The sequence below is a fragment of the Apium graveolens genome, chromosome 2, assembly GCF_009905375.1.
Source record: "Apium graveolens cultivar Ventura chromosome 2, ASM990537v1, whole genome shotgun sequence".
Classification (NCBI taxonomy): Eukaryota; Viridiplantae; Streptophyta; class Magnoliopsida; order Apiales; family Apiaceae; genus Apium; species Apium graveolens.
This window is the reverse complement of record NC_133648.1, coordinates 24085138-24155180: the sequence shown is the minus strand read 5'-3', so window position 1 is coordinate 24155180 and position 70043 is coordinate 24085138. Positions and strand designations below refer to the sequence as shown.

General features: G+C 35.8%; 3 protein-coding genes across 3 annotated transcripts; 2 read left to right on the top strand and 1 right to left on the bottom strand.

Moving 5' to 3' along the window:
* The first annotated feature begins 10043 nt into the window (after positions 1 to 10043).
* On the top strand, positions 10044 to 19629 carry LOC141707122 (uncharacterized). Its single transcript, XM_074510122.1, has 5 exons — positions 10044 to 10127; positions 10252 to 10510; positions 11485 to 12657; positions 14036 to 15142; positions 17217 to 19629. The coding sequence occupies exons 2-5, from the start codon at positions 10309 to 10311 to the stop codon at positions 19373 to 19375; spliced, it is 4641 nt and encodes a 1546-aa protein (XP_074366223.1). The 5' UTR covers positions 10044 to 10127; positions 10252 to 10308; the 3' UTR covers positions 19376 to 19629.
* Positions 19630 to 20949: 1320 nt separating this feature from the next.
* Positions 20950 to 23545, bottom strand: LOC141705865 (putative carboxylesterase 18). Its single transcript, XM_074508735.1, has 2 exons — positions 22744 to 23545; positions 20950 to 21619 (listed from the first exon to the last, which is right to left on the bottom strand). The coding sequence occupies exons 1-2, from the start codon at positions 23335 to 23337 to the stop codon at positions 21173 to 21175; spliced, it is 1041 nt and encodes a 346-aa protein (XP_074364836.1). The 5' UTR covers positions 23338 to 23545; the 3' UTR covers positions 20950 to 21172.
* A 1827-nt stretch (positions 23546 to 25372) lies between these two features.
* Positions 25373 to 25915, top strand: LOC141686705 (uncharacterized). The gene has a single exon (XM_074491759.1). It carries the CDS (start codon positions 25373 to 25375, stop codon positions 25913 to 25915), a length of 543 nt encoding a protein of 180 aa, XP_074347860.1.
* Positions 25916 to 70043: the final 44128 nt, after the last annotated feature.

Here is a 70043-nt window from a genome sequence, read left to right as displayed (position 1 = left end):
AACAGGTGTGGCCAATTGCTTGCTCCTTGTGTGGCTCGCAGAAGTTTTGACAACGCCTTTTCCAGAAATACCTTCATCACGCCTAGCTGGAATCTTTTTCATCTTAAGGACAAATTCGTTTACATCGACAGCTCCAGCATTACAAATGGGCCGTCCAAGGCAATTAGGCCAGATTATCTCACCAGGAGCAAGGGCTCGGATTTTCTCCATAATAATCTTAGCTGAAGAGAGGTTCTGATTGTGTTAAGTCCCAATGTGTTTGTAGAAGGGGGGGGGTTGAATACAAACAATACCGAATAATCGAATTTAGTGCGGAATAAAAAATTGAAACAAAATTCAAGTTAAATAAAAATATTATTAAACTTGAAAGGTGTTACAACAATGGTATCGATTACAAGGGATTAATCTCAAATTAATTATCACAAATCTAGAATAAATTCGACATGAACTTTTTCTATTTTTGCAATAAAAAGATTCAAATGCTAAACGCAATTTGAGATTAAGTTCTAGGGATTTTGATCCGCTAGATAGTTACACAAGAACAAGAGAATGATTTCTAGTTGTTTGGATTTAACTTTAAAACTAGAAATTATGATCTTGAAATATGCAGATGAAAAGATGAAATATTGCTTCTGCTTCTTTTCTTTTTGTTCTTGAATAAGTGTGTTCTGTATATCTTCGTCTTGAATGTTTGCTGCTGCTTCTGTCTTTATAATTCAATCAACATAATCACTTGAACTGGAATGACAATCGGTTAAACTAGCAAGACAATCTGCTGAACCAGTAGAACCTTCGGTATGACAATCAGTTTAAGCTAGTATGACTTTCGGCAAGACTATCTGTTGAACTAGCAAGACTATCAAACTGAATAGCAAGACTATCTCCTTCCAGTAGAACTTTCGGTGAGACAATTGAAATGACTTTGCATGACAATCGGTATGACAATCCAGATTGTCATGCTAGTTCAATTTCAATTGTCTTGCTGAATTAAAACTGATTTTAATCCAATTAAAATTCTGAAAATTCTTAATATTAATTCAGAATTAATTAATCAATTAATTCAATTAATCAATAAATTAATCTTTGCAGATATAATTTATTTTCTTAATTAATTTATATGACTTAATTAATTAATAGAGAATTAATACTAATCTTGAGCAGCAACCACTCTTCTGAAAATCACTGAGAATTATGAATCAATTCCACCACTTCAATGTTGACACTCGATGTACTGTCTGGTTCATGAGTGACTAACTTCGGTGACGTTTCTTCATGTCTTGACTTTGACACTTAGATTTTCTTCAGATTAAATCCTTGTAATTCTCTGATACCCTGACGAGATCTCTGCCACTTGATTAAATCCACAATCTTGATTTGTATCACTGAGGCTTGATCAATTTCTTGAACTTCTTCCAGTGAAGTAATTCCTCAAGTTTGTAGATGAACTTTGTTTCTGAATCCTTTGACAGATGTTACTTTGAGAGATCTCTTTGACGGTAGATCCACTATTTACTTGCTACATTCTTATTTGAGTTGAGTTAAATCCTCGAATATACAAATAGGCCATGATATATGCCTTACAATCTCCCCCTATTTGTTTGTTAGACAATAACAACAAATACCTAGAGGATAACTCAACTAACAAATAAGAAAAAGATATAAACAGAAATGCAAAGTAAATAGCAGAAAAGTTCTGGATTATATTTAACCTTTTCCAGATTCCAAATAGATGTTCCTCTAGACTGAACATATCTTCAAGTAGTTTCATCTTCTTTTGTACAACCACAATTCCTGTTGAGAAGCACATATCTCTCTTGCTTCCCCCCTATGAGAATCAACTGATTAAAGAAGATCACCTTCGTTTACCACATCTCCTGTACAATAGGACCCGCAGATAAAAACCAATGGTACTCCCCTTTTGGAAAACAGCTTCTTCCCTTATGAAGAAAATCACCTTGTATTTACCACCTCTCCCGTACAATATGATCCGTAGTTACAAATAACAATGGTGTGGTGTATTGTACATATGTAGGATCTTTTTCTTCCTCCCTGCTATTTCTCCCCCTTAGTTGAGGAATCCTCCAAACTATTACTTAAGCTTTTATCTCCCCCTTAGAGAAGGAATGTAAGCCGTTGTCTGAAGGAGTTCTCATATTTCACTTGGTTGGAAAAGAAATAACAAGTAGTTTCATCTTTCTTCCTCACTGTGAGTGTGTGATTCTGTTTAGTGTACCTCATATGTGTTTCATTCTTCTCCCCACTCGTGTTTACACTCATTCTCACAAGTGTATCACTCCTCTCATAGCTCCAAAAATCAGCCGTACCTGCAAGAAAAATCACCTTAGCCGTCCTTTTAGGGTTCCAAATTTGAATTCTGGGAAGGTAAACAATGATCCAAAGAATTTAGCATAAGGATCAAAGTTCCCTTCTAATGCCTTTGAAGACATTTCCTTGTGACTCATCAGGTAATATCTGAATCATTGTCAACAAGTTGCTGATCTGCACCTATGTCAGATCCACTATCCGCAGATGCATCCAGGGGATTTAATCCTGGGGAGGTAGACACTGACCACTGACATATGGCTTTTGGATCAGTATCATCTCCTAACACCTGTAAAGGCAATTGGTCCATTAAAGAACCTTGAACAATCGAATCTGACCTTAAAATTGTCGAAACTCTTGTTTCCGTCAACTCATCATTTGTGTGTGTAACCTTTCCTTGTGCATCAAGAATTGTTTATGTTTGAGGTGGTGACACTATATTGGATACCCTGGCCGACAGACAAATTTCAATAGACACACCCTTTTGAGAGAATGAATCTAGTAACTGTTTTTGAGCCTTTTCAGCCATTACATCTTTTTGAGAAGATGTATGGGGGCTAGCAGTTATCTCGGTTTAAATACTACTCATCTTTGTAAGAGACAGAGCTGCTGGGTTGACTACAGAACCTTCCTTATGTGGTGCACTAGGGCATTATCTCCCTCACGCTCATTCATACTTCATTTTAGTGGTAAGAGAGTGTTTGTTGGTTCTGTTTTTGTGTTTGTCTTCACAGCCTGGGATAGATGTTGTGGGTTTTCAACCTCATGTCTGTCAATGAAAGAAAGCCATTGGAGACTGAACATGTATCACATAATATATGGCAATAGAGAGATAAAATGTACTTAAGATCTATAATGAATGAAAATTATACATTTAATCTTTTGAGAGAAATGATGTACACTAGTGATTTCAAAAGATTTTAATGAAATAAGAAATCACTAATGTACAAAGAAGTTTGATTTTCTCCTAAAACTCACTCCACATATAAAATAATATGTTTGTGCCTAGTAATAAGAGAGTTATTAATATGACGAGTCTACTAGTTCATATTAAACTGTACCTTCAGTTAGAGTGCCATACCATGTTCTTGACGATTCCTTGAGTAGTACACTAGTTCATACCAACCTGAAGTGAGATTGTGAAGAAGAGATTACATAGTCCAATAGATCTGCAACTGCAAAGTCCATGAACTGTGGTGCATTGACTTCCTCTTTTGACTCACCAACCAGGAGTACACTTATACACATCTTACTAGAGTCCAATTCCAAGTGTAATGTGCATCAGGTGCCTGATATGTCATAATATTCTCAAGTCTCATTACCGGTGTTATATGTTAGATACTGCTTCCTGATAATAACCTAGCACAATATACAAATTTACAATGATAACATTTCCAGCTTGCAAACAGCCATATCCCTCAGATAAACCTTTGCTGTTATCTCCAAAGGTAACCAGTGGGCCAGCTTTCTCAACCACATTTGATAGCAGGGCTCTATCTCCGGTCATATGTCTTGACGATCAACTGTCAAGAATCCACACTACCGGTTCCACCTGTTTACTGCCCTGCACTTCAAATGGATTAGACCTTCTTCGGAACCCAAACTTGGTTGGGCCCGACATACTTGTAGAATTGACCTTTGTCAGGCAAAACAACATTCTTAAATTTAATGGTCTCAACTTTCTCAATGACTGAATATTTGACCTTGTAAACAGCCTTAACAAATTTCTGTTTTGGCTTAGGCACAAATGTCTCCTTTCTAGCCTTAGAAGGACTAGCAGTCTTAGACCTATCATGCTTCCTATTATTCACATGCTGACGAGGAGTAGTCTTATCACTAGAAACATGCTTACCATTAAAATAAGCATACATCAAATTAAAAGCACAAGACATACAATTAGCAACACCACATGCTTTATGAGAGGGATTAACAACAGGAAAATTATGCATGGTAGACATGGCAGTTTTGTTATCCAACTCATGTGTGTCTGAGTTAGTCTCAATTGCTTTCACAACTTTGACTGGAACTTTCGACACACTTGACTTGGAAACAACCTTCTCATTAGCAAGATCTTCAGCACGCATTTCTTCTTGAATAATAGAGGAGGTCGTATCAAATGGTTCAACAATTGATCTTTTATAGAGGGGTTCATCAACACCCTTAAGCACATGTGGTACTTCCCTACCTTTAGCACATACATGAGGAGGGGAGTTTATGCATAATTCTCCAATAGCAGCATTGTAATCATAACCTATTCCAGATGTTTGATTAACAGCTTGCTTACTGTAGAACTCTTTAGCCTTCGAACAAGAATTGAAGTAGGCTCTAACCTTAGTCTCAAGACCGATGATCTTGTCTTTGAGAATAGTTTCGAGTTGTCTATAACAGTTAACTCTATTCTCTAGAAAAGATACTTGTTCTTTTAACTTGTCTTGATTAATGTGCACAAGTCTTAATTCATTGACCTCTTTCTCAAGGTCTTTGATCTGCTGACTTAACAGTTCATTATCACGACGAGCACAATCTAAGGAACCTCCTAGATGATAAACTAATTCAGCATCAGTAAATTTTACCTCTTTTCTTGACGATGAAGCTTTTTCATCAATAGCCATAAGAGCAAGATTATCATCTTCTTCATCTTCACTATCAGTATCATCCCAGCTTCTCCCCTTTGCCAGGTAAGCCCTTTCAGAGTTACTCTTCTGATTTGAATCATAAGAGTTCTTCCTTACTTGCTTTGGCTTCCTGCATTCTGTGGCAAAGTGTCCCAACTCATTGCAGTTATAACATCTAATGGTGCTCTGATCAACCATCCTTGTTTTGTTTCCACCACTACTGGTGTTAGAGGATGAAGATCCACCTGTCTGGAATCTGTTGTAGTTGGACTTTTACTTGAACTTGGGATTTCTCTTGAATCTGACATTGGAGAATCTCTTGACAATCTGGGCCATTGACTCATCTTCCAATTGCTCCAGCTCTTCCAAGGAATAAAAATCATCACTAGATTGATTTGTAGTAGGAGGATCATATTCTGCTACTAACACATTTTCCTCAGCCTTGGAAAGTTGTAATATTCTCTCCGACTGTTGAGATTGTTGTTATTGTTGACCTTCAGCTACAAGAGCAGTAGATGTGCTGACCATTCTATCTTTCCCGTAGACTTCCTTCTGCTGAATCTGCTCTAACTCATAGGTTTTTAACACACCATAGAGTCTATCCAAAGAAATCTCACCCAGATCTCTAGCTTCTCTTATGGCAGTGATTCTATGTTCAAGATGAGTTGGCAGTGTTAAAAGGAACTTTTTGTTGACCTCCCTGATTGAATAATATTTTCCATTTATGTTCAGGTTGTTGAACAATGCATTGTACCTCTCAAACACTTCAGTAATTTCTTCTCCTGGATTGGATTTAAAATGTTCATACTCAGAGGTTAGGATCTCCAACTTGCTCTCCTTAACTTCTTCTGTACCTTCATTAATCACCTCAATAGTTTCCCAGATGTGTTTGGAATTTTTACAGTTCATCACATGTTTGTTCATCAAGGGATCGAGGGAATCAACTAAAATTAACTGAAGGCTGGCATCCAAGGAGGCTTCTTATTTTTCAGCAGGAGAAAAATCCACAGGTTCTTTTGGATAGGTTCTAGCTTTGGTAATCACAACATCATCTACTATCACCTCCGATTCAATAACCATCAGAGTTTTTGGACCCTTCTTTAACAAGTTCAGATATTTGGGATTTGCAACTTGTAAAAAAAAGAGCATCTTCTTCTTTCACATGATATAATTTTCTTTATCAAATAGTGGAATTTTAACGGTTCCAACTTTTTGTGAAGTCATTATGAGTTTTTAAATAAATAAAAATTCAAGGAGTTGAAAAATCACAAAAGTCTAGGATCTTGATTTGTTCGTTAATCAGAAGGCTCTGATACCAATTGTTAGGTCCCAATGTGTTTGTAGAAGGGGGGTTGAATACAAACAATACCGAATAATCGAATTTAGTGCGGAACAAAAAATTGAAACAAAATTCAAGTTAAATAAAAATATTATTAAACTTGAAAGGTGTTACAACAATGATATCAATTAAAATGGATTAATCTCAAATTAATTATCACAAATCTAGAATAAATTCGACATGAACTTTTTCTATTTTTGCAATAAAAAGATTCAAATGCTAAATACAATTTGAGATTAAATTTTAGGGATTTTGATCCGCTAGATAGTTACACAAGAACAAGAGAATGATTTCTAGTTGTTTGGATTTAACTTTAAAACTAGAAATTGTGATCTTAAAATATGCAGATGAAAAGATGAAATATTGCTTCTGCTTCTTTTCTTTTTGTTCTTGAATAAGTGTGTTCTGTATATCTTCGTCTTGAATGTCTGCTGCTGCTTCTGTCTTTATAATTCAATCAACAGAATCACTTGAACTGGAATGACAATCGGTTGAACTAGCAAGACAATCTGCTGAACCAGTAGAACCTTCGGTATGACAATCAGTTTAAGCTAGTATGACTTTCGGCAAGACTATCTGTTGAACTAACAAGCCTATCAAACTGAACTAGCAAGACCATCTCCTTCCAGTAGAACTTTCGGTGAGACAATTGAAATGACTTTGCATGACAATCGGTATGACAATCCAGATTGTCATGCTAGTTCAATTTCAATTGTCTTGCTGAATTAAAACTGATTTTAATCCAATTAAAATTCTGAAAATTCTTAATATTAATTCAGAATTAATTAATCAATTAATTCAATTAATCAATAAATTAATCTTTGCAGATATAATTTATTTTCTTAATTAATTTATATGACTTAATTAATTAATAGAGAATTAATACTAATCTTGAGCAGCAACCACTCTTCTGAAAATCACTGAGAATTATGAATCAATTCCACCACTTCAATGTTGACACTCGATGTACTGTCTGGTTCATGAGTGACTAACTTCGGTGACGTTTCTTCATGTCTTGACTTTGACACTTAGATTTTCTTCAGATTAAATCCTTGTAATTCTCTGATACCCTGACGAGATCTCTGCCACTTGATTAAATCCACAATCTTGATTTGTATCACTGAGGCTTGATCAATTTCTTGAACTTCTTCCAGTGAAGTAATTCCTCAAGTTTGTAGATGAACTTTGTTTCTGAATCCTCAAGTTGTCAAAGGCATATATTCATTATTGAAATAGATCTACAAACTTTCAAGTGACATACAATAAAATATGACAAAAAATATAAGGAAAATGAAGGGAACTGAACAAAACCTAAGTTATTCCAGCGATCGAGCAAGAAGTCAGCATCATCGCCAAGGGACTTCTTTTCAACAAAAAAGTAATCTTTTTTCCAGTTACGATCATTGACGGTGTCATTATTCAATATCAAAGGGTCGTCCGTGTTCCTGTTACTAAAGTCAATCCTACAGTTGCTGAACTTTTTCAAACATTAACATTGTTTCACAACCTCGACATCAATTTCTAATTGATGTTTTGAATCAATAGCATCTAGACATGCTAGAGTTCTCCATGCAAAGGGCATCAGTTGACCAGGAGAAACATTGTGGGTTTTTAAGACCTCATACACAAACTTAGAAAAGGGGAAAGTGAGACCAACATCAAAAGGGTAATAGTAGAAGCATACCCATCCATCTTTGTAGAAGTCAACACGAATTGAAGGATCAGGGATGATGGCGACAACGTCAGAGTGGAACAACATCTTGGACTCTTCGAACTTTTCTGGCTTCATGAAACTTTGAAGGTTGTCTTTGGAGTCGAGTAATCCTGTGGCGACCCAATCGGTATTCTCAGCTTGAGTATCAATAGGAGCAGGGCTACGAGAGCTGGAACTCTTGGTGTTCTTTTTTGCCATTGTAGGGTTTCGAAGAGGGGATTTGAAGTCTGAGTTATTGGAGGGTTTTTTGGAGAAAATAATACAGCGAACTGGATTGGAGCATCATATATAGGGAATATAAGAAGTTACAGATAAACATTGGTAAGGGTTTCTTGATCAGTGAACAGCCTATGCATGTATATCATAAAGCTGTTCACACACTTATCAAGGGAAGTTGAATCATCAGTCTATGCACGCTGGGATGTATTACAATGATACATAATTATCTGATTAAATGATTACGTGGGAAGAGATTTTATTAATTAAAATTATTTAATTAATAAAATCCGAGGCTATTGTTATATATGAAAATTCAGACATGACAATAGGGGATCACGACGTTGCCATGACGAGATGCCAAGACGAGAAAAGTGGATAGCTGTTCTAGACGACGTCGGCAAAAGAAGTAGACATCTGAGAGTAGGACTCAGTCCATCCATTTCCGAATAACAGGGAGGAGGAATAGGTAAACATATCTCCATGACTAACAACCACAATTTGAATGAGAGAAAAAAAAAGGAGAAGTTAGAGAAAAAGGAGGAAGACTAAAGAGATAAGAGGTTGATAGAGGAATAAGAAGAACAATTCAAGTAAGGCAAGAACAGAACAACTACAGTCTACACAAACATCCCAGTTCGAGTTCTTCCAGGAGGACAAAGAAAACAAACACTATAACCCGATGTCAAAACCTACAAACACCAGCAAGATCATCTGAAATGTTAATCTTATTTTCTCGTGCAAATCTTATTCGTGCATGTTAAATTGAATCTCTTGTAATCTATACCTTACATACTAGTGAATCATATTTCGGTTGGGTACACAATCCCACCCGCGGTTTTTTCCCGTTCTCGGGTTTTTCGCGTCACCAATTGCTCGTGTCTAATTTTCTTATTTTGCACTTATTTAGTTACTATACCATAAACATACACCAATCTATCCTTAGCATTTAACCTCACTAAATTTGGTAAAAACATACATCTTTTTCATTTTTTTAAAAAGATTTAAATTATTTTCAACTTAAGATTATATGTTTATGAGACGAAATATGAAGTAAAACATGCAATATCATTTCAAATAAAATATTGTATTATATCTAAATTCTGCTACATGCTGAGGATTAAAATTGTGTTCTCATTTTTAATATTCTTATGAAAGATTACCAGAAATTATAAATATTCAATTTAATACACCTAAATAAGGAATGTAATGCACTAATGTGTGCATTTCACTTGACAATAGATGTTTCTTAATCAATTACTTATAAAATTTCACAAAATATCACATGACATCCATTCAATATTAAACATAATATACCTTTCATTCTTGATTTATGTTCATTTAAAAATCTCTCCAAATTTCTAGGTTTTCCAAATATACACCATGATATATAAAGTATAGAGTTCATAAGTTTAAAATTCGTTTTTTTTTTCTTTTGTTCACAAGTTTATATATGTATTATATAACGTAAATTATTTTTTATTTTTAAATAACTTGAAATTGTTTTGGTTCATTTTGGTTTAATTACATTGTGAAGAACTAGTAACATTAATCAACTATTCTTGGAAAAATTATACAATTATATATTTGATTAAATTAAATTGATTGATATTAATTTACATTTTTTTATCGTAGGTAACTGCAGCCGCTATCATTCAGGTGCGCACAAATTTAATTTACATTTTAATTGCATGAGTTTCAAGAATGTTATTTTCAAATTCACTTTCAAAAAATTATATTTTTAGCATTTTTATTGATAAAATCAAATAAATTTCAAATAAATTCTTTTATTATTATTATTATAAAACTCATGGTATATCTATAAATACAGACACAACCCGTCCAAACTGAGTTTTCCGCAGCAGCTACTACTCACAAAACCTAAACATCCCCGCCCTCCTCCTACACAGCGGCCGTGCAGGTAAAATCCACTAAGCCCCCCCCTCAATCAATCTTTATCTTTTCACTATTTTACCCCTCCGTAACTCATTCTTTCATTTTTACTGTATTCTAATCCTTTTTTCCGTTACAAATTCGAGTTACAGGCTTTAATTACATCAATTGTGTGAGTTTCAGTCCATGTTATTGAGAATCGAAGTTTCATGCCGCCGGAATTATCTCAGTGGGACCGGAACGACGTGTTCCGGAAGAATGAGAGGGTTTGGAATGGAAACGTAGGCCCCCGGTGGCGAGATAGAGATAGGGAGAGAGATAGAGATAGAGATAGAGATAGAGATAGAGAGAGAGATTTGCGTTTGTTTCGGGATCGGCATTGGGGATTTAACGAGTTTCGTAGACCTAACGGTTCGTTTTCTTCTATTTCTCTCGGTTTTTTGTTGTTTTTGATTGTTTTGTTACTCGTAGTTTTATTAAATTTATATGAATTGTGAATGTAGACCTAGTTCGTTTTTTTGTTATTCTCGGTTTTCTGTTGTTTGATAGTTATGTGATAATTTCCCTTAGTTGGTTGTTATAGGTTACGAGCTTTATGAATGTTTTTGTGCTAATTAGGTTTTTACGATTCGTTAATGTACTAATATATTGTTATATATTGTAAGGATTACGATATAATTTATAATTCACAGAGAACAAATAAATTGAGGAATATGTAGAGAATGTATATGAATCGGTAGATGGTTGTAAGATAGGTAGTTTACTACTTTACTTGTGAGCATTCTGAACCTATACGTACACATAATTACTATGTAATGTCAGAATAAAAATATTGCAGTTTAAGATTCACAAAATACAAATGAATTCATGTAGATATTAGAATTCATTAGAGAATGTGAGAATAAAGGTTTTGCGCTCTTGTGGGGCACCAAAGGCTATTTAGTATTTATATGCAGGAAATAAAAATTCAATAGAACTGTGTGTAAGGTTCAGAGTTTTCAATAAATGGTTAGTATTTGTGACAAGCCTTTATGTGAATTTAGGGTAAAGCTGTATAAATAAATACGTAATATATATGTATTTATTTTTCTCTCATCTTTTGTCCTGCTTATAGAAATACTTTAGGCTTTTCTTCCTCTTTCATATTTGTTTTCATGTCTAATTGTTGAGAAATTGAAGGGGTGATGGCTATTTAGAATTGTTTGTACTTGTACTGTTGTATTGACCGTGGGACACTGGGACTTGAATATTTGGAGTAAATTTTTTTAATGGGTTTGGCTTTTGAGTGCTTTTTATGTTACAAACAAATATTTTAGAAGCTTTCTCTGCATATAAGATATAATAATGTTGATATATTTTGGTGTTTATTGTCTTTAAAACTGAAGGTTATGGTAAGCAGGGTTGGCAAACATTTACTGAAGATTTTGCTCGTGGGCCTGGACCTTATAGGCCAAATAGAAGGTTTTTTGATGATGGCAGCTGTTTTCCAATTGAGAAATATGGGAGAGATAGCAGCAGCGACATCAGGGGTGGTTCCCTTGGTCAGAGAGACTGGAGAGGACATTTTTGGGATGCAGTACCCGGACCACATTCAAATGGCTGTGCCAATATGCCAGCTCATGCGAGCATGAAGAGGTCAGCTGATGACATGCTGTCATATAACTCTTATCCTTATCCACACATCGGGAACAGTTGGGATCAGTTCTACTTGAAAGATCAGCATTATAATAACAGCGCAGCAAGTAGCCGTCGAAGATTCGGACGAAAGAATTCAGTTGGCTTGAATGCTCAGAAGCCTCTCAAAGTGACCCGTTCTGGAAGCTTGTATTCACGTGGCTGTGGTATTGGCCATTCAAGTAGTCCCAAAAGCTCAGGTTTAGAAAATGGCGAGGACAAAGTTCCCTCACATTTGCAGAATCCATCACCCTTACATTCCCATTCGGGGAACTCTGCTACTGGTGCAACTATTGCTCCTTCTGAAGAAACAATTTCACGTGACTGTGGTATTAGCCATTCGAGTAGTCCTAAAAGTTTGCGTTTAAATTCCGGTGAGATTAAGGTTCCCGTACATCCTCAGGACCCTTCACTTGTACATTACCTTACAGGGGACACTTTTGCTTATGCAACTTCTACTCCTGCTGAAGAAACATATTCAAGTGGCTGTGGACTTAGCCATTCAAGTAGCCCTAAAAGCCTGGGTTTAGATTCTGCTGAGATTAAGGTTCCCTTGAATCTTCAGAATCCGTCACCTGGACTTTCCTTTTTAAAGAAGACTGCTTCTTGTGCAGCTTATGCTCCTGATGAAGAAGCTAATTCGCGGAAGAAGCCGCGTCTTGGATGGGGAGAAGGGCTTGCACAATTTGAGAAGATAATCAACGGGTCCACTGACACTGCAGAGAATGATGGAATGATAGAATCCCCAAAGTCCCATTCTAAGAATTATACAGAACCTGTATATTCTCACAACTCAGTTGTGGCTCTTAGAAGCTCTAGAGTCCAATGTATCACAGAATTCCCATCTCCTGTTACTCCTTCAACTGCATTCTGTTCATCACCAGGTAAAATAAAGAATTAAATATTTTTATGAATACATTTGAAGCATGACATTATTTGTTATATTTCTGCTTATACATCAGCTAGAGTTGGAACCACAACTATAATTACTTGGAGTCTTTTATCCTTTTGCATTTACTTTTAGGTTCTTATTAGTGTTCCGGTCACTTTTTTCTCAGGTAACCTTTTACTTTACATTTTACAAAATACTCTAGGGTTCTGGAACCTTTTATCTTGTTTGTTAGCGAGGTTGAGGAAATTAGATGAGAATAAGATGCAGTTTAAATTTAACAAAGCTGGCATTAGATGCTTAATATCGTCCCTTCATGAATGGGGGATGTAGGATTTATTATTACTGCTATGATAATTGGCAGTACTAGACCTCGGCTGTGTGAATGTAGCTAAGATAGGCTGTAAATTGACTCTATAAGTTGATATATTCCCTTACGTATCATGGTTGATGTTTTAATATTTATTTTCTTGCTATATAGTACCAGCATAATTTGTACACACTCAATAGTTGTATTGTTTTACTACAAAACCTTGACTGCTGTGTATAGGGTTTAGTCAAGTTTTGTAGGATGCAAATGATTATTAACAAGCTATGTTAACATTGCTTGATGATGCACAGAATTATATTCTTGGTGTGCAAACATCCCAAGAGTGTTTTTGTTACAAATTCAGTGTCTCTGTCGTAGTGTCGGTTGATAACTTGATGGCTGTATAATGGAACTTTTAATAGGCTTGATCATTGTGGAAACTAATATGTATGGAACGTGGATTAATAGATTATCTTAGCTGCTCTTTGTTCTAAAAAGAATTTGGTTAATTTTAGGCTGTTAGGTTTCGCTAATGTCGACTTTATCTTTCTATGTTGCTGGAGCAGCTATCATCTTATTTTGAAATCTATGTATAGGTGGTATAATTCTTATTTCTCCCTTCTTTTTTCCATTTTAATTGATATGTTAGGTGTCTTACACAAGCCGTGTAAAGATATATTATGCTTATACCGAAGTTTCCCTCTATCCGTGACACTTTATGGAGGCTACTCATTACTCTTAGCAGTTGACGGATGTCTCTGGACTTGAGAAATGATTCAATCCTCAGATACTTTCTTTTGTTTGGATTACTGTGTTGATATTATGATTCCAGAAAAAGAGCTGCTAGCTAGGACAGAATGATAATGATAAGTCTATTTCTATTACAAGATTATGTATTATTCTGCAATCTACTAATAATTTGTAAAGTTCTTGAACCCCGAGGTCTGAGCAATTCCAGACTGTTTTGATACTACTGCATTTTATTCTTCTGTCTATATGGAACATAAAAACCTTCCATTCTCTTTGGGCCTTCTAATGTTAATATATCTTTTTCTTGGAACAGGCGATGACGAATTATCTGTCAAAGCGGTGGAAGTTGACGCTTCTAATTTATGCAGTTCTCCCTGTCCAGAATCTCAAAATCAGAGAGACGGTATAGATTTTAATTTAGAGAATTTAGATGTTAATGGACTTGTGACTTTTAGTTCTTCACCTAGTGAATTGCTTCCATTCAATAATGTACATCCCGTGGAATCTGATTTTATGAGATCTGCTGAGATGAGCAAGTTGCTGGTAGTGAAAGCCGACATCGCAAAGAAAGTGGAAATCATTGAGTCTGAGATTGATTTACTTGAAAATGAACTGAAGACAGTGATTTCTGACACTGGAAATGTTAGTACCTGTCCCACATCTTCTAGTCCTCTGCAGGTGAAGTGCAACTTGAATCCTTTGGAAGAACTATGTGCTTCTAATTTAATTGCCAAACCTGCTCCTCTGGTACCAAATTGTTTTGGAGACATGATGAAGATGTCACCTGGTGGCTTGGAGGGGGAGCTGGAAGAATCCAGAAATGTGAAGATTGATAGTTTAGGAACTGCGGCATCTGAGGTTGCTGAACCCCTTTTAGCAGGAATGTATTTTTCTGGGAAAACACATAAACTTGGTGAGAGTACTTCGAATGCGGATAGAAGTGACAGAAAAGGAAAATCTATTGTACATGGTGTGAAGGAGGAAAATTGCAAGCAAATTGCAAGTAGTAGGGGCTGTTTGCTTTCAGTTGACATTAAGTTACATGGAGAATGTATGTCATATGATTTACTGATAGCTTCTAACAAAGATTCTGCACATAGAGCTGCTAAAGTAATTAGTAAGTTATTGCCAACGAATCGATTGGTCGTCGACCATTTGAGCTTTGATGTTAGTCCTTGCTGGAAAAAGAAAGCACTTGTCAAGGAAAAGCTTGCGCTGAGGAAGCGTTTCTTGAGGTTTAAGGAGCGAGTTATAACCCTTAAGTACAGAGCATTGAAGCTTCTGTGGAAGGAAGATATGCTCCGACTCTTTACTAGTGGATCCTATATGTTTCGGAAGAAGTTTGAATTGAGCTCGCCTGTGGTGTCTCGTACTAAACCAAAACAGAGGTCCTTCATTCGTGCTCGAATATCGTCTCGTGGTAAGTAAACTTTATTTCTGTAGTTATATTGATTTGTTATGTCTTGACACCTTTTTTTGTGTAGTAAAACTACAATGAAATGCTTTGTTTGTGTATTACTCCCTCCGTCCCATATTGGATGAGCCACTTTGACTTGCACGGTTTTTAAGAAATTAATGTAGACTTAAATCTGAACCACATAAAAGAGATAGTGGGGTGATAAAGTAAGTGTATTATATGAATGTTTGGTTGAGATAATCTTAAATAGATGCTAAAAATGGTAAGTTTATTCTTTTTGGGACATTCAAAAAAGGAAAGTGGTTCATATAAAATGGGACGGAGGGAGTATTTTTTTATGTTTTTGGAATCTGCAATCCATTTTTTGTGTTCTTTCGCTTCACAGCTGCGACAGAGGAACAAATTATGATTTAATTGTATTTTTTCTTTCTATGTTATTTACATCAGAATATCTTTAACTTGTATTAATTGTTTAAATTGTCAAGTAATATGATACACCTGTTGTCTTCTTGTGAGGAAGTACTAAACTGAATAACAAACTACCTAGTTTACAATTGAGTCATCTTTTTATTATTATCGTTTACATTTCCATTTCCTACAATATGTGGTGGCAATTCAAATCCTTTATGTGAAAGTGAATTATCTAAATAGAGAGATTTGACAAGTGTCTGTTGAACTGAAAGTTTTAAGCATTTGGATCTATAATATTATGTTAGAAATCTATTTATAGAGAAAGGCAATAAAGGAAATTGATCGTGCAGATTTCTGCAGCTGCTTATGTGTCTGGATTTGTAGAAATTGATCCTTTGCACCCGGAAATGACTTGCATCTTTCTTACTCTCCTATATTCGAGTGTGTTTTGTTTGGTATTGTTTCATTCGAAAGAGTTGCATGGTGGTGATTCCCAAAAAATTATATTTAATTATCTTTTGCTGCCGCTTGCGAGCCCGGAGTAGAATTGGAGCCGGTCTCGGAAATCATTTGCATTTAGTGTCGGTAAGTTTGACAGTTTTTAGAAGTTACTCCTTCTGTCTCATCTTTTGGTGAAGTCCAGTTTTACATATTTCACACACATATTTTACATTTTGGCGATTAATTAATTTGAAGATTATATATTATATTTTATGTTTTGAAAATCATAAACTTTAAATTGAGTAGAATTTCATAATTTTTTCTAAAAAGTCAAGTGATACGAATCAATTGGGACAGAGGGAGTACAAGGCATTAGTCTAACACTATTGCATTACATCAACAATTTCTAATTAACAAATCAAACTGATTTCAGACACTTAAAATATCTTACGTATATGTTAGTGTAGTTGTAACAAATATAACACACTTGTAAGCTATTACTTATAAGCTGAGTGTGGTTTCTTTTTTTTTCGATGACACAACATTTACAAACTGAAAAATTTGGTGAATGAGACGGAACTACAAACTTGTATATTTTTGCTTTATTTTGAGAGGCGAAACTGTTTTTTTCCTCCTCTTTTCTCTTTATAGTAATACAAGAATACAAGATATATGTAGAAAATGCATTAAAATTATTTCAAGGGATTAGAAGAACTTTTTGGATCGAGTACAGATGTATATTTATGTTTAGTTTATGATTTTGTTTAAATGTTTGTATTCACCACTGCTCAAAATGTTGGCAAGTGAAAGGATCTTTGCAAGCTAGAATGTCTTAAAGTGATCCTCTTTGGCGAGAAAGCAATTGGCCTTTTTAATTTGTATCTGGGGTATATGTTGTGTTACATTTCTAAATTATAATATTAGTCCGTTGGGATAGGAGATTGTCAGATGATTCCCAGTTCACTTGTTCGGACTTGTATTCTCTTTATTTGTTTGTTATGAAAGATCCTTCTAACATGCAGGTTTGTGTTAAAAGGATGTTCCGTTGGTATAGAATTTTTTTAAGGATGCTACTATTTTAGGCTTACCATAATTGATTATATGTTTATGTTCTGTGCACCTATAATAAGCTATCTTTGATTGGCAATGAGACATGGAAAGTTGAGTAGTATTTATTTGGCACTGTGGTCCCTTTCTAATTTATAATTGTTACATGTGTTTGCAGCCATGATTCCAAGTTTGGTCCCTACTTCAAAGGTAATTAATTTTGCAAGCAGGCTGCTAGGAGATTCCGACATGAAGCTATACAGCAGTGCTCTAAAGATGCCTCCTTTAATACTGGACAATAAGGAGAAAAAAGCTTCAAGGTTTATTTCAAATAATGGATTAGTGGAAGATCCCTCTACTGCTGAGAAGGAAAGGTGTATGGTTAACCCTTGGACATCAAAGGAAAAGGAAATTTTCCTGGATAGATTGACTACTTTTGGAAAAGACTTCAGGAAAATTGCGTCATTTCTTGATCACAAAACAACTGCCGACTGTGTTGAGTTTTACTATAAGAACCACAAATCAGATTGTTTTCAGAGAACAAAGAAAAAGACAGAATTTCCGAAGCAGGGAAAATCCTGTTTAATAAGTAATTTCCTGGTTACCTCTGGTAAACGACAGGCTAGCATCAGTAATGCTGCTTCTCTTGACATGTTAGGTGCAGCCTCAGTAATTGTGACTCATGTCGAAGACAAGTTAACTGACGAGCAGAAATGTTCAAGAGAGGTCTTTGGCACGTGTAATTCCAAAACACTGGGTGATGTTGGAATTTGTAAGAAGTCAAGTAATCCTGATGTATTGGGTAATGAAAGAGAAAGTATAGCAGCTGATGTGTTGGATGGCATATGTGGTTCCTTATCGACTGAAGCTATGAGCTCTTGTGTTACAAGTTCTATGGACTTTGGAGAGGGGTACCAAGAGAGGAAGAGCCTACGCTCTTCAGTAAGACGACCATTGACACCTGAGGGCACTCATAATGTTGTCAGTGAAACATGTTTAGATGAGAGTTGTGGTGAAATAGATCCTACCGATTGGACTGATGATGAGAAGTCTAGCTTCATTCAGGCTGTCATGTCCTATGGGAAGGATTTTACAATGATTTCACAGTTTGTTAGAACGAGGTCTAGTGATCAGTGCAAGGTTTTCTTTAGCAAAACCAGGAAGTGCCTTAGGCTTGATAAGGTGATGCATTACAACCAGCGTGCACCCGCAAGTGACGATGCTAAAGGCAGTGTTTGTGGTGACAACCCAAATGCTTGTGTTGTGGAGACTATTTGCAATGAGAAATCAGGATCCAGGATAGCTGAAGACCAACTTTCATCTAATTTCAAGGAAAATCTTAATGGACGTCAGCCTTCTAGAACTGCAAAGATGCAAGCTGACTTTTATCACACAGAAGAGCACAAGCAGATGAAAAAGTTAGATGTTGAAGATATTGAGCGTAGCTCAGATAATCTTGTCTCTACCAACTATGCAGAGGAGAAAGCAGAACTGGACTTGGATGCTGGCAATAATATTGAAAATTGTCGTCATCTGGCGACTCTTGCAGTGCAGGATATTAAGACTGGATCTCGAGGAGCTGATTCAAAAATTCTACTGAATGATGCAATTGCTCGAGAAGATATCAAAGCCGATGGAGAGGTTTGTGGTAATACTTCAGGAACTGAAAATTTAGGACATGAAATTCTAATGCCCTCTCGTAATTTGAGTGGTGAAGATGCTGGATTTGCTGATGTCAACTCGAGTAGTTTGAGCGCCATTAGGTGTGCTATACAAGGTACAAAGACTAACTCATCTGACAGAAGTTCTTTTCTTGCTGTTGCTAAAAATCCTTTGGCAAAAGGTGTCCTCGGTGGTGAAAATGCAAATGCGAATTTGTTAAATTCTTCACGAAAGCCTCCTATTGTTTCCTCAAAGCAATGTAGTTCTTGTAAGTCGCATAATCCTGTGGTCCAGAGTAGAAAAAGGCTTGATCATGATATGGCATCTCAGTTTGACTCTAGGAAGTTTAGTAATAAGCAAAATTCTGTTAAAACAGAGAAGTATCACAAACATTTCTGTGGAAATTTCTCAATGGATCTCGTCGACCTTCCCCAGATTTCTATGGGTTGTCCAGTGTCCATTATGATGAAGAATGGTATCAATGGTGGTCCCAGTTGCACAAAAGCAGTTTCAGCACGGAGTAAATTAAACGCGGTTGAACACTTTTCAGCTCAGCGCTACCCCCTCCAAAAGTGTAATAGTTCAAAACATCTGGATGCAGAGTCCGAGCTGCATTGTATGTCCCAGTACCAGTCGAAGGATCTTTCCGAGAGGAGTTTTGGATTTCGGGCTTGAAATAGAATAGAAATTATCATTCATTATTTGCCAGATTTGGATATCTTGTTTGCTAAATTATTTTTACTCATCAAAGATAGATTAGCAATAATTAGAGTAATAACTAGCAAAGGTAGGGTGGCGGATTATTAGTCGTACAGAAGTCGAGATTATGCTAAACTTCAGAACCTAGTAGATAAATAAGCACCAGCAGGGGGTGTGTTTTAGAACTAATTTATTGATTAGAACATTATAAATGGTCTTTGATGTTTCCATTTCTGGTTTTGTGCTACACCATTTTTATTCTCTTATAGATGCCATATTCTCCTGTCCAATTAATTGATCTGTTCCACTGTATCATGCGAGTCATTTGTTTGTCTTGGGAGCAGGGTGGTTATCGAAATTGAGCCAGTTCTAACTCGACTCAAATTCAATAAAATGACATCGACTCAACTCAAATTTGATTTAGATGTGTTTAAACAAATATTTGGACTCGATGAATAATTCATAGACTTTTTAAGTTTTTAATTTTTATTAAAAAAAATTCTGGCAACTTTTTTCAGAACAACAATTACAAAATTTTCACCACAACTTTGATGTACGTTTTGGGCCGACCTCCACTTCTAATCACTCTTTAAGACAAAAGATCAGGTGGTAGTGTTCTAAATTTGGCAAACTTTCACCGGGGCTCTTTAATTAAAATTTAAAATCAATTCTAATCGTAAATACTGCGTGTTAATCATAAAGATCAGAAACTATCAAATCTGAAAATATGATCACAAAAAAAAGAAGAAAATATGATCACATTTGGTTCTGCAAAACCTGGATATTTTTGAACAAGCCCCAGTATATACACCCGAACATTTTACTTGTCAATTGACTTCGAATATTTGGCAATTAGCAAATATTAAAGCAATAACTTTTTAAATATGGATGATCCGGGATAGGGACATTGGTAATATAGATGGCAGAATTAATATTTTGTTTGAGTACGGGATGGGGACATTGGTAATATAGATGGCAGAATTAATATTTTCTTTGAGTAACTAGGCTTAAGAGTTTTATAAATGAGTACTTGTTTTAACAAATTTCGGGATGATGATTTTTTTTTTGGAATAATTAGGCTTATAAACCTTACAAATGATTATTCATTCTAACATGTATCAAGAAAGCAAATAATTATTCATTCTAACCGATACTCCCTCCGTCCCTAAAAATATTTCCTATTTGTGTTGGACACATTTGCTAATGTACATTTTTGATTGTTAATATTTTTAATTTCGTATTAGTATTAAATATAAAAACTTCATTGTATTAAAATACTCATAAATACGAATTCAACAAAATCATGATTATGTTTGATCTTATAAATTAGACATAAATTAATAGTTAATCGCTTACTATAAATAGTGTCAAAAATTAATATACAAAATTTATTAAGGGACGGAGGGAGTACCAAGAAAGTAAACGAGTATTCGTTTTAACAAGTATCGGGAAGTCCGAGTGACAGAAAATTGAATTCAAATCTGGGTTAGCAAAAGATTAGTCATTATCATTTGAGTTATCTAATCCCCTCAATATATAATATTTTAATGTGAGGCCAATATGCATAGCACCGGTTATCCATATATCAGTTTAAAGAATAATTACAGCAAATATTATACAGTAATTAAAAGCACAAATCTTGAACGAACTCAAAACAAAGCAATCTAGTTGCAACTGAACAACATTAACAGTACACGCAAGTATTGTGCAGACTCGTTGATTCGATCTTTTTCCCGGCCATTCATGATTTCGAAATTTCGATAATAATAAATTTTATCCGGCGGAGACATAGGGAATGCCCTTGTCAGTTTTACTCATGAGATTGTGAACAAATTGTCTGATCTCTCCAATCAAATAACCAGCTTCAAGCAACTCAGGAAACACATAAAACGCATGTACCATTGTTGGATACTCTAATATAACTGCTTCTTTATTGTGACTTTTAAGCCACTCATAGTATCTCCTTTGCCAGTCTTGTAATATATCAAAACCACCTACAACCACCATTGTGGCTGGAAAATCTGGCAATGCTGATATGTTAACTGCCCTCGGACCGCTAACGTTGATTGCTTCGTGATCGCGGTCCGAGTCTGGCAAGATTGCCTTCCACATCCAGTCTGTTCTTGAAATGTTAACAATTGGAGCCTTTACTAGCCTTTTTTCGGCTTCTGTTCTTTCTTCTCCCCCGAAAAATGGTTGAATCGCCACCAGTCCTAGTACCTAATTCAGAAGCAACAGATTATATGCACAGATTAAAATCAATTTGTTTCGGATTATTCATAATTAACTGGTGATGTTTGATACGATTGTATCATATGATTCTTAAAACGACTCTTTTTCCGTAAGTAGTACACCTAATAGAGAGGTCTAACTATGGTACATTATGATTCTAGTTATTATATCTGTGTAACTTTTATATAATCACTAAAGTTTCTTTGATATTTCCCGTAAGAAACTCCTAATAGACGTAAAATATATATGTGGACTGAATTTCAAAATAAAATGTAAGCTACAATAGGGGGAAAAACAACTTGTAAGGAAAAGTTAAAATATATACCGCGCAATCAGCGACGGAATCACAATTATAAAATAACTTAGTCTAATTGAATAATTGCTGATTTTCTAAGTCTCGCGGGGTAAACTAAAATTTCGACCTTTTCTTTACCTAAAAAACTTGTTTTTAATAAAAAAAATTCGCTAAAATTTTATGTTTATCCGGGCATTCAGTCTAGTTTAGCTCCACTATTATCACTCGAGATGAAAATTTTGATAACATAATTTCTATAATCATTAAAGTTTATTCGAAACTGATCAATTGAAAATTTAAATTATATCTATCTATACTATACTATAATAGCCGGAATAGAGATAATTTGGTTCAACGGTTTGGTTTTACGATAATTCCCTAATTTTGATTATTACAAAAATAGATAAATAGTGTTATATATATAATAAACTACTAAATTATTAAACTACTACTAAATATAGTATACTTATCCTACTAAAATACGAATACAACTTATCCTATTATTAAAAGATATAAATAATAGTGTTATATATCTGATAAACTACTAAATTGTTAAACTACTAGAAATAGTCTATTTATTCTACTAAATTACGACCACATGTTATTCTATTATTTTTATTATAAATTTATAATCATTATATATTTATATAAATATTTTAAAAATATAATATAACTGGATAAATAAAAATTTAAAATATTAATGGGTTAAAATTTAGACTAATTTTTCCAATATAGGTTAGCATGGGTATGTAGCATGGACATAAAATAATAATTCATAGCAAAAGTATAAAGAAAAAATAATTGATGCATGGCTTGCCTTGAGATGTTGAAACGAGTACCCCGCTGCTTTCACAGCCACATGATGAGCAATATTTCCTCCGGCGCTATCTCCGACTAAAAAACAACATGACATGTCAGCATATTCCGGCAATATCTTTTCCTTTTTATTATTCTCGTCTATATATTTCATCGCATCAAACCCATCATTATACTGCGCCGGATGTCTGTATTCCGGCGCCAACCTATAATTCACAGACACCATTACCGCCGGAATTTTCTTGCAAAATCTCCGGCAAACGGCGTCGTAGTTCCTACTATCAGCACTCAGATAAACAAAGCCACCGCCATGGAAAAAGAAAATTACGGGCAGGTGAGCTGGCTCCGAGTCTTGGGTTAATGGTAAGTAAACCCTACACCATAGGTTTCGGGTTCTGTCAACGGTGATATCGTAGGATTTGAAGCCGAAGACGGGGTCAGGGTACGTTGGAGCTCTGATGTTGAGAGCGTTTAGGAGGCGCCTGTTGACGGTGCCATTTGGACGGCGTGTTAGGTCGGTGATGAAGCCTGCGACGGAGATTGCTATTCGGGTTTTCAATGGAAGGGCTGGGGATGGTACTGTTGTTCCTTCCATCGTGTTTGGTTACGATGAATGAAATTGTTGTGTTTTTCTTTACATAACTTTTATGACGGATTATTTGGACTGTTTAAATATGCTTGATTTTTGGACATGTATTTATGATGATACGAGAATGAGAAAGAGGATGAATTGAATGGAATGATTTTGAAACGGATGAAGTTGATTCTTGGAACATGTATTCATAATGACATGCATATAGAAAGAAGATCGAAACGTATGATTTATTGATTTATGCGTGGATGTTTGATGTGTATATGATATTTTGAGAAGTTTTAAAATTGTGATATGCCTGATTCGCTACACTAAAATACTATTCCGCCGTCCCAATTTATCTTTCATGTTTGATTTTTTATGGTCAAATTGATTTAATTTTGACCGTAAATTAAATTTCAATATTTCATTATTTTAAAAAATCGAAAAATACGTATTAAAATAGATTACGTGTACTTTCTAATGATATAATTTTTATAATTTTTTTCGAATATATACTATATGAAATTTTTGGTCAAAATTTGGTCAATTTGACCACAAAAAATCAAATATCACAGATAAATTGGGACGTAGGGAGTAAGAAATAAGAAAGAAGGTGAAACAAATAAATGGTTTCCTTTTGGTAACACTGAGATGATCATTATTGCAAAGAATTTTTATAGCAAATATATAGTTAAGAACTTTTTCGTAAATCAAAAAAAATGTTTTCTTATAATTAAGGAATCCAAATTAAGGTTGTATTTAATGTGAAATACATTTTGGGAAGTTTACAATTGGCTTTGAACAATATACTTGTTACTGTTGTAAATTTATGGTCATATAGTTAGTCAATATTGCAATAGTTAGGCTATGCATAAATGTGTAAAAATTGTTACCTTACATTAAATACTTGCTCACTTTGTTTTATTATAAATAGATTGCATATGTGAATGAAAACTTTGCACGGAGCAATTTTTTCTATACTCATATTTCCCTCTCCTCTTGCTCTCTAATTTAGTAGCTCTTTTATAGTTACCATTATTACTAGTATATTACAACACGCTATCAGCACGAAATCCTGCCGAAACTGAGAAGGTATAATTTTAATTTAAATATACATATATATGAGTAGACGTGGTTACACCCTTTACATATAATTTAAATATATATGACCGAAGTAGATGTGGTTACACCCTCTACTAATAATTTAAATATATATGGCCGAATCACCGCCTATTAAAATTATTTTACGGTAACATATAATTTTGGGTAATACCGAAATATAGTGGGAACCTTAATTTATAAATTGTATAACTATCGGATAATAACTTTTTGCCCCTAATTAACTTATGCAGGATTTTTCACTTAAATTTATTATTTGTCGGAGATAACCTGAATACGCAGACGTCCGTATGGCGGGTGAAAATTCATTTGTCATTTTATATATAGATCTGTTTATAATATCAATGATAATAATGATATATACATTGATTATTGTATACTTGTTAACTCACCCGATTAAGCAGGATTTTATGTAATATTTACATCGATGAATTAAAATTTAATAATTTTTCATGTTAATTCAGATTTAGTATGACAAATATTACAAGCTTGTCGTTTGTTGTCTTGGACATTTCTGACGATAATTATTTATCATGGGTACAAGATGTAAAGTTGCACTTGGGTTCAAAGAAATTAAGTGATACAATAAAGGAAGAAAATAAATCTAAGGCTGAAGAAAACTTTACCTCTATAATTTTTCTCCGACACCACATGCATGAAGATTTAAAATCTGAGTACTTAGAAGTCCAGGATCCCTTTATTTTATGGGAAAATCTAAAGTTTATGTTCGATCACCAGAAACTAGTTTATCTACCAGCAGCTGAAAATGATTGGGCTAATTTAAGACTTCAGGATTTTAAGAGTGTCCGAGCATATAGCTCTGCTTTGTTCAAAATAAGTTCTAGGCTTATTATGTGTGGCGAGAAAGTTACGAAAAGAAAGAAAAATCGATAAAACACTATCAACTTTTCACCCCAACAATATCAACTTAGTAGGGATGTACATGGAGCGCAAATTTACTAAGTTCGGGGATCTTCTATCAATTCTCCTCGTTGCTGAACAGAATCATGAATTGGTGATTAAGAATTATCAATCCCGTCCAAAAGGATCTACCCCATTACCTGAAGTAAATAACATGTCATTCCAGCAGAATGTACGTGGAAAAGGGTATAGAGGTGGACGAGGCCAAGGTCGGTACCATGGACGAGGTCGGAGCCACGAGCATTTTCGTCCATATAACAACTCTGGTCACCGGAAGTGGCAATATGAATCACAGAGTAAAAGAAAGGCATCACGAGGAGGAAAAACTGAAAATATTTGCTATATGTGCGGCATGGATGGGCACTGGACACGTAATTGTCATGCCCCAAATCATCTTGTTAAGTTGTACCAATCTTCTCAAAAATCAAAAGAGAAAATGGTAGAAACAAATTTCGCCAACAATAACATAGATGATTTCCCGAGAATCACAACTGGAGGAATAAGTATGAATGGTCTGGATGAATCTAACGAAACTCCCATTTGGGAGGCTGAAGATTAGTTTCATATAATTACTATAGTATTGTGTATTGTGTGCTTTATCTTGTTTGAACTATGTAGTGTGTTATGTTCTTATCAAATAAATTATATTTCTTAATTATATACAGAATGGATTCTGCAGATATATGCATTGCTGATTGTGGTATAACTCATACGATTCTACAGAACCGAAAATATTTACCCAAATAACCAAAACCGAAGCTCAAGCCGGAACGATTTACGTCGTATCTAATATAATCGAAGGTTTTGAAAAAGCTAGTTTTATCCTACCTAATGGTACCCACATACACATTCCAAATGCATTATATTCTAGTAAGTCTACTAGAAATCTTCTTAGTTTTAAAGATATCTGACTCAACAATTTTCACATCGAAACTACCTCTGAGGCTGATAGAGAATATCTTCTTATTACTTCCTCTAATCCTAGCAACAAGAAAATCTTAGAAAAGTTTCACTCACTTTCCTCATGATTATATATGATGAAAATTAGAACTATTGAGTCACACAATGTCATTCCTTCCAAACTCATAGATCCAAAAATCTTTTACACTTTGGCATGAAAGATTAGGTCATCATGTCGTCTCTATGCTGCGTCATATTATAGAGAATTCTACTGGTCATCCTCTTAAAGATTTTAAAGTTCTTTCCAACAATGACCTTCCATGTTCAGCATGTTCTTTAAGAAAATTGATTACTCGACCATCTCCTATTAAAGTTCGGCTTGAAAGTCTAAATTTTCTAGAAAGGATCCAAGGCGACATATGTGGACCTATACACCCATCATCTAGCCCATTAATTGATGCCTCAACTAGATGGTCTCATGCTTGTTTTCTCTCAACTCGTAATGATGCTTTTGCAAAATTACTTGCCCAAATAATCAAATTACGAGCTCAATTCCCAGATCATTGCATTAAGTCAATTCGTTTAGATAATGCCGGCGAATTCACATCAACAACTTTTGTCGACTATTGCATATCTGTAGGAATCTCAGTTGAACACCCAGTTCCTCATGTACATACACCAAATGGATTAGCCGAGTCCTTTATCAAAAGACTCCAACTTATTGTAAGACCGCTGTTGTTGAAATCAAAATTACTGTTAGGTCACACACACACTGTAGAGGGGGTGAATACAGTGTATAGTACACTCAAATCGAACTTTAAGAACTTAAGTAACAGAAAACAAACTTTATTGAAACGATAAACTCTGTTACAGTATGGAACTGTTACCTCTTAGTGATGAACAATATCACGAGAGCTGCTAGGGTTACAATGAATAATCTTCTCGAATTATGATAACACTTATAGTGTAAACCCTATGTCTGTGTTTATATACTACACAGTTACAAGATAATCGCTAATTGATATGGAATATAATTCTGCTTCCTAAAATATATCAATCAGATATCTTTTCTTCCAAGTATTCCATTCTTCACGGAATTCCTTCTTCATGCATATCTCTTTTTATGTTTATCTTGATCTTCTTTCCTTTAATCAGCTACTGTCCTTATCTGATCGTCCTTCAGCACTTAAGTTCTGATATCTATTTTCTGATGATTATCTCCTGATAACATAAGTACTGATATCCTTAAGTCCTGACTTCCAGTATAAGTACTGATCAACAGTTAAGTACTGATTTATCCTGTTCAAGTAAGATCTGAAAGCTAAACTTAAAACATATTAGCCATGACATTATCAAATATATCTAACAATCTCCCCCAACTTGTAAATTAGCATAATATACAAGTTTAACAGATATTTGATGATGTCAAAAACATTAAGTACAAATGCATGAGAATTAGACTAGATAACTACAACTTACAGTCCTTAAAGCTTTACCAATATTCAACTTCTGATAACAACTTCAGTCTGTACAAATATCAGAATTTAAGCAGTTGTAGATCTTCGACTTGGCTTCATCATCTGATCTCTCTGATGTCAGGAGTTGTTCTGAGATAGTTCTTCAACAAACATTTCTCAGCATATCTGAGTTCGTCAATCATTCTCCTTTTGACATCTTTAAGTTCTGCAGTATCTTCACCAGTTTGAAAGATTGCAGCTCTGAGATCATTGATCTTTGCTTTTCTCAACTCCTGATCTAGTCTTATGACATAAGCTTTGTCAGACTCCAGATTGAATTCAAGTCCCTTAATACCAAGATATGTTCTGATCTGTGCAGTATTAGGCTTCATATCAACAATATCACCATTGTGATCTCTGTACTTTGGAACATATGTGCTGTCAGACTTAACAGAATAAAGCCTTTTCTGTCTCTGAATCTGTTCTTTTAAGTAGTTTGCAGCAGTCCCTATTATTCTGTCATCCACTTGAAGTAAGAAAAGTACATGCTCCAATTCTTCAAAATACTTCAATGGAATGGTATTTTGTCTTATATGATAAACCCTACCATCTGTCATGAAATACAACATGATGTATTCTTTCAAGTAGGTATGGTAAACCATTTGTACAGATTCCAGTTGATTCAATCTCTCAGGAGTTGCTCCAATACCTGGTTCACTCAAGGAAGTTGGATCATTGGTAGTGTTGTGTACTCTTCTTTCATCAGCACTTCCCAATCCAGTTTTATCTCTTGCTTCCTTTCCAGTAACTACTCTTGCTTCAAAACCACTTGCAGCAGTCTTCAAAGATTGAGTCTGTTTTGCTTTAGTGAATCCTGGTAGGAGTGTCTTTGGTCTATCTTCTGATATCAAGTTAACTTGAGCTGTGTCAGAGGTTACTTGCTTCTTTTGAATATCAGGACTTACAATTTCTTGACTCTGAATAACTTGAGCCATGTCAGAGGTTGTTTTGAGAACTTTTCTTGAAGTCAGAGCAAGATCATCCTTTTCATCAGTAATTTCTTCATCCTCAAGAGGTACATAAACCTTGATAGGTTCACCAATCTTTTCTTTACCCTTGGATCTTGGATCTATCTGTGGTTGTGATCTAGCCAATGTTGCTTCAGTATGTGTCCTTTCTTTGATCACAATGCCTTTGAGTTTTGGAAGTGACTTTTTACCAGAAGCTTCAGATTTGGATGTGACTTTCTCTGATTTAAGTCTGGCTTCTTCTTCCTTTAAACTTTCCAAGTCCATTCCTGGATTTTCTTGAAGAAATAACCGTCTTGACATTTCCTCATCAAGATCTAAAAGTTCATCAGAACTTAACTTTTTACCAGCAGCAGAACTTATTCTTTTCCCAGTATCAGAACTTGTCCTGTGACTAGCTTGTCTTGATGTGAATCCTCTACCTTGACTATGACCTCTACCCATTCCAGAGCTTCCTTGATCATCTTTTTCATTATCCTTTCCTGTCAGTGTCTTGTCAGTCTTGCATTTGGACTTAATCACTTTCTCCCCCTTTTTGGCATCAGTAGGTAGTAAAAGAGAGATAAGTAATTCCACTGAGGATTGGATTTCAGTTAGTTGTGATTGCTGAGAAGCTTGATTTTTCAGAATTTCATCAATCTGAGCTTGTTGATGATCTTGAGTCTTCTCAATATAAGCAATCCTGTCAATGGTAGGTTGGAAGAACTTTTTCTTATCAATTTTCCAAACTTGTTCTTGTTTGATAAAGTTCTCCTGAATCTTGTGTAGCTCTACATGAGTAGTTGAATGAAGACCTTGTAGATGTTTAGTATTCAATGCAGTGACCCTAAGCTGTGTTTTAAAATCATCAGAATTTAACATTGCATCAGCTTTAGTCAAGTGCTCAGCAAGATGTTTTTCAGTTGGAACACATGAAACTGAGTTCCATTCCTTAGTCCACTCCTGACCTGCAGGAGTTTCACTCCAAGGTACTGGTGCTTCCCCGGTAATAAACTGCTTAACCAATTCAGACTTAGGAAGAGTCTGTTGAGGAGTATGTCCGGAAGGACCTGCTGCATCAGTATCTACAACATGAGCAGTTGGAGCAGCATCACCAGTATCTCCAGCATGTGCAGCATCAGAACTTAAAGAATCAGTATCTTCTGATAAGATAACAGTGTGAGTAGCAATGGAGGCTTCAACATCCTCTAATTGCTGATCTTGTTCTAAGTTCTGATCAACAACCATATCCTGATGCTCACCTAAATTCTGATCATTAGCATCTTGATGCAGAGAAGGTGTTGTTGATAACTCTGGAGTTTGAACAGCATCAGTAACAGGTGTTGTGGAAGGAATATTTGTTGTTGGAGCTTCTAAGAGAATTACTGCAGGCACAACCAAGTTTTGAACATCAATATCAACACTTGTGCCTGGATCAATAGAAGACACAGAGGGTGTGTTAGCCTTTTCAGAAACAGCTTCCTGAGATGGAGTTGATGGAGAAGAAGTGACTGGAGCAAATTCCTTGTCTTGTGAGATCAGAGATTCCTGATCCCCTTCCTTAGCTGCTTCCTCTTCATCATCTAAAACTGGTCTTTTTGCCCTCTGTTTCTTGTATCTCGTTGTTGATTTGGATTCCTTGGGAGTTTCAGGAACTGTCATTCTTCTAAGCCGTTTGAGAAGCCTAGATCCCCCAATTCCAGAATCTTTCTGAGAAGTCACTTTCTCAGCTTCACCTACAACAGGTTCTGAAGAAGGAACCTGTTCCTCAGTATCAGATTCATCTCTCAGTACAATCCTCCTCCTCTTTTGAGGTGTTTGAGAAATAGTTTTTGTCCTCTTTGGCTTGGAGGATGAGGGTTGAACAGTCTGTGAAGTAGAGAGATAGGATTTGAGATAAGTCCTGAGGGTAGGTTGAGTAGTATGAGTGGTAGGTGCTGAGGATGATGGTTTTTGGGTGTTTGTGGTTGGTTGGACATCAGAGTAAACAGATCTATAAGTATCAGGATCAACATTTACTAGGATCTATTTTACAGACGGAGGAATCTGTAATGGTCTAACCACTATTTTCTTTGTATCAGCATTTACCAGATCATTAAAGTATCGTTTTGCAACTCTAAAAGGTGGGGTTGAGGAACTGACTAGTTGAGGTTCATCAGTACAAAAAGTATATATAAGTTGACATAATCTAGCAAAATAGACAACATTTCTATCCTCTGTCATCCTATCCCCAATAGAACCAATTATTCCAGTTGCAAAATCAAAATGAGTTTGATGGATAATAGCATACCCTACGTGCTGACTCAGAATTGGGATAGCATCAAAATTCGAACATTTGTTCCCAAAAGCTTTGGTGATACAGTCAAAGAAGAAACTCCATTCTCTTCTGATATTAGCCCTTTTTAACTGCCCAAGCTTTGCCAAACTCTTTTCATATCCCAAATCAGCCATTAACTCCTGAAGTGCTGATTCCTCCGGAGTTGAAAAAGTACAATTGTCTGGGAGATGTAGAGCTTTGCGTATTGTACCAGGAGTGACTGCATAAGATGAATCACCCACTTCAAAAACAATACCGGGAGTGCCATGTTTACCACCATCATCAAAGTGCCCAGTCCGCCAAAACGTCAGAACTTGTTGACTTGAAAAGACTTCAGGCTGATTTAATGCATACCCAATCTCACTGTGTGCAAGAAGATCTTGCACAAAATGCAATTCAGATGGAGCTTCAGCATGATCAAGAATTGCAGCATAGTTGTTTGGAACAAACTTAGCTCCATCAATGATTAAATCCTTTGGTGCCATGTGAAAAAATTGAGATTCAAGTATGCCTGCTAGGTGTTTGATATAATGTCTGTATGAAAAACCAACGTGAGAAATAAAGAGAAAGAGAGTAAAAGTAAGGAGAGAGATAAAATATGAAGAAAATAAAAGATTAAAGAAATCTTCTCTCTGTTGTACTTATACTTCAAAAAAAAATGTTACCGTTGGACACCTGTCAGACATGTAGTAATAACGGATAGTTACTGGGCTCGAGAAAACAGGAATCATTACTTACCCATTTGCCTAGTTTCAAGGAAAAACCGTTCCATTTATCAAGAGAAACAGTTTTAATTCAAAATTTAAACCGTTATCACTGATTGAATTATTTTTCACTGCATCATTAATATTCTGAAAATAAATCACATGAAAATGACCGAGATAAATTAGATAAGTGCTGAAAACGAATCAGAACTTAATATAAAACAAAATTTATAAGGTCATCAGAATATCAATCAGGATTTATCAACACAAGATAAAATAACTCAGAGACAAAATCTTGAAGTAAAAACAACTTTCATTAATATATCAAGACAATACATTCATGAAATGGAAATTACATCAATACTTATACAAGATTTTCCCTAAGCTTCTAAACCTAACATCAACAGCCTTAGTCCTAGCTAAGAAGCCTGACAAAGCTGATGATGAAGAAAAACAGGAAGAAGACAAGATTAAGTCATCTTCTTCTTCCTACTCTCGACAAACAGAATGGCGAGTTGGGTGACGAAAAAATCCATTTTCCCAAGAAAAATTGAAGTCAGGTACTCCTTTGAGATCTAAAGTGAATATGTGAAAGGGAAGACCCAAGTGCATTGCTAGTATTAAGTTATATGCATTAGAAAAGCAAATAAATTTTTCTTGGTGACTTTTCACATTCTCTGATTACTTGAGAAATATTCTGATAATAGCATAAATTCTGATAGCAGTTGTGACTCATTTACACTGAGAAGCCACTATAAAAAGAATTTCAAAAGATGCATAAAATGAGCACAAACAGTTGAGGTGGACTCTTGCATAAATTTATTCTATAGTAGACTTCAAAATTAAAGACAGATTTTAAGCATTTTTCTTAGTTATGCCTTATTTCTAAGATATCTGAAGTTTATCAGACTTTAATCTTAATCTGATCATTTGCAAATGCACACACTCTCACTCCATATGAATGATGAAAATTACTGTGGTGATTAAGTTGTTTCAGATAAACAGTTAAGTATTATTTGCATAATTTATGAGGACAAGTTCTGATGAAAGTCCTGATGATTAAACTCTGAAGAAACCAGTCAGTATTTGTGTGAAAAATCACAGAAACAGTCATTCACTTTATGAGTACATAAGCCATGTTCTGATGACCGTTAAAATATGATAATAGTCAAGTTCTGATGCAAATCCTGATGGAAGCTCTGATGCTTACGTGACATTATTTAATTACTTGACTTATTTTTAGTATTTACTGTAACGGTTATATTTTGTCAGAAAATGATTAAGTGAGATAAAAACAGTGATAATCATTTGGTTAGTTGGTTGCGTGTTTTTTTGGTAACAACATGTGAGCAATAATTACTGCACGTTTACCATGCCCACTCATTATTTTTTTGACTGTTTCCATGCTGCCAGGTGTAAAAAGTCTGTTCTGCTTCACAAAAATAGCCGTTGTCACGTGGAGTGTATAAATAAGAGAGTTAAAAGATTTTACAATCTTTTACCTACTATTCTTATTTTCTAATCTCTCTTATTCTCTCTCACTCTCTAATATTCTCTGAAGCTATTTCTTACAGGCATTTTATCAAAGACCTTTCGTACACACACCTTTTCACTTAATTTCTTACAGAAATGACACCCAAGGACATCATCTTTAATGGAGCCAAGTTCGTCCCCAATAACTACATGGCTATTCTCAGCAAGGATGATGCTCCATCAGATCTTCATTTTATTCAAGATTTTCTGGCTAACAATGAGATTGGGTATGCTTTGACCCAACCACAATTACTCTCAGGAACACAGATACTGGAGTTTTGGAGGACTGGGGTATATGATGATGGTGGTGAAGCTGGGTCCCCAAGCATTATCTTCACAACAGGGGAAGATGAGCATCTGGTTAACTTGTCAACTGTTCGAAAAGCTCAGCACTTGCCAGAAAATTGTACTTTTAATGCTCAGATTGAGGAGCCACTTCTACAAGGTATGATGGCCAATCTTGGCTATGAGAAAAGTTTGTCCAAGATGGGACAGCTGAAGAATCCATACATCAGAAAGGAGTGGAGCTACTTCTTTGACTGCATCACCAGAGCTTTTGCCAACAAGTGCTCCAACTTTGATGCCATTCCCATTCTGAGTCAGCAAATAGGGTATGCACTTTTAAATCAAACTCACTTTGATTATGCTTCTGCTATTTTGGGTTTTATTGGGGATAGGATGAATGAGGACCCAAATACTGTTTACTTTGCTAGATTTTGTCAACTCATTTACAGTTTTTGTTATCCTGATAAGCCCCAAAACTATAGTGAGACAATTCAACCTTTTAAACTTGCTAAAAGGGCCTTCACAGACTTGTTATCTACTGATAATAAGAAAGAGATACTAAGACCCCTTCAAATTCCTACATCAGTAAAACAGTTCTTAGTAAACTCTGTCCCCGACACATACACACCCATATTTCCTGAAGTTGCACCCTCTCAACCTCCATCAGCACCTACAAACAATACTCAACCAGCTCAATCCTCTCAGTCTCAACCACAGCCTACCATCAGAACTTATTTCCAACCTGCACAATCTTCTCAACCACAACCATCGACACCTACTACCAAACCAACCTCTGGTACTTCCCAAAAGGTTCCAGTTGTAAAATCTTCAAGAACAAAATCTGTTCCTAAAACTCCACCAAGGAGAAGAAGGATGATTCTTAGAGATAAATCAGATGAAGATGAACAGGTCCAGGTTCATGCATCAGAACCTGTGACAGTAGCAGCTGAAGAATCAATTCTTCAAAAGAAGACTGAAGCTGAAAAAGAAATTTTTCAGAAAGAGGCAACTCCTCAGAAACAGACTGAAGCTGAGGGTTCTGGAACTTTAAAAAGGAAAAGAACTTCAAGTTCTGATGCTGCTCAAGCAACACTTTCACAACCAAAGTCCAGATCAAAGAAGATGAGAGCAGGATGACATATGGCACAACCTCAATCTGAGGAAGGGGATCAGGAATATCTGATCTCATCAGAAACTATGGTAATTGAAGCCCTTCCAGCACCTGGAAACACTGTTCATGATACAGTGATCACACCTCCTATCTCTCCAATCAGAGAAACAACTACAATTGAAGATTCAGGATTAAGTCCTGAAATTGATATTCATAGGCTGAACATTCCATCTGTCATATTTCTGGAAGCACCACACGGACAAGTGACAACTCCACCTGTTTCTTCATTAAATGCTGAAATACCAACTACTCCAATTCTGGATGTGGAAAAGGATGAAGTTGTACCAGAATCTTCTACAGCCACATACACACTTGTGTTGTCAGAAGATGATGAGTGTCTAGCAAGTTCTGGAGAGTCAGCTCCAGTAAACACTCGAGCTTAAATTCTTGGAAATGAGGCACTGCTTAAAAAGTTTGTTGAACAAGATGCTCCTGTTCCATGGGAAGAAACTCACAGAGGAGTTGAGTGGACCAAGAAGTGGAATGAATCTGACTTCATTCCCAGCTCAAAAGTCCTGTCAGATCATATTGCAAAAGCTGATGAGTTGTTGACAAATTCTGACTTCAAAGCTCAACTTAAAGTCACATCACTCAGTACTAAAAGTCTTCAAGTTCAACACTCCATTACTCATGCCAAGGTTGATAAACTACATGAAAATGCTGATAAGCTGGACCTGATGCTCAAGCTAGACAAGAACAGGTTTATCAGACCTATTCATGAAAATGTAGAGGCTATTGAGAAAGTTCAAGAAAAGCAACAGTCCCAACTGACTGAGGTACTGCAGAATCAAGCCTCTCAACAGACTCAACTGAATGAAATCCAATTTTCAGTGGAACTTCTTCTCTCTCTACTCCTACCAGATGATGCCAAAAAGGGGGGAGAAGGTAGTTAAGTCCAAATGCTCAACTAGTCAAGTACTGAAGAAGAAGGATGATAAAGAAGATGACCAGGAAAACCCTAGCAAGGGCAAGGGTCAAGGTCAAGGGCAAAGCAGCAAAGTTTCTTCAAAGAAACTAATTTCTGATTCTAGCAAATCTTCTACACATAAGAATACAAGTTCTGGAGCTGTGAATGCTCAAGTTCTGAAAGCAAGTTCTGATGATCAAAGTCTGATATCAAGTTCTGATATTCTCATTCAAGGAGGAAGTCAAGACTCTCAGAAGTTTTTATAAACTCTGAAGCTTAAGGGAAGGGAGAATACAGTCTACTATAAGGATCCCAAGATTCAGACACTTGATGAAGAGATTGCTAGAAGATTATTTCTCAAGCATAATTCTGGAATGGATTTAGAGACTCTAAAGGAGGAAGAAGCTAGATTTGCAGCTGAGAAGACAAATCTTAAATCTAAAGCTTCTAATGCAAAGAAACCTCCAAGGCCTAAGGCAAAAGGCATTGTGATCAAGGAAAAGTCAACCTATGAGGCTTCAAAGCCCAAGACAAGATCACAAGTTGAAATTGATCCCAAAGCAAAAGGGAAAACAATGATTGATGAACCAATAAAGAAGCAGGAGATGAAGATTACTCAAGTCCTGATGAAACTTGTATGCAAGTTGGTTCATGTCTTTGATGCTGCTGCTGCTGAAGATGAAACTGTTGAAACTCTGAAAAAAAGAAAGGTGACAGAAGAATCCAAGACAATCTCTGACATAGCTCAAGTTGTTCAGAGTGAAGACATTTCAGAACAGTAAGGTATTAATGAAACATCAAATCCTGATCAAATCATCAAGACATCAACCTCTGACAAAGCTCAAGTTGAATTGAACGAGATGACAGTTACTAATAAGAGAAAACTCCTATGGAAAAATGTTAATCCATCAGATCCTAAGAAAAGTCAACTGCTATCTGATTTCATGACTGTTGGATTAAAAGCCACAGAAGCAAGAGACAGAGCTGGATTAGGTTCTGAAGAAGCCAAGATCAAAACAGGAGTTGAAGTACTTACTAGAGATCCATTCTTATTAACTGACAAACCTCTTAAGGAAGTTACACAGAAACACCTTGATAAGGTTATATCTGTTCAAGTGGTACTGGATGCTCATGATAAGAGTAATGTCAAAGAAATGCTGATTCTGTTTCTTGAAGATGGAAGAACATACAGAATGTCAGAATCGGATGTGCTGAACAAATCTCTGAAAGAACTTCAATTCTTTTATTATCTTTTGGATATAAAGTCTGAGATTACCAGGAGATGGTTAAATTTCATAATAAAGACCATAAAGGATAAAGCCAGAATCTCTGGATCAAGGGTTACAAAATTTGTTCCAAATATAGTTGAAGATGATGGAAGTGAAATTCCAATGAAGAAGAATTCTGCTAAACTTGAATTTATTCTGAAAGAGAAATGTATGTGCTATAATGAAGACTCATCTCATCCAAGAGTAATCAGACTTGGTGATGGATTAGAAAGAAATCACATCGCAGCACTTAGGACTGCAATCTACCAGATTGGAAGTCAAGATGAAGAAAAGAAGCAATTCAAGGCTACATTAGCTCAAGTCCTGAGAAATGCAGAAGAGAAGCTGATATCAAACTTTGTCAAGAATCACTTTGGATTCAGATTGACTCAGTAAGATTGGTAAAAACTATAAGGACTGTAAGTTGTAGTTAGTTGTCTAAATAAACTCTCATTACATTTGTACTTAAATGTTTTTGACATCATCAAATCTATTAACTTGTATATTTTTTCATAATTTACAAGTTGGGGGAGATTGTTAGATATATTTGTGATGTCATGTCTAATCTGTTGTGTTTAGTTTCAAAACTTAATATCAGGACTTACTGAAAATTAAAACTTACTGAAGTCAGAACTTATATCAGAACTTAAGGCCGTCAGGTTTTATATCAGGACTTAAGTGCGGGTACTTCAGATAAGGAATGCAACTGATTTACAGGAGAGGATCTGGATTAAATCAAAAGAAGTTATGCATAAAGAGTTGGATAGCTAGAAGACTTGTAAAAAGATAATATCTGATTGATATATTTTAGGAGATATAATTATATTCCATATCAATTAGAAGATATCTTGTAACTATGTACTATATAAATACAGCTTAGGGTTTACACTATAAGTGTTATCATTCACAAGAAAGATTATACATTGTAACCTAGCAGCTCTTAGTGATATTGTTCATCACTGAGAGAGTAGTTTAACCTACTTTGTAACAGAGCTTATTATATTGAATAAACTTGATTATTGTTACATACTTGTGTTCAAAATCGATTTGATTATATAAACACTATATTCAACCCCCTTCTATAGTGTTGTGTGACCTAACACCCATGACAACGATTAGTTCATGATCGAACATATCATCACCATGGGTTCTAATGAAAACATGGTACTAATAAGTTCAGAATACTACGATAGAATATATAAGTAATAGGGTTTAGAACAAGAACAAAACAAGTATCCAAACGTATCGCCTAAATCGAAGAATACAATAGTATGAAACTAATTCTTATTCTCCTTAGCCGTCTCGTGTGCTCTAGGTATTCTTAATATTCTCCCTAGCTTCCTTGTTGATAAAAATGTCTTTTTATCTTTATATATAAGCCCCAAGTGGACCTGGACTCTTAAAATCATCAAATTCCACTCAAAACAGGATTCTGTAGCATTCTGGAGGGCGCGGGCGAGCTAGAACAGGCGCGGGCGCGCTAGAACAGGCGCGGGCGCGCTCTGTTTCTACCAAACGGTTGCGGGCGCATTGCCTTGGGCGCGGGCGCGCTGCCTTGGGCGCAGGCGTGCCTAGCCTCTGTGATTTTTTGCAGTTTCTTCTTTTGGCCGTATCTTGAATTCTGCTCATCAAAATTGGGCGATTCAACAGCCCACGCGAAAATAACGAGATTCTCTTTAATTTGAGAACTGTCCAGACTTCAAAATCTGATCTCTTATCAGAATAAATTCATTGTAAAATTCCTTTCCACATACGACTAGTACCCTACAATAAAATTACATAAAACACATCGAAAATACCAAATACTTGAGTCAAAAACACCAACTTAAGACAAAATGAAGTGTTCTAAGTGGATATAAATTCCACTTGTCAAGAGTCCCAATACCCTGAAAATTCATGAAAAAATTCTCAACAGAAGGATAAGCATACTGTTGGACAGTGGATCCACCAGTAACTTTTATCACAGGGTCTGGCCAAACAACTACAACTGAGGTTGAAACCGTGTTCACCTATACAAGTCACCATAGCCAATGATGACACACTGCCCTGCACCAAGTTGGTTGAGAAATTAAATTAGACAATGGCTAATGAGAGTTTTTCTGTTGATATGCACATCTTGCCTCTTGGAGGATATGATCTCATACTTGGTGTTGAATGGGTGGCATCTGTCAGTCTTGTCATCTTTAACTATAAAGAAGAAACGGTTACTATTAGAAAGGGTGAAAGAAACATCTTGTTGTCTCAAGAATCACAGTCTCCACAAGTAAAGCTTTAACTAAGACCCTCAGTTATGAAGTTATCTCAAGAAGAAGCCCTCTACTTGGTTCAAATCACATCAATGGGAGACAATACGACTGAAGAAACCCCAACCTCTAAAATCCCTGGAATTTCAGAACTAATCAAAGAGTACTCAGACATCTTTACCCAGCAAAGTCAGTTACCACCACCAAGGAAGCAAGATCACCATATTCCATTGAAACCAAATCATCCCCCAGAAAACTCTTATCATTACTGATGCCCAATAGCACACAGAGAAGAGATAGAAATAATCACTAAAGAGATGCGTATTGTTGGTATTATCAAAACCAGTTCGTTTCCCTTTGCTTCCCCGGTGCTACTTGTCAGGAAAATAGATTATTCATGGAGATTAGTTGTGGATTACCGAGCTTTAAATGATCTCAAAATTAAAAACAGATTCCCAATTCCTGTAATTGAGGAACTGTTATTAGCTTTGAAAAGGGAGTCAAATCTATTCCAAGTTGGACCTTCGAAGTGAATACCATCAAATTAAAATCTACCCAGATGACATCTATAAAACCACTTTCAGGACGAACCAGGGCATGTTTGAATCTGGTGTCATGCCCTTTTGGCTTGACTAATGCCCCTGCTTCCTTCCAGGAGTTAATGACTGAAGTCTTCTCTGACTATATCAGGAAGTTCATCTTGGTATTTTTCGACAATATCCTCATCTACAGCAACTCTGTGGTGGAACACAAGCAACACCTCCAGCTGGTCTTTGATATACTTAGACAACATAAATTGTTTGTGAAGGGAAGTAAATGCAAGATAGTTGTGCCACAAGTGGAATACCTCGGCCATATAATCTGTGGGAAATACGTAGCAGCAGATGAGAGAAAGATTTAAGCAATGAGAGATTGGCTATCTCCCTTTAATGTTAAATCCCTGAGAGGTTTTCTGGGTTTAATGGGCTATTACCGAAGGTTTATAAGAGGCTACGTGATATTAAGCAAACCATTGACTCAACTCCTCAAGAAAGGCAAGTTTGTTTGGGGGAAAGAAGCACAAGAAGCTTTTGTCGATCCCAAGTCAGTAATGGCCTCTACACATTTCCTTGTTGTACCAGACTTCACTAAACCAATAGTTATTAAAACATATGCAAGTAAGAATGGAATAGGAGCAGTGATGATGCAAGATGACCAACCTATAGCCTAGTTGAGCAAGGCACTTGGGCCCAAACATTTGGGACTTTCAACGTACGAGAATGAGCTACTTGTTGTGATCATTGCTACGCAGAAATGGGGGTCTTATCTCCTGGGTCACCATTTCATAATTAAAACTGATCAAGAGGCACTTAAACATATTATGAAGCAGAAAATTACCACTAGCCTGCAGCAAAAATGGTTGTCGAAGTTGTTGGGCTTCGATTATTTGGTTCACTACAAGAAGGGTAAAGAAAACGTTACTGCGGATGCATTGTTTTGGTTATATGGTGGAGGAAAAAGTTTATCTGCAATCCACACAGTCAAACCTATGTGGAAGGTGGAGTTACTTGATAGTTGGAACCAAGACCCTGTAGCTCAATAACTCATGGCTGAACTGTATATCTCTTCTCCTAATAATGAAGCCTATCAATTATCTAACGGAGAACTCAAAAAAGATGATAAATACTACGTTAGGTCTGCAACAGATTTGAGGAACAAAATCATCACTACTCTTCACAGTGGGGCAGAAGGTGGACACTCAGGAAATACTGCCACAGCTAAAAGAGTAGAAATATTATTCTTCTGGCCAGGTCTCAAAACTAATATCATCAAAGTATTCAAGGAATGCACTATTTGTTAGATAAACAAACCTGAGAAAATAAGAACTCCAGGGCTGCTCCAACCAATTGAAATACCAGAAGGTGCTTGGGAAGCTATCAGTATGGATTCGGTGGAGGGTTGCCAAGATCGAAAGGAAAGGACACCATTCTAGATGCGGTTGATCGCTTTACCAAATATTGCCACCTCATTCCTTTAACTCACCCGTACACTGTTGCTAAAATTGTCCAGGAAGTCTTCGATAATATCATCAAGCTTCATCTGATGCCTCAAATAATAAAATCAGATAAAGACCCGATCTTTATTAGCTCCTTTTGGAAAGAACTGTTCAATTCAGTGGGAACAAAGGTTAAGCTCAGTTCAGCCTACCATCCGCAAATCGATGGCCAAACGGAACGGGTCAACCAGTGTATAAAGATATTTTTACGATGTATCACGGGCCACAAAACAGGCTCATGGGTTTCTTGGCTATCCCTCGCTGAATGATGGTACAATACATCACACAATTCAGCCATCAACATGTCCCCATTCCAAGCACTGTACTATGTTCCACCCCCCTGTGTCAATTTATCATATCATAAAACTTCTAATAGCCATATGAATGAGTTTCTCAGGGACAGGTATACCACTCAGCAGCTCATCAAAGACAACCATACTAAGGCCCAAGAGTGTATGAAATGATTTACAGATAACAAGTGCAGTAAAATATCATTCTCAGTTGGGGAAGAGGTGTTTCTCAAGTTTCAGGCTTATCGACAACAATCCCTGAATGAAAGAAGAAACCATAAACTCTCGGCGAGGAATTTTATAGCCCTTACAAAATCAATAACAAAATCGGACAAGTGGCATACAAACTTGATTTACCTACTTCTGCCAAGATTCATAACATCTTTCATGTCTCCCAACTGAAGATGAAGATAGGGCTCGACAAAGAAGTACAAAACTCACTTCCCATTACTGATGACACTGGAGTTCTAAATCAACCCGTGGCTGTGCTAGAGCGTGGGTTAGTAAAGAGGGGCAACAAATAGGATATAATGGTCTTAGTTCAATGGAAAAATGGAACTCTCAAGGATGCTACATGGAAACACTGTGAGACATTAAGCAAGCATTTCCCAAACTTCCATCCTCACCCTGATCATCACCCTCATCAAGAGGGGTATGTCACGATTGGTAATTGGCGGTAACTATTGATATGGAAATACAGTGTCGTTGAACTTATATCCACACGTTGTCGTTTAAACTCCAGTCTTGAGTTGTCATTTTGGCTTATTAGTATTTTAATATTTCATGTCTCAATCTTCTGATAGTTATCAAAATACTAGTAACGAGCTGATACATGTTGTGTTTCAGTCTCTATATATAGTCCCGGGAATGTACTGATCAAATCAATAAATGACAATTTGTCTTTTGTCTTTTATTTTCTATCTTGTCTTCTAGTATAATCCACTAACCAATCTATCTCTAATCCCAGTCGTGACAAATTTTAAATGATTTTAAGTGTTAGATCAAACAGACACACTAATTTATATAAAATTGTGTATATAGCCTAGTTGATGTCCATGTCAACAAATACAACTTTTATTATCATATTTAGAAAAGTCAACTATGACATGTCATGGTAAAATCCTTTTTACGTTTGGTCACCTAGTTAAACTAACGGACATGTCATTATCGACTACTATAATGATGAATTAGAGACCCCTATAATTATAATAAAAAATTGAAAAATGATCTTCGGTTTGGTGATCACTGTTGGACAAACTTAGTATTTTAGACTAAGTTGTGAATCATTTTGAGACTCTATATGAATGAGACATATTATGTGTTAGGGGTGTGTATTTATTGGAACGTATTCTTCTCTTCGAGGGGATTCCAACGCATATTAACACGCTCAAAATGAGTAAAAGGTGAATGAGAACTGATGTTCCAAAGTTTTACCTTTTAATATGAAAAGTGGTTTTGTACCACATCGAGAGTAGCACAAACCTATTCCTTAGTTTTTCTTATAAATACCATGTACCACATCGAAAAGAAAAATAATTCCTTTCAAGCCTCTCTTTATAAATAGAGTCTTAGGGCACCAGTTTTATTAAGTCAAGAAAATAAGAGTCATCTCTTTCATTTTTGGTCTCTTTAGTCTTAAATTTTTTCAATATTCCGGTGATAGTTCTCAGGCTCAGTTCAAGTTCGCTGAGAGTATATTCGATCTATCGATTATACTAGTATCTCATTTTATCCTGGGAAGCAGGTCGCTAAACACGGATGGTGCAGGGCGAAACTGCTTTAAGGAAACAGTTTTCTGGACTCGAGATTAAATCCAATCTCTGTTTGTTTTCTCAAACCCTTCTCCTAATTCTTATATACTTATGTGATTTAAGAATTAACAATATTCTTATGAATTAGTTATATATTCAATATATATAATAATGTTTTTATTGTACAAGATTGATAACAATCACTTCGATATTTAACCCCTTTTAAGTCGGTGATAAATCAAAAAAATCTCAAATTTACCTCTGGAAATCAGAACTTTTTAATGAACAATGGGCAATTTGAGACCTTGAATTAATTGATGGTGAATTTGATATCTTTACGGTCATATAGTGGACAATTTGATACCTAACCCTAAAAAAATTCTTTAGACATTTAGTTGTAGGAAAGAAAATGGCAAGTGAAGTCTCGAAGAAAATGGAACCATGGAGCAATTTACCGGGCAAGGTGGTGATGATAACAGGCGCATCATCTGGACTCGAGCGAGAACTCTGTATCAACTTAGCTAATGCAGGTTGTGAAGTTGTTGCAGCTGCTCGGAGAATGAACATGCTCTTTGTGTGAAAAATCAACACTACTTGAGCCAATACTAGTGAACTTACGTATCGTGCTGCTGCCATTGAACTTGATGTGGCAGGGGATGGTGAGGCCATCAAGCTGGCCGTAGAGAAAGCTTGGAAATGTTTCGGACGCATTGATGCTTTGGTTAATAATGCTGGTGTTAGAGGTAATTTGCTTACACTTCACACAGAGTAATCTTGGCTAGTTACAACAACTTCAGTAACTTAATTTCCGGGTAAAATCTATGATTACTCTCGAGTAAAACAGAAGTATTTCAATACATGTAAAACAGATGGAATTCTAAAATCATTCTGAGCAGTAAATATAAGTATTGCTTTATTTTGTGTTTTTCTATGAGATGAGACAAAAGTGATAGTATCATCTTTCTAGTTGAATTTTTTCATGTCTTATTTAAAAAACCTTTGTGTAAATAAAATTATTCATAAGACTTAATGTTATGAAAGTAGGTATGCTTCCTGACTTGTCATGACAGCATAATGTGCCCGTTTGGGAAATCTGAAAATAAGTAACTTATGACTTAAAATGATTAAGTGCGAAATAAGTGATAAGTTGATAAATACTTATAAGTTCTATAAGTGTTTGGATAAATTTACTTATAAGTCGGAATTTTTTTTACTTAAATGAATTAAAACAAATAATTATTAAATATAATTATCTTAGTTCATGAATCTTAAATTAGAAAATATTTAAAAATTTATATTTTAAAATCAAAACTTTAAAAAAAAGTGAAAAAATGAAAATAAGTTGGAAAAAAGTACGTCACTGCCAACTTTCAACTTATCAGCTTATAAGTTGTAAATTCAGCTTATAAGTTGGGTCGACAAACACTCGTCGATAAGCTCTTAAGGGCTTATAAGCCATAAGTGGCTTATAAGTAGCGTGCCAAACAGGCCCAATAAAGCAGTCCAGAAAGGATGAATACTGAATCTATGATTCTCTAAACAGTAGTGCCTACTGATCTGTAGGTTAGCACATTGTTGGAGTTTGTTGTCTAGATCTATTCAAGATAGCATAAGATGATAAGTGATCATTCATCAACCCTCTCGTCTCCTGTTAAGGGCTTCGCAACAAAATCATCTTTCTAATGTGTGAATTTAACGAACGTACATGAGTAGTTAACTCCAAAACAATATTGCCTACATGATCTTTTAAAGTCAGGTTCAACGATCAACTGCTAGAGGATTTCAAGGGCTTGAAAGCCAATTCTCCACTTCATAAACGAGACCAAACACTGTAAATAGAATTAATAAAGTCAGTAGTAACAGTTTTATATTCTTAAAAGAGGAGATGATGTTGCACAGAATCGAAGAAGCTGGGCAGAATTTCTAATAAACAACTCCATTTGTCCATAATAACATCCAAAAAAAGTGCCCGCATGAAATCTAATTTTGTTATATTACCGAGTTGGAGAAATTCAGTTATATTCGAAACAAGTGTTACTTGGAAAGTTTTCATCCGACATTTAAACTTTTAAGTCTACCTTTATCATCCAAGGTTACCTCTTACTTATGAGGATTTCGAACGTACCTCATAGGATTCTCAATTATCTCTAGAAACTTCCTGCCTGGGAGCTACAAATACCTGCAAAGAGATAAAAAAATATTTACATTAATTAAAAATAATCAAGCCAGCCTACTTGCTTGATAGTTAAAATGACGTTCGTACACTTTGACACCCATTAGGATGCAAAAAGAATTAAAAGATTCTCTAATAATTGAAAATGACCTCTCCAAAATAAGAAAGGTTGTTTTCACATCCAAAAACAGCACCCACCAAAAATTGGTTTTGAAAACTTACATGAGACCATTTTGCTAGAAGTTTTATCTGATCCAGTTTACCGGCAGATAAAGCTTTTTGCATTTTGAGCTGTAGCAATTGATCAATAAGGACATCCCTACCCTATAGAGCACAAAATAGAACAGCGATATGAAGTTTAATAACTCACAACAGTTCACCTCAATTAACGTTTATCAAATGTATGTATGTGTGTATATTTATATGCATAAATTTTTTGGCTAATACTAGTGGTTGCAGAATATGTGACATAGATGGATATCAATACTTCATGAATGGGTCACAAAATTAATCCCATGTTAATTGGCAATAGATTGTGTTCCACACATGGACTTGAAATCAAATTTACAAGTTGTGTGATGATTGTTTTAGTTTAGTTACTTTTGGATTCCAAAACTTCCTTGAACATGTAGTCCTATTAGCGAGATTTAATAAGATTTAATAAGTTTAGTTATGCATCTTGTGCTCCAAATGCCAGGTATAATTTTTTCTCATAATAATTGACTAGGAGCAATGCATATGTTACCCGAGTTTGTGAGTATTTAGAGACTACCGCAAATAAAACTTTGTCGACAGAAAATGCAAAGTGGACACTCAAAGACATGAATGTGCTAATGTATTGGTTTACTATATTAAACATAAGAATGCCAATATGAAAAATTCACAAACATACCGCTGCTCGTAGTTCATTAGTTTTCTTCTCCATATCTGCATCAAGTCCACAAAGCGAACTATGTATGACTCGGTACATAACTTAAGTGAATTGGGTGCTATTTATAAATGATTGATTAAAACATTGCAGAATACATACAAAATCGTTAAGATTCATAAACAATAACTAATTAAATCAAAATGTATTCACGGTTAACGTTCAAGCTTTATACTATAATATTCTATATTAACTATGATGCTTGGAAATTTCACGATATCTCTTTGTGAATTGTGGAGATGACAATGAACGATGAGAAATAAAAGGAAAAAATGACAAAAGTAGCCGATTTTTGAAAAAATTTAACAAAAATAGCCATTCTGAAAAAAGTGGCCAATTTTGGCCGATTGAATACTCCACTGTCAGTTGGGTATCCCAATTTGTATAAGATACTCTACTGGTAGTTGGGTATTTCATATATGGGATACTCCACTGCCAGTTGGGTATCTTATATAAAGTGGATACTCCACTGACAGTTGGGTATCCTATCGGCCAAAGTTGGCCAACTTTTCACAAATTGGTTATTTTTGTCAATTTTGTGTAAAAATAGGCTAAATTTGTCTTTCACCCAAATAAAAGTCTAGATATGTGCAAGTAAAGCTATTAAGTGAAGATTCCCAAGAGAAAGATTAACATAATGTAGAAAAGAAAACATAATGGTAAAAAATAATTTACTAGAAGAACATATTTTTTAAAATGAAAACTATAAAAATGGAAAATACGGGTTTTCTAATTTATAATTAGAATGAGAAAACTGAGCTTTTTATTATTTTTTAATCTAAAATCATCTCCAATGGTAAAAATTGAAATGGTTAGCTATAACGGTTGGCTATCATTATTTTTTGAAATTTTAGCTAAAATAGCCAAATATAGCCAACCAAATATATCTAAGGGGTTTTTATATTTTTTGCTAAGGGCATAGAAGGATGGAGTATTTGAAATTTTACATATTTTCTAAAAATGTCACATACACAACACCCAGATGCCACCTATATTATTTAACTAAATGTTATCTCCAATGGGAGATGCTCTGATAAACCTTAAACTAACCATGTTCACCCACATTCTATATATACAAGTTCACTACCTTTATATAAGATATGCCTATATGGGATGAGTTCCATGGAGAACATAACACTTCATTTTCTTATATTTTTTATTTATCTCTTATTCAAAATAAATATGTTATGCATAAATCACGGAATATGTTTTCAAAATGAAAAAAAAAATTGTAGATAGATAAAAAAAATATGAGAATTTTTTTACAGAACATATATATATATATATGTTATGCACAAATCAGGGAACATACTATATTTCTATGTTTAGTGTTCTATGGTAATCATGACAATATTTATTAAAATTTTGATGTGTTATGTAAAACTAAAATATATTTATGAGAATTTTTGATGCAATTCAAAAAAAGAGTGAATTTTTTTTGGGAATCTTCACTTAACATATTTTTTAAAATGAAAACTAGAAAAATGGAAAACACGGTTTTCTGATTTATAATTAGAAATGAGAAAACTGTGAATACATTTTAATTATTTTCTAATCTAAGAGCGTCTCCAATGGTAAAAATTGAAATGGTTGGCTATCATTATTTTTTGAAATTTTAACTAAGATAGCCAAATATAGCCGACCAAATATATCTAAGGGGGTTTTTTCACTAGATTAACATATTTTTTAGAATGAAAATTAGAAAAATGGAAAACACGGTTTTCTGATTTATAATTAGAAATGAGAAAACTGTGAATACAACTTTTTATTATTTTTTAATCTAAGAGCGTCTCCAATGATAAAAATTGAAATGGTTAGTTATAATGGTTGGCTATCATTATTTTTTAAAATTTTAGCTAAGAGAGCCAAATATAGCCAATCAAATATATCTAAGGGGTTTTTTGGTTGGCCAAATATAGACAACCAAAAATGGTTTTCTATATTTTTTGCTAAGGGCATAGAAGATGGAGTCTTTGAAATTTTACATATTCTCTAAAAAATGAGCACTAATTTATATTTCAATATAAATGTAAAATGGGAAATATTTTGAAAAATGAACTATCAAAATACATTATAAATAGGAAATATATTCCAAAAAATTCACTTAAAAAGAGAGGAAAAAATCGGGGCCTGTGCAAAATTTTAAAAGTGGTCCTTAATTTAAATTTCAATAAAAATGTAAAATGACATAAATTCCGACAAAAAAAATGAATTATCAATATACATTGTAAATAAGAAATATATTCCAAAAAAATCACTTAAAAAGAGATATCTTTGTCGCATATTATGTAACAATGTCATCTAAAACACTTTCGATATCCATTTCATTCGAAAATTTACTTTTAACTACCATCGAAACAAATTTAAATTCATTTAGCCTTTTTCCACATGATTGTCCCTGGATACATCTACAACCTTAAAATTTACGGGCCCTATATTTTGGGGGCTTGTGCGGTGGGTGGCTCCCGCGCAGAAAATTTTCCTAACAAAATTGGAAGAAATAAAAAAATATTCAAATACAAAATTTTCCAAACAAAAAATCGGAAAAATAGGAAACACGGTTTTCTTTTATTTTCCAAATTATAATTACATATATGGAAAGTGGAAAATTAAATATTTTCATAGAATAGTGAAAAACACGGCGGCTAGTTAAACAACTAACCGATGTTCAATCCCTACCAAACACATATTTTTATGAGGTTAATTAACAATTTTATAAGGTTACTTAAAAAGTTAGCAAAAAAATAGCAGAATAAACAACTAATATACCACTAACTTAACTTTATGGACCTTAAAAATTTTAACACTATAATATCATATTTTTAAATTAAAAATTATAATACATATTTGTAACATAAAATTTCAAAATAGTTTCATTTAAAAATTAGTTTTTTAGTTTGATTAAAACAATAATAATAATTTTTTTAATATTAATATTTACATTATAAGAGAGAACTTAATAATATAATAATTTTTGGTAAAAAAAAATTTATTAACTAATAACTTATACGTTAGATGAATAAAGAAAAAAACTCTTGACTAGAACTTAGTTACGAGTTATTTCTTAGAAAAATCTTCAAAAATATTGTTATAATTATTAATTGGACTATTTAATAAAAGCTACAAAATTCTATATATACTTAGAGTCATATAATTATAAAGTTTCATTATTCAACTAGGAGACTTGTTATTCCGTAACAATACAACAAAAATTATAGAAGGGGGTTGAATGTAATTCTGACTTCTTTTTTTTGAGATTTGTTAAAAATGATTCTAACTCAATTTATATCTAACTGTTTGATTTGCAAAGTGCGGAATACAGAGTTAAGTTAATCAAACATAAAGTAATAAAAACTCATATCTTTAAAACTTTCTGGTGGATTTGAATGTATCCACTATATATATATATATATATATATATATATATATATATATATATATATATATATATATATATGGAGAGAACCCTGTGAAACTTGAATAGCTCACAACTGCTTTACAAGTGAACAAACAAACTATAGAGAAATTCTACATAATATAGCTTACAAATGTTTCTCTGCTAAAAATGTGTTTGCTTAGTTAGTTTGTTCTACTAGCTACACTTGGTTTATATATCACCAAGTTTACATGATAATAAGACAAGATAATAAAACAAAACCTATCAAGTCTAACTTCATGCTGCTTCACTACTCTATTCCACCATCTTTGAATATTTTCATAATAGCATGAAAATGGTAATGTTTCTTTGTTCTCAAAACCCTGCTAAACAGGCTGCCACATTCTTTTTGCAAACACTCGACGCATGTGACTGTGTTGTCACTGTCAACGGATATTTGAATTGATCATCTGTCGGGTACATGCTTATTATCCATCGGGTAGCCTTGTTGATCATCCGTCGGGTAGCTTTGTTGATCATCTGTCGGGTAGCCATTTATCACTTGACTCCATTTTATTTGTGCAGAATTACAAGACATCTTATATTTACATTTAATCAACCTATTCTGCACATCTACTAGCAGTCTACATGATTCATAAACTACTACAGAATCTATACAAAGATGTTTGCAGAAATATGCTATAGTACTTATTGTTACATAAGCTACTCACCCGGTGGATATCAATTAGTCATCCGTCGGGACTATATTGATTCATCCGTCGGGACTATAATTGATCATCCATCGGGTGCTACAAGATTCACTAAGTTAAATCTACTAAGATATTTTGTTTAGCATATCATCAAGTACACAACATATTTCTAACAATCTCCCTCAATTTATGTCTACTGGAATTGTAGCCATAAATTAAGAGAAACTTGATGATAACAAAATATCCTAAAGATACAGATTGAAAAATAGTAGATAAAACTGATAAATGCTACAAATTGCTGAAAGTTGAACAATGTAAAGTACATAAAGAAATTGCTCACAATTGTTATCAAGATGTTCCTCTAGTCTGAGCAGATGGATCTATTTCCTTGATTGTCTGGATTTCTTCCCAAGCTTTCTGTTGTTTTCTTCAATTTGATTCTGAAGTTGTCTGTGGAATTCAAGTTCATCAGCTTCTGAGAGATTTAGCATTTCCTGCATATTCAAAAGAGTCTCATTGCTAGAGATACTCAATTGGTCCTCCAATCTGAAGAATCTTCTAACACCTTTGTCATCCATGAATTTCATCAGCCAATAGGGCCTTAGATGCACTCTTTTTTCATGTAAAGGGAATAGATAGAGTTTTTGGAAGTGCATCTTTAGCTCCAGTACTCCTTAGTTCCTCAATCCTCTTTAAAACTATTCTTCTTGCAGTCACATTGTATCCAAAGTTCTTTTTGAAGGATGAGTAGACTTTAATCAGAACAGATTGGCTTTCTTGGAGAATCCTGTGAAGAGGCCATGTCATCTCTCCCCCCCCTTGTATCTAAATACCAGTCTTTCAGGAAGATGTCTGTAAGCATCAATTCCTCTTACTTCTTACAGTTCATCCAAGTAGAGCTTCAAGTCTGAAAATTCCTTGATATCACAAATGTACATGAGATCTCTCTTGTTGACTGTGGGTTGGGATTTGGTTAGAGATTTGGATCTGAGAGATACAGGCTTCACTTTCTTGCTAGCTCTAGTCTTTATCTTCTTTGTCTTGAAGATGGGTAAATTTAGCTCAGGAATTGATAAACTATCCCAGTCTACTGGCTCATTCTTAGGAACAATTGGTTCACCATGAATATTTCTTGTTGGATCAACCACTTTGAATTCTTCAAATACCACTGAGGGTTTTGATGACTGAGTTGTAGTTGTAGGCTTTTTGGGAAATTGGTCTTCCAATTCCTCATCATTAAAGTTCACTTTCCTCTTGGAATGGAGTTTGTATCTAAATCTTCTTTTCTACTGTGATTCTTTTTGTATTTTCAGATCCTTAGGTTCAGTAATTACAGTTGGTTGTATAGGAAGTTCTGTTGTGGTTTTTACAGCTTGAAGTTTGGCCAAGATAGTAGCTTGTTCTTTCTTTTGCTTTTGCTTCTTAGCATCTAAACAACTTGCTTCTTTTATAGCCTGATTCTTTCTTTCTCTTCCTTCTTAGCTTCCACAAATAGTGGTGTCCAACCACTACACAGATCTCCTTACAATTTCTGTAAATTTTAATAATTCTCCTTTTAAGCGCTGAATCAGTTGGATCCTTGTAGAATGCAATAGACCTAGCCAGTAGCTTCTTCTCATTTGGCCTAGGTGTTTCAAACACTATATCCATAGGATTCTTATCTGAAAACTTAGGATAGTTCCATTTGGCCTTCATAATGAGATCTTTCTTTGGAGATTTGATGCAGGAAGTTTGACCCCTTTCCAGATAGTTCATACTTATGTCATTCACAGAGATTTTCATGACTTGAGAGTGATGACTGAAGACTTCATCTGGTTTCTGAATTGACCCAAAATTTTGTTGGATATCTGCATCTATCTTTCTTCATTTTTCTTTTATTTCCTTCTCTAAAGCTGTAACATCAATCATCTTAGAACTTGATTTCAATTCAAGCTTTTCAGCTGCTCTTTGGATTAGATCAATGTTATCCAACACTGGTGGCTGTATGAAAGCAATTGTTGGCACAATCACTTTGCTGAATTGTATGTTTAGCACTTTTTGCTCCCCCTCACATCTTGATTCCCCTTTACTAAATAAGACAATTGAGCTTGCTTTCTCTCCCTTAGAAGAGGTTTCTTTCTCCCTCTTTTTATTATCAGGAAGTTGAGTAGAAGAAGGGGTTTGTGATGCCACTAGCCTTTGAAGCAAGTCTATTTCCTGTGCCTGATGTAGATGTATATCTATAAAAAGAAGCTTCCATTGCTGTCATTCTGGTATCTAATGAATCTATCTTTGTGGCAAGATCAGAATTCTTCCTGACTTGTCTCTTAATGTCAAGCATTGTAACTTCTGGAAGTTTAGAATCCAACCTTTCAGAAATGTCCCTTTTTATTTGATCAATTTCACCTTTAATAGAGGTGACATCCTGAGTATGTTGGAAATCTTGGATTTGTTATAATTGAAGAGAAGCAAGGTGTGCTTGTAAGAGCTTCTTGTTGCTGGCATTTGTTGTGGATTGAAGAGCAGAGTGTGTCTGACTTATAAGTTGAATCAGGGTAGTCTTGAAATAGTGTTCATCACACTACTTTGAAAATGCCCAAGATGACATACCAGATCTGGAACTAGGGCCTACTTCTCCCCTATGTCCAATGACCCCTCTTCACTTGCATCACCAAAGAAATCAGCAGATTCCCCAGTCCCATAGTCAACATCATCATCAGCTCTAGGTGGCATAACTGTGATGGCATCCTTAGCTCTCTGCATTGACTGGGTGATGTGCACCAAGTTCAGTATCCTTTCTACATCTTCATTGCCCTGTCCAGCCAAAATTTGTTATGCTGGAATAGGATGAGTAAATGCCGCAGTATCCAGAGAGATGGAACCTATAACAACTTGAGGATGCTGAGATAGTCTCTCAATATCTGCATCATTGACATTCATTGACTCACTAGCAATGATATCCTGCCTTATCCCTCCTGTACCTGCATTTCTCTCATTTTCTCTCTCTTTTTGCATCAAGGGCTCCCCTTAGCTCCCCACCCTCACACCCTCACATTCACCATCTAACGTGGGACTCCTCTCACTCACTTTTGCCAGTCCTGAAGAAATGGACTGCATTGGTTCACTCTTTTTCTCTCCTTTTTCCTGGGAACAACCCATACTCTCACTCAGTTCACTCCCTTCCCTCAGTCCTAGGAGTGATTGCACTACTACTATGTCCTCTGCACTTATAAGAATTGATGAAATTTGAAGCTGTGCAGAGACACCCGACAGATGAGGAATATCCATCGGGTTAGCAGTTTGACTATCCGACGGATGACTGCTGTTAAGCTTATCCGTCGGGATACAATCACTACTCGACAGATGAAAAATATCCATCGGGATAGAAGAAATAATTGAGTTTGGAGTGGAGACTATTGTAGACTCTGTACAGATTGATAAATTTTTTGGCATAGATGTCTCAACAGTCTCAGAAAGAAAAGATAAATGAGCCAACAAATCATCTAAAAGATGATGCTCACTTACTTGGATTTTTGGCTTCTCCAAGAGAGTTAAAGATGGAGAATTTGGAAGTGATGTATTGATCATGTCAACATCCAGTGAGTGTGTGGGAGAATTTGGTGTATCAGGTGCTTCAATTATGAGAGATTTTGGCTGTGACTCCATATTTATTGGAGCCACATCAACCTGACTTTGAGATGGTGCAGTGACTGGGTCTTTAGCACCAGTTTGCACAGCGTGTGATCCCTGTGCATCCCCAAGGGGTTTTGGTTTCTTCTTTCTGAAATAAGTTTGGGGTGAGGTTTGTCCCTTACCCTCTTGGCCTGTGCTCTTGGCTGAGAGCTTTATTCAATAGTCACATCATTTTGGGAGGATGCAACTAGTAATGAGCTTAAATCCTTTTTAAGCACTGCAGTTTGTTGAGAAACTGCAGTGTGGCTAGGCTGGGAAACACTCACCTCTCCAACCTTATCCTTAGGGCTTCTTTGATTTTCACCCTGTCCCTCACCTTTCTTGCCCACCTTCACACTCCCCTCTTTAGTTTTGGTGGATTTTACAACTGATTTTTTTTGAAAGAAATCAGAGGGGGCTTTCTTAGCTTTGGATTTAGGAACTTTTGTTGGTTTGGTAGCTTGGGTAGGCAACTGTTGGGTCATTGACACAGTTGTCATAGCTACACTAGAAAGCAAAGAAATTTGTGAGGTTGGAAGAGTGAAGACAGAAGAAATTACCTCACTTACCTGAGGTCCCTCTATTACTGGAAAGTAATATAAGGGAACCTCCTTGTGATGGTTTGCTCTGTTTAAATCTGCAATGATCCTTCTTTCTTGAACCCAACAATTTAACTTGTTGGTTGGGTTCTCAATCACAATATCTTCAATAAGATGGTTAGCAAGCATCATAAAGAATCTAGTATAATAGATACTTTTACCTCTCTTATTGATCTCTCCTAACTTAAAGCCTAACTCAAACAAAACCAAATCACTGAAATTAAAGTACTTAGCATGTAAAGCATGTTAAGCATAGAAATGTTTATAGAGTCAAAGTTACTAATTTTATCAGAAAACACCTTAGTTACTACATCACACAAATAACTTCATTCTTTCCTAATACCCAACCTCCCAATTTCACTTAATTTAGAAGTAGTGAGTGCATAGCCCATGGAATTAAGCATATTAATAATGTCAGTGTCTGTGTGTGGAGCAGTTACAGTATTATCAGGAATCTTGAAGCATGCTTTAACAATATCACTATTTATACAAAACTGCTTACCTTTCAGAGTGAATGTGATGGTCTTGTCTGTCGCGTTGTACACTGCAGTTGTCCATATCTCTTTAACAACCTCACAGTAAATGGTGGGTGATTCCAGCATGGCATAGTTGAGTTTGCAGTTCTTCACAAAATCCATCATTTTGTGATAGTCACCAGACTGTTGAATCTCCTTGTTCACCAAAGCTGAGAAGTTGTTTTTCTCATAGATATAACTGGTTTGAGACATGATTTTCGCTATAGGTGCCATTGTTAGAGATTTGGAATTTGCAGAGAGAGAGAGTTTTCTTTTGAGAAGAAAGAAATTAGAGCAATTGAATCTTGAGAATGATAAAAGAAATGAATAAAAGTGAATTTGCTTTTATACTATCTCAGAAATTAACTGTCAAAAATAATAAAGTAAAATAAAGTAACCAATAAAATTGCCCAAAATAGCCGTTTAAAAATAAATAAACTGTAAAAATTCCGTCACTTATCCGTCGTGTCATGCTTACAAACTGTAAGTTTACTCGATGGATAATGTTCAGAGAATTAACGGCTAGGATTGAGACAATTCGACGGATGAGGATAAATCAGTTATCCGTCGAGTTATAAAATATTTCAGAAAATAATTGATTTTATTGAAAAATTGTATTCAGACGGATGATCAAACTCGAGGATAATGATCATCCGTCGGGATGTAAATTTTGACTTAGCCAAAATTTCATCCAAACCAGAAAAATCAATTAAATTTCTGACTACATAACCACTTGCAAAAATATCTGAAATAATTCAAGATAAATTAAGCATATCTAATTCACTTACCAACCTTAAAAAGGTGGATTCATCAAGTGGTTTTGTAAATATATCTGCAAGATGCTTTTCACTTGGAACAAAATGCAGTTCCACAGTACCAATCATCACATGTTCTCTTATGAAGTGGTACTTGATGTCTATGTGTTTTGTTCTTGAATGCTGTACTAATTTTCAGTGATGGTAATTGCACTTGTGTTATCACAGAAAATAGGAATCCTATCCACTTGTAGACCATAGTCCAACAATTGGTTTTTCATTCACAAAATATGTGCACAACAACTATCAGCAGCAATGTATTCAGCTTCAGCTGTAGAAGTAGAAACTGAATTTTGTTTTTTACTGAACCAGGACACATGCTTGTTTCCTAGAAATTGACAGGTTCCAGTTGTACTTTTCCTATCTATTTTATAACCTGCATAATCTGTATCTGAATAATCAGTTAGATCAAAACCAGAATCTCTAGGGTACCAAATGCCAAGTTTTGGTGTTCCCTTGAGTATATGAAAATTCTCTTAATAGCCACTAGGTGAGATTCTCTAGGATCAGCCTGAAATCTAGCACAAAGACAAGTAGCAAATATTATATCTGGCCTACTAGCCGTTAAGTACAAAAGTGAGCCAACCATGCCCCTATAACTTGAAATATCCATAGGCTTTTCAATAGTGTTTAATTCAAGCTTAGTTGCAGTGACCATGGGAGTTTTTGCAGATGTACAATCCATTAGATCAAACTTCTTTAAAAGATCATCAATATATTTAGTTTGAATAATGAATATATCATCACTAACTTGCTTAACTTGTAATACAAGAAAGTAAGTTAGTTCTCCCATCATGCTCATTTCATACTTACTTTGCATCAATTCGGCAAACTTTTTGCAAAGTTTTTCATCTGTAGAGACAAATATAATATCATCTACATAAATTTGAACAAGTATACTAGAGCCATTAACATTTCTAAAGAATAAAGTTTTATCCACAGTACCTCTTGTGAAGTGATTTTCCAAAAGGAACTTTGATAAAGTGTCATACCAGGATCTAGGTGTTTGCTTCAGTCCATAGAGTGCTTTCAAAAGATAGTAGAAATGATTTGGGAAGTTTGGATCTTCAAAACCAGGAGGCTGACTGAGATACACTTCCTCCTCCAAATCTCCATTTAGAAAAGCACTCTTGACATCCATTTAATAGACCTTGAAATTGGCATGGGCTGCAACAGGAGCAAAAGTTTCATCAAAATCTATTCATTCTTGTTGACAATAGCCCTTAGCAACCAATCTAGCTTTGTTCCTGACCACTATGCCATTTTCATCCATCTTGTTTATGAATACTCATTTGGTGTCAATTGGATTCTTTCATTTAGGCTTGGGTACCGGCTTCCATACTTTATTCCTTTCAAATTGGTTTTGCTCCTCCTGCATAGCTAAAATCCAATCAGGATCCAACAAAGCTTCTTCTACCTTCTTTGGTTCTTCCTTAAATAGAAGCTGCTATTTAGACATTATTCTTGAGTTTCTCTCCTTGTTTGAACTCTAGAAGATACATCACCAATGATGAGCTCAAAAGGGTGATCTTTTATCCATTTTATTTGTTGAGGTAGATTAGCTGTAGATGAAGAGGCTTCATTATTGTCTTGATGTGTAACTGAGTTTTGATTATTAGAAACTCCCCATGAGTTTATGGACTTTGATTTAAGAAAGGGGAACTTTCTGTAAGTGATCTATTCTGACTTTCAGCTTCTTTTGATGACCCGACGGATGGTGCATTTTGAGTTTTGACGGATGAAGCTAATTGTCTCCCGACGGATAAAGCAGATTGTCTCCCGATGGATGAAGCATTTTGCAACTCGACAGATGTTGAATTTTTTGCTTCATTGGTAGTAGATTTTTCTGCATTATCCTTTGATACTATTTCTTGATCACTTTCATCATCACTATCATCACTAATCATCTCCACATTATCAAATTTGAGGCTCTCGTGGTAATCTCCATCTTGCAGTCCTTCAATCTTCTTATCATCAAACACTACATGTATTGATTCCATAACAATGTTGGTTCTTAGATTGTATACTCTATATGCTTTACCAACAGCATATCCAACAAAAATTCCTTCATCTGCTTTAGCATCAAACTTTCCATTTTGATCAGTTTGATTTCTCAAGATATAACATTTGCAGCCAAAGACATGAAGAAAATTTAGAGTTGGCTTCTTGTTCTTGAACAATTGGTAGGGTGTCATACACTTTGCTTGATTAACCAAAGAAATATTCTGAGTGTAGTATGCAGTATTTACAGCTTCAGCCCAAAAGTATGTTGGTAGCTTTGATTCTTCAATCATTGTCCTTGAAGCTTCAATAAGTGATCTGTTATTTCTTTCCACTACTCCATTTTGTTGTGGAGTTCTTGCTGCTGAAAACTCATGCATAATCCTATTCTCTTCACAAAATGTTCTCATAACAGAATTCTTGAACTCAGTTCCATTGTCACTCCTGATTCTTCTAACTTTGAAATTAGGATGATTGTTGACTTGCCTTATGTGATTGATGATGATTTCACTAGCCTCATCTTTAGAATTTAGGAAATATGTCCAAGAGAACTTTGAGAAATCATCTACAATTACTAGGCAAAATCTTTTCCTTGATATGGACAACACATTGACTGGTCCAAACAAATCCATGTGTAGCAATTGTAGAGGTTCTTCAATTGTTGAATCAAGCTTCTTCCTGAATGATGCTTTAATCTGCTTTTCTTTATGGCAGGCATCACACAGTCCATCCTTAGAAAACTCCACTTGAGGAATACCTCTAACCAGTTCTTTCTTGACAAGCTCATTCATGGTCTTGAAGTTTAGATGGGACAGCTTCTTGTGCCATAACCAACTTTCATCTTAACTTGCTTTACTGAGAAGACAAGTGACAGATTCTGCATTTGATGAGTTGAAGTCAGCTACGTACACATTTCCTTCTCTTACTCCAGTGAGTACCACTCTATTGCTCCTTTTGTTTATCATAACACAGGCTTCTGAATTGAAGGTTACTGAATTGCCCTTATCACAAAGCTGGATGATACTCAACAAATTGTGCTTGAGACCATTCACTAAGGCAACCTCCTCAATGATGACATTGTCTTTAGAAATCAAGCCATATCCCACAGTATAACCCTTGCTGTCATCTCCAAAAGTAATATTTGGGCCAGCTCTCTCCTTGAAATCTGTGAGCATGGTAGAATCTCCAGTCATGTGCCTTGAACAACCACTATCCAGATACCAAAGATTCTTTCTGTTTTCCTGTACACATCAAAACCAAATCAAGTTGACTTTGGTACCCAAGTTTCTTTGGGTCCTGCCTTGTTAGCTTTCTTCTTTTGTTCCTTAGATTTGATCTCATTTGACTTGGGGATATCAGATTCATCCTTAGTCATCTGAGTTGGACCTTTAAAACCAGTCATTCATGCACATTTTGATTAATAGGAAAAGGCATGCTGTTTGCAAACATGTTATTCCAGTGAGGCATGTTAAATGACATTTGAGGCATACTAAATGCAATATAATAAGGATTAGGTGCAAATGGTATATTAGAAAATTTTGCATTCATATTCTGTGCAGACATAACATTCATAGGCATAGAAGGCATGACATTCATGTTGGGAAAAGAAGATGGTATAGATATAGGAGTAGGCATAGCAAGTTTGCAATTGACAGACAGATTATTATCACTACCACACTTAACACATATTTTTCTTGGAGCATATTTATCAGGTGTGTAGTTGTTATGTTTGTTAATCCCTACTTTCCCATTTATATTGTTTTTCTTTTTAGTTTCTGTTTTAACCTCAATCTTTTCTAATCTGTCATTCAATTGCTTGATAGAAAGATGACCAACATTCACTTTCTTCTCCTTCTTCACTTGACTTGATTCTCCTGGAACAAAGTTTTTGGAAACTGATCCATACTTTTCATTTAACTTGGAAAGTTTGGCTTTGCTCACAGGTTTGCTCACAGCCGACGGATGAGGATTTGTGTCACTCGACGGATAATCCTTTTGATTATCCGACGGATGACTCTCATCATCCGTCGAGTCCACATCTGTTAGCAATCCTTCAACCAAATTGGATTTCAGCTTCTATTTATTCTTTTTCCAGGCAGCATCACAAAAGGACTCAATACCTTGAACTTTCGTGATTTGAGCATGAACATCTCTAGATGATTTCCATGCCTTAATCACCTCCTGTTCTCGTTCAAGTTGCTTCTTCAAAATCTCTTCTTTCTTCAAGGACTCAGTTAATTCCTCCTTAGCAATCTTACATTTTATTCTCAATTTCTCACATTCAATAAACTGAGACTCTAGCACATTATTCCTCTCACTTAAAAACAGATTGTTTTATTTGATTTTAGCATTTTCTTTAGTGAGAGACTTAAGTATAACACGCAAATGATATAATTCTGTAGACATGTCATTAATTGCATCATTACATTCAGCTTTAGATAAATGTGCTAGGTTAGTGGTGATTACCTGATTACTTGAAGAACTTATTTCTGTTTCATCAGATTTGGCCATTAGGGCTAGATTTACATAGCTGACATCTTTATCCTCATCCAAATCATCTGCTGCTCAATCATTTTCTTGTGTGATAAAAGCCCTTTCCTTTTGTTTGAGCAACTCAAAATACTTCTATTTATAATCCACAGGCTCAAACTTCTTCTTGCTGGAATCTGACTTTCTACACTCACTGGCAAAATGCCCTGCCAAGCCACATTTGAAATATTTGAATTTTGATTTATCCGCCATATTTCTATTTGGCTTAGCTGCTCCAAAGTTCTTCTTGAACTTGAGCTTGGCAAATCTTCTGGAAAGGAATGCAAGATGTTCATCAATATCATCTATATCATCTTGGCTCATAGAATCTTCATTTTCAGCTGCCAGCCCTTTACGCTTATTTTCACAGACCTTTGTAGTAGACTCAACAGCTTCTACCTTCACTTCCTTCTCCTTTTCCAACTCAGCAACCAGTGCTATGGACCATCCTTTCTTCTTTCCTTTCTCCATCCTCTCATCTTGCTCTATTTCAAGCTCATAAGTTTTCAGGATGCCATACAGTCTCTCCAAGGTAAAACTCCTTGTAATCCTGAGAATTTCTCAGTGAGACTGTCATTGGTTTCCATTCCTTTGGAAGAGATCTAAGGAACTTGAGATTGGAGTCTTTTTTCTGATAGACTCTTCCATGCAACTTAAGAGCATTTAGTAGCTTTTGAAACCTACTAAACATGTCAGTGAGAGTTTCACTGTTTTCACAATGAAAGTGCTCATATTGCTGAATTAGAAGCTGCATCTTATTTTCTCTAACTTGCTCAGTACCATCACAGATAATTTGGATGGTGTCCCAAACCTCCTTGGTTGTCTTGCAATTGATGATGTTGTCAAACATGTCACCATCAACTCCATTGAATAAAATATTCATGGTCTTTTTGTCCTTCCTGACTTGCTGAAGATCAGGATCTAACCATTCATGCCTAGGCTTGGGGACTGAAGGCTCATTGCCAGTAGCAGCTCTCATTGAAACATGAGGACCTCTCTCTATGCAATCAACATAAGCCTCATCTTGAGAAAGAAGATGTAGGTGCATCTTCACCTTCCAGTGATGATAATTGTCTTTATCCAGAAATAAAATTTTGACTCCAACATCCTTCTTGTTCATCTTGCTGTTTTATTGTGATCTTTAAACTCTTTGTACTTCAAGAGTTTGTTTTGATACCAATTGTTATTCCCTAACAATACAACAAGATTACAGAAGGGGGGTTGAATGTAATTCTGGCTTCTTTTTTTGAGATTTGTGAAAAAATGGTTCTAACTCAATTTATATCTAACTATTTGATTTGCAAAGTGCGGAATACAGAGTTAAGTTAATCAAACATAAAGTAATAAAAACTCAGATCTTTAAAACTTTGTGGTGGATTTGAATGTATTCACCATATATATATATATATATATATATATATATCGAGAGAACCCTGTGAAGCTTGAATAGCTCATAGCTGCTTTACAAGTGAACAAACAAACTACAGAGAAATTCTACAGAATACAGCTTGTAAATGTTTCTCTGCTAAAAGTGTGTTTGCTTAGTTAGTTTGTTCAACTAGCTACACTTGGTTTATATATCACCAAGTTTACATGATAATAAGACAAGATAATAAAACAAAACCTATCAAGTCTAACTCCATGCTGCTTCACTACTCTATTTCAGCATCTTTGAATATCTTCATAATAGCATGTAAATGGTAATGCTTCTTTGTTCTCAAAACCCTGCTAAACAGGCTGCCATATTTCTTTTGCAAATACTCGACGCATGTGACTGTGGTGTCACTGTTAACAGATATTTGAATTGATCATCCGTCGGGTACATGCTTGTTATCAGTCGGGTAGCCTTGTTGATCATCCGTCGGGTAGCTTTGTTGATCATCTGTCGGGTAGCCATTTATCACTTGACTCCATTTCATTTATGCAGAATTACAGGACATCTTATATTTACATTTAATCAACCTATTCTGCACATTTACTAGCAGTCTACATGATTCATAAGCTACTACAGAATCTATACAAAGATGTTTGCAGAAATGTGCTACAGTACTTATTGTTACATAAGCTACTCACCCGGTGGATATCAATTAGTCATCCGTCGAGACTATATTGATTCATCCGTCAGGACTATAATTGATCATCCATCGGGTGCCACAAGATTCACTAAGTTAAATCTACTAAGGTGTTTTGTTTAGTTTATCATCAAGTACACAACATATTCCTAACAAGACTGTTCTTATATTTTGTTTGTCATCTTTAATTATATTTTATCTGAAAAAATTATTTTAAACATGTTAAAGAAATATGTATATTAATTAAATTGTGAAACGTTAAAATTATTTTACTAGTTGTTCTTCTATATATTTACTCAAATTATCTCATCATTTATTTAATGTTGTTGAGAAAACTGACCATATATTATTTTGGCATTTGGAACATATTTTCTCATTTTTCAACAGTTTTCTTAGAAATGGAAATTTTAAAAAAGTGAAATTTTTTTCCACAAGCAACCAAAACTAGAAAATATTTGAAAACTGAGAAAATGTGTTCACATGTCAAAATAATATATGATCAATTTTATTTTTTCTTAAAAATATTAAATAAATGACGATATAATTTGAGTAAATATATAGAAGAGCACTAGTAAAACAATTTTAACGTTTCACAATTTAATTGTATATACAGAGTTCTTTAACATATTTAAAATAACTTATTTTTAAATAAAATATAATTAACTATGACAAATAAAATATAAAAATAGTGTTGTGAAATAAGTTGAATAATGAAATTTTCTAATTATATGGCTCTAAATATATATACGATTTTGTAGCTTTCGTTAAATAATTCAATTAATAATTATATACAAAATTTTAGAAGAATTTCCTATGAAATAAATCATAACTAAATTTTAGTCGGGTGTCTTTTTTTTATTCATCTAACATATAAGTTATTAGTTATTATATTATTAAGTTCTCTCTTATAATGCAAATATTAATATTAAACAAACTAACAAAATAATTGTTAAATTAAACAATTTTGAAATTATAGCCATTATAATTCCTTAGATTAGATAAAGTACCTGAATTGTCAGTAATATGCTCTGTTGCTACAGAATAAGGATGCCAGATTTCATCATCAGGTGGAGTAATACGAAGTGCAGGAGTAATATAAAGTGCAACTAATGCTTCAGGCACATGAGAATCCTGATGGCTATTATCAAAGCGATGCCAACATTTAAGAGCTTCGTGACCCCTCTTCTTGCAAATCTCACATTGGACAGTAGCCTGAGAGTTCAGAGGGGAGGTGCGAGCAGTAGAGCGATTCATATTATTAGGGGGCCATGAACTAGCATGAGTAAAAACTCGACCTCTTGAATTGAATGATGAATCAGAACCACGCTTAAAGTGACTGCATGAAGTGGAACGTACAAATGCAAGAGTGGGATTTGGATGCTCAGACAAAGAAGATGCACGGATTAGTTCATGACTATGCAATAGGGGAATTAAATCATTATACGTCGGAACAGGAGGCTTAAGCATAGCTGTAGAAAAAGATTCATACCGTGGGCCAAGACCGCTTAAAAGCCAAAATATCTTTTTTCGATCAGGCACGGGTTTTCCAATGACATTAAGGTGATCACAAGTTAATTTGAAATCTCGGATATGCTCATCAAGTGAAGCAGACTCCTTATTCTTTTGTTGAAGTTTGAGAAGTAATTCAAACTCACGAGCCTCAGAATCCTGTAAATAGGTATTAGATAAAGTTTTCCAGACTTCGGTTGAAATGGTAAAACCAACAACAGTTCCGAGAGCTTCTTCTGAAATGGTTGCTGTAATCCAAGTTTTTACCAATTTATCTGTGCGTGTCCAGGCCACCAAATCTGGATGTGGTACTACGCCATTGTCACCACCAGCAACAGGCTTAGGTTGTGGTGTGTTTCCAGTGATGAAACCAAGGTAAATCTTAACTTTCAATCAATGGTAGTGATAGTACATATGGCTCCTGTTAGGCCTACTCTAAGCTCCTAACCATACAGCTCCTGGGAGGTCTACTCCTAAGCTCCTAACCATACAGCTCCTGGGAGGCCTACTCCTAAGCTCCTAACTCCATACAGCTCCTGGGATGCCTACTCCTAGGCTCATAACTCCACGCAGCTCCTGGAAGGAGTAGTCCCGCACACTACCACTCCTGACCAGCTCAGTCCCGCAAGCGAAACCTTGATAAACCCCAACACGTGAGACGTTGGCCCGAGCACGTGACGGGGACAACTGTCACACATCAATCATGGGAATAATCAGGGCACGTGTCAGAGGATCCTCAGAACATTCCTCGACCAGTCCCGCGCTGACACGTGTAAAGCATCCACTCCAGCCAGGTGCCCTCCGCTCCCAGAATTAATGGTTACGATTCAAAGGTACCGACCCCAAAACCCTACCCTTGAGCTATAAATAGCCCAAGAAGGTGAGGTTTTGGGGTTAATCATTCTCACATACTGACATATACACACAGCCATCTCTCATTCCTTACTATCTTCATCTTCCCCAAAAGCTAGTTCTTACTCTCACGCCGAAGGCGCCGCGGGACCAAACCCCCCTTCCGGTGTTGTTTTGTAGGAGCCCCACAGCAGCTACACCACCACATCAGCGAAGGATCCAGGCACGGCGACGAAGGAGCAGCCCCGCCACCAGGAGTTATCATTTGGCTCTAGAAGGAGGGCTCCTCCATCCTTGGGTCTCGGTGCCCCTGGATTCACCTTCATCAACAAACTCTTCAAAGAGTCCATTTATTCAAACTTGTAAGAACTCAAGCAACCAACCCTTTCCGTAAGCATGAATGTTGTTTATATCGGCCACGTTTGTATGTGCTCGTTACTTTAGGCCACGTTTGTGTGAGCCCATTTTGTTAATTAAGCCACGTTCGTGTGAGCTATCGTTAGTTTTAATCGTTATTCTTCTAGTTTGAATATAACATTTGCGTTGTACTTCATCGTTGAATAGTCCCATAAAATCGTTTGAGCTGCTCCCAGGAAGCTATTTGTTAGTATTTGTTGTTATTTTGGGTAGTTTCTGCAAATTTCATAAAGCAACCTTAGACCGATATTCTCTGTGCCATATTGTTGTTATTTGTTGTTGGTATTGTTGAGAAATGGCAAGACCAGGAAAGAATACCTCTGGGAGGCCATCTGCTAGTGCTCAGGTCCAGGAGCCGGACCACTCCCAGGCTCTTGATCCAGGAGCCGAGAGAGAAACATTCCAGGAGCAACCACTACACACTCCCGTAATGGAGAGAATTGTAAACACAAGGGATGCCAGGACCCTCATAGAGCTCAATCAGTACAAGTACACAAATGTCCCGGTAGCCGAAGAGCACATGGCTAACCTCACAAGTGATGAACTAGCAGAAGCAATCAGACTATACAGACAGGAGCAGACCCGCCTCCAAGAAGAGGCAGAACTAGAGGAGGAGCCGGAGGAATCCGGGGACTCCCAGCAATTAAAGAGGTCTGTGTTCGACCGCATTGGAGCCAAGGGGAAGAAAAGCAAAAAAGATCAAGGCAAAAAAGAAGCAGAAGCTGCTAAACAGAAAAAGTTGGAAGAAGTTCGGGAGCAAATCAGGAAAGAAGAAGAAGCAAAGCTCGAGCTAAAGATCCAAAAGAGAATGCAATTAGAAGAAGAGAAGCTGTTGACCAAGTCTAGGAGCAAAAGAACCCGGAGAGACCCTACTCCGGAGCTGATTTCTGATGATGAAGAAGAAGAGAAGCAGAAGGACCTAAAAGACATGATCTATGAATTGCAGAGGAAGATGGACAGAGAATCAGGAGTGGAGATTGGAGAAACACTCACTCCTTTCAGCCACTCCTTAGAAGCTATCCCCCGGCAGCAGAACTTGAAGCATTACAACTTTGACTCCTTTGATGGTCTAGGAGACCCGGAGGAGCACTTGAACTACTTTGAGCAGATAGCGCAGATTTACTACTACAATGACTTGACGAAATCAAGGTTCTTCGCTTCAACCCTTAAGGGAGGGGCCCATAGATGGTTCAGCAGAATCCCCTCCCACAGCATCCACTCCTGGAAGGAATTTCGAGCCTCTTTCCTTAGGAGATTCCGGGCGAACAAAACGCACGAAATGCACATGTGTCACCTGGAAACGATCCGGCAGCACGACAATGAGTCCCTCTCTGCATACATGCGCCGGTTCCAGGAAGCAATCAATAAAGTTTTAAATCTGGATGAGAGGGAAGCTTTAAGCATCTTTAGAAGAAACCTGGACCCAGAGCACAACGAAAGGTATATTGTGGAGCTGATCAATAAGGAGCCGCAAAGTCTGGCAGCAGCTTATTCCATGGCTGTCAGATTCATTAAGGAAACAGATGTGCTCCAGGCAATGAGAATGACCCGGAATGGAGGGTCTAGGAGTAAAAACACTGATGACCGACCGAAAGGGGCTTACCATCAGGACAAGAAATTCAAGCAAAGCAACCAAAGCCAAGAAAGACAAGCAAACCCGGTTTTCCAAAGACTTGGTCCTAAGCAGGAGTCGAACAGCGACCCAGGACCCGTGAAGCAATCTCGGGAGCCGAAGCAGGAGCCGGACTGGACTCCTCTCAACATGAACCGGGAGGAAATCTTGAAAGAAGTCAAAGACAAACCTTTCTATTATCCTCCGAAGCCAATGCAAACTCCTCCGGAGAGCAGGCCCTACAATAGGCAGTGTGATTATCACGAGACCCATGGCCACAAGACCGAGAATTGCTTATCACTCAAGTACTTCATTGAAGACAAAGTAAAAAAGGGAAATATGAACAAGTACTTAGTTCGGGACAACAGCAGAGGGGAAGCGCAGAAGAAAGGAAAGAATGTAGTCAATGTGGTCCTAGGCGGATCCTGTTAATCTACGAGTTTATGATGATATTCAGATTGCAACATATCAGACAGCAGTTTAGAGTCCAGAGTTTGCAGTTTGTTCAGAAGTTCCAGCAGAGGCTATTTCTCAGGATTAGGTTTGTTAGGGTTTTGTGTAAATCTTGTTTATCTGGATAAACCTTATCTCAAACAAACTCACCACCTTATCTTATAAATCAAGTTTAAATCTTTCAAGCCTTATCTCTTTACTTGATTTATCTCTTTTTCAAACTACTAACAGATTAGTTTCTCAAGATTAATTCAAATATTTTCAAACAAACTTATCTTCCAACCTTATCTTGTATTTGAAAATAAATCTGTTAGAACTTTGCTTATAAATACAACTCTTCATTTCAGATTTGTAACTAACACTTTCACGAGAATCCTTCATCATCTGAAATTATTTTCTTGTTTCATACCCGAGATATTCATATACAGAAAAACAAGAAACCTAGTTTGAGTTGTAATCAATTTGTTTATTCTTGTAACTGAATAGTGTATTCATATCAACTTTGTGCCGGGTTGTGGCAAGCTTGATTTCAAAGTATAGCAAGGTAGCTAGAAGGCTAAGGAATAGCAGTGGGCTAGGTAGCAAGGTAGCTTGGGAAAGGGTTTATTTCAGGTGCTATATTTGTAATCAAGGAAAAGATTGTAAGTTCTTTTATTAAAGTTGATATAATACATTCTCTATGCTAGTTGGCATGGGGACTTGGATGTAGGCAATAGACTAGGTGTAGGGGCCGAACCAAGTGAAAACTTCTGGTGTTTTTACTTTTCAGTTTTCAGCATTCTGCATTTTATTTCTGTTATTTATTTTCTGCAGTGTAATTGAGACTGTCCCATACCCTGTCTCATTTGTAAAGGGACTGTCCCATTTGCATAAGAGACTGTCCCATTTGCCTTGACAGTTAGAATATTATTTTATCTATCGAGCCATCGAATTTCATTTGGTATCAGAGCTTGAACTTCTTGTGAGCTGCAAAGGCCATTAAGATTCGAATAGCTTCTAAACGAGCTACTGGAGCATATGTCTCGTCGTAATCGATTCCTTCCTGCTGGTTGTATCCCTGAGCAACCAAACGAGCTTTATTTCAAATGATATTTCCATCTTCATCTTTCTTATTCTTGAAAACCCAACGAGTACCAATGATCTTGGCATCCTGAGGAGGTGGGACGAGTTCCCAAACATCACAACGCTCGAACTGATTCAATTCCTCCTGCATTGCAACAGACCAGTGTTTGTCTGCAACTGCTTCTTGAGCATTCTTTGGTTCGAACTCAGCAACAAAAGCACAGAATGCACATAGATTATGAAGTCTGCTTCGAGTAGAAATCCCTTGATCTAAATCAGTAAGAAGATTATCTGGTGGATGATTCTTCACAGTCCTAGAAGACTTAGGAAGTTGAATATTACTCATTTCTTCCTCATTAGAATTATCTGCCTGGAAATAAATAGGAGTTGTCTCATTCAAAAGAGACTGCCTCATTTCCGCTTGTGAAGATTTATCCAGAGGAGTAACAGAATACATATTTGAAACACTATCAGGAGTCTTTGGAGAGCCAGAAGATTCATCTGAAGCTTGAGTAGATCCTGCAGAATTATCAGAAGACTGAGATGGACCTGGAGAGTCTTGACTATTTGATTTGTCAGAATGAGACTGACTCTTTTCAGAATGAGACTGTCTCATTTGGGAATGAGACGATAGATCCGCAGTGTCTTCATCAATTTGAGATATATTCCTTGAGGATTCATTGAATGTAATATTGATGGATTCTTCTACTTTGTCCTTGACAGAATTATAAACACGATAAGCTTTGCTTGTTGTAGAATATCCCAAGAAGATTCCTTCCGTAGATTTCGCATCGAACTTGCCTCGATTATTTTGAGTATCTAAAATAAAACACTTGGAACCAAATACTCGAAAATAACTAATGTTAGGAGTCCTTTTCTTAAGCAATTCATACGGAGTTTTAAGCAAAATAGGACGGATAAGTACTCTATTTAAAACATAACAGGAAGTGTGTACCGCTTCAGCCAAAAATTTTCTTGGAAGCTTACTCTCATGCAGTAGAGTTCTGGCAGTTTCCTGTAGAGTCCTGTTCTTGCGTTCTACTACTCCGTTCTGCTGAGGAGTTCGAGGAGCTGAGAATTCATGAGTGATTCCTCTTGATTTACAGAAGGTTATAAAATCCTTTTCGAATTCACCTCCATGATCACTACGAATAGTCTTGAGCTTAAATGAATACTTAGTCTCAAGGTTAGTAATAAGATCCTTAAACTCAACAAAAGCTTCATCCTTAGTTCGTAAAAATAATACCCAAGTGAAACGAGAATAATCATCAACTATAACAAAAGCATAATTCTTACCTCCTAGGCTTACATACCTTTCTGGACCAAAAAGATCTAGATGAAGGAGCTGCAAAGGAACAAAAGTTGATATTTTATTCTTAGCAGTAAAGGAAGTTTTCACCTGTTTTCCAAGTTGGCAAGCTGAACAAGGTTCTATTTTCTTGTACTTCAGCTTTGGTAGACCTCGAACCAGATCATGAGAAGATATCTTCCGAAGAAGATCCATGTGAACATGGCCAAGACGTCGATGCCAAAGATACTGTTGAT

Bases quoted from the DNA above. Each gene is read 5' to 3' on its own strand.
- LOC141707122 (XM_074510122.1), top strand. From the start codon at position 10,309: ATGCCGCCGGAATTATCTCAGTGGGACCGGAACGACGTGTTCCGGAAG. The intron at 10,511-11,484 runs GTTCGTTTTCTT...TTAAAACTGAAG, and splicing joins CGAGTTTCGTAGACCTAACG to GTTATGGTAAGCAGGGTTGG. The intron at 12,658-14,035 runs GTAAAATAAAGA...TTCTTGGAACAG, and splicing joins TGCATTCTGTTCATCACCAG to GCGATGACGAATTATCTGTC.
- LOC141705865 (XM_074508735.1), bottom strand. From the start codon at position 23,337: ATGGAAGGAACAACAGTACCATCCCCAGCCCTTCCATTGAAAACCCGA. The intron at 21,620-22,743 runs GCAAGCCATGCA...CTTCTGAATTAG, and splicing joins ACTCGTTTCAACATCTCAAG to GTACTAGGACTGGTGGCGAT.
- LOC141686705 (XM_074491759.1), top strand. From the start codon at position 25,373: ATGTACATGGAGCGCAAATTTACTAAGTTCGGGGATCTTCTATCAATT.